Here is a 72,089-nt window from a genome sequence, read left to right as displayed (position 1 = left end):
TTTTACCAAAATAACATATTTTATCACAAAGCATTTTAAATGCTTTGTAAATTATTTCATTAATTTTTTTTTTATTCAAACAGATTACATTTTCTCATAGTTAAGTTGCCTTTTGAAGTAAACACTAAAACAAACTTATAATATTCTGTGTACATTAGATTTAATATTGTGATATTCTAATGTATTTTTATTTATCATTATTAGTTTTTTTATAAAATGAAATCATTTTCCATCATAAAGTCAAGAAATGAAACAAAATCAATTTACAAATATGTATAATAAAAAGATACAAAGGGGTAGCCATTAGTGCCATTAAATTAAACAAAAATTAAATATCAAAATAAAGATTAACTCTATTTTGAAATAATTTTTAAGTAGTTTTATTTTATTGTTTCAATGGTGTCATTAATATAAAATCATTTTATAAGTTTTAAAAACCATATTGCCTCAAATATAAAATCATAATTTTTAAATCAATCCTAAACAAAGTAAAAAAAATCATGGTTTGTGTTTAGAATCGATGTAATAGCATTTTCCAATTATGAAAATCCTCCTACCTAAAGCTCAATCCATAGCACAAAATCCAGATTTAAGATTTTGAAGAGGTTGTGGTTTGAAGCTACTTACTGACCTTTACTTTGATCATATGCGTTATTGTTTTATGTGAAAATACAAATTAAAATATGTTAAATAAATCTTACTCTTGATTTTTTACTTAAATTACTAATACTCTATAATTTTTAATTTAGATATATATTTTTATTCAATATTTTTTAAAGTTTTATAAAAAATAATCAGATTTGGTATTTAATTCATTATTATAAAATCAAAACTAATATTCATGATTATTAAAATTTCGTTGTCTTGATTACAACATATTTAAGTAACATTTTTGAGTTTGTTTTTGTAATTTTTATAATAAAACCTTTATAATTTAGAAAACAACAAATATTAATTAATAAAGAAAACTAAGGGTTTTGTCCTAACATAAACATTAAGTAAAAATGACTTAATTTTAAAAAAAATAGTAATTACAATAATGTATGAAACTTTAAAGAAATGTAAGAAAACAAAAGCGAATTATATGCATGAATATAAACTGTAATAAAAAGTAAGTTGCGGAATGATAAATTGTTCTAAATAACTTGCATAATTGTAAATAGTACAAAAATAGCTGATAAAAACGATAAAAATAACTTATATTGAAGAACTGAGCAGAAGTGCGAATAAGAGCAATTGTACGGTGGTAGAGAATACTAATATAAATGGAATATTCTTAACATAATTGAGAAATAAATGGAGAATTAGAGGTAATTCATCAGTTTGTCGTATATGTTACATAAGTATATAGTGTGTGTGAAATATGATCTTTACCGATCCTAACTTATAAATGATGCATTTATTCTTGTATTACATTAATGGTTTCAATTTATTATGTGTAACATGAAAGTTTTGAAACATATTTGATTCTTTTTCTTCTCATGTAGCTTTTTGTCAAGTGTTTTTAACCTTTTTTGTATGATATCAAATGCAGTCTCTTTTATTGATTTCTCATTTTGAGAAATCGATCAACCTATATGTTTGCATTCATTTGAATTTTTTATTTTTTTATGAATAACAATTATCTATTCATTTTTACTGATTTTTTTTTCGTCAAAAAGTAATGTAGAGCTAAATTACGTTCAAGAAAAAGCAGATCTAGATAAGTAAAAACGAATAACTTCAAATTTTAAAAAACAAAACGCAAAAACACAAATTGAAAAAGGGTATTAAACGATTATCACACCGCAACGAAACCGAATCATGGGTTAGAACAATTAATGTTGACAACTGTTTTATTCCTTTCCTTTTACTACCACTCACATGTTTTTCTTTTTCCACAATCAACGTATTTTTACGAGTAATAATGCATATCCTAGAATAATATTAAATCAAATATCATACGGTGGTGATTCCTTAGCCAACGTTTTGTAAAATACACCTAAAATATACCAAAAGATAAAAAAATATACATCCATGGATTTCATTCAGAAAATGTTCCATTAAACTTGACCAACTTTTGTGAACCAAACCACAAGAAGTAAGTGTGTGTGTTGTCTCTAATAGTAGGTCAACTTTTTTTCTTCCACATCACTCTCCTCATGCTGTGTCTCTCCTCCCATCTCTTTTCAGTACCAAATAACGCTCATAGCGTAATCACCGATCGATCATATAAGCAAGAGTGAGATAGAAAAAATCACCAAATCCAGAAACTGACACGACAACCACCATGCCAACGTTCAATTCATGCCTTGTCTTCTCCGTAACGTTGTTCGTCACTCTTATCCTCCTCGCCTTCTTTGCACATCAGCGAAACCACGTAGCTCTGCTTTTACCCGCCATCAACGTCTTACCTTCCGAGGACCATCTCAAAATTCTCGACTCCGCAAAGGAACAACATAGTACTCTTTCATTCACGCCTTCGCAAGATGTGAACGTTACCATTGTCAAAGCAACACCCCTTCTCATTAAAGTGTGTTTTTCTTCTTCTTTTTCTTCTCATGATGGAAAATTTATGTTTTTTTTTATTTTCACATGGTGTGAATATTTTTTTTTTCTTTAATTTTGGTGCCCTTTTTGTTATTACTGAGCTGATCGTGTTTAATATATATGTAGAAGAAAAGGAATTTGAGTAACAACAGTTTAACGAGAATTGAAGAAGACTTGGCTGAAGCAAGAGCAGCTATCCGCAGAGCGATACAAAGGAGAAACTTCACCTCAGAAAAAGAAGAGATTTTTGTTCCCAGAGGAAACATTTACAGAAATGCTTATGCTTTTCATCAGTAAGTAACTTTCACGGTTTAATTAAATTAATTAGCGTTTTCTTTTACTTTTTGAAGATTAAATTTTTTTTTTACGTTTAAGTAGAAGCTAAATGGAAGTTATATTATATATATACACGAGATACGGGTTTTCTTTAATAATTTTTTTTTAAATTGATGACAGATCTACTAAAACTTTATACAAGTTGTCCATCGGTTACTTATTGGTTGTCAATGTTTTTCATACGGTTATCAAGAATAAACGTTTTCTTAACAGTAAACAATAGCGCATAAGATAAGCATTATAACTGATAATCAACTTACCGACAACCAAATGTAATCATAGGTTTAAATTGATATATTACATTTATGTTAATTTAGTGATTTAGTTTTATATTGCCAAAAAAGTTATATATAACACAGTATTTGTCTTTTTATGAGGTTGTTTTGTCTTTCATGGTATCTAACTAAGCATATGGTAACTTAGTAAAAGAAAATATAATAATGAATAAGAGACAGATCTTCCCATCCGCTAATTAGAGAATTTGATTAGGAAAATAAGGAAGTAACGAAATATCTTCAACTTTACTTCCTTATTTTTTAGTCTATTTACACTGATGGAATCGTTTCATTGAGTAACAATATCTACGATTGTAAAGATAAACAAATTAAAAAAGTTACCCTTTCTGAGAAAATAATGTACTGTAGAGAGAAAACAAAATAAAGAATTTCAACTCATAAGAATATTGACTTAAAAAGATTCTCTGATTCAATTTCGTAACCCAAAACACACTTCATTCATGTTTTCATCACGCGCTGTTTGTCCTTTCAAACTGAATAACAAGTCAAAATTGTCCCGTTTTATCGTTCCTTATTTTGGTGCAGAAGTCATATAGAGATGTTGAAGAGATTCAAAGTGTGGACCTACAGAGAAGGCGAGACACCCTTGGTCCATATGGGGCCCATGAGTTCGATTTACGGCATCGAGGGACACGTAATAGCTGAAATGGACAACATAACGGGCCCATTCTCGGCCCGCCATCCAGACGAAGCCCACGTGTTCATGCTACCCATAAGTGTGGCCCAAATCGTAAGGTATTTGTACAACCCTCTCACCACGTACTCTCGAGACGAACTGATGCGGGTCACCATTGATTACGCCAACATCATAGCCACCAGGTACCCATACTGGAACAGAAGCACTGGTGCAGATCATTTCTTAGCTTCTTGTCATGACTGGGTAACAATTTACACGACATAAACAATTAGATTGTAAGTTTAATCGGTTTGTTTAGATTAATGATGTTAGATGCAAGGGTTACATGTGTTTTTGTTGGTTGCAGGCTCCGGATATTTCACGAGAGAAATCTGGGCAAGAGCTTTTCAAGAACTTGATAAGAGTGTTATGCAATGCCAACACTTCTGAAGGATTCAAGCCGGAGAAAGATGTGTCGATGCCTGAAATGAACTTACAAGGTTATAAGTTGAGTTCGCCGATTCCTGGTCATGATCCTAGTAATCGTTCTGTACTTGCTTTCTTCGCTGGAGGGGCTCATGGTAGGATTAGAGAGATATTACTTGAACATTGGAAAGACAAAGATGAAGAGGTTCAAGTGCATGAGTATCTTCCTGAAGGCATCGATTATCATGGTTTAATGGGACAGAGCAGGTTTTGCCTGTGCCCTAGTGGATATGAAGTGGCGAGTCCTCGAATTGTGGAGTCTATCAATGCAGGATGTGTTCCTGTAATTGTTTCAGATTACTATCAACTTCCGTTTAGTGATGTTCTTGATTGGAGTAAGTTTTCGTTGCATATTCCATCGAAAAGGATAACTGAAATCAAGACAATACTGAAAAGTGTTCCTCGTACTAAGTACTTGAAATTACAGAATAGAGTGATGAAAGTTCAGAGACATTTTGTGCTGAATCGACCGGCTAAGTCGTTTGATGTGTTTCATATGATTCTTCATTCAATATGGCTCAGGCGACTAAACATCAGACTATACCCCATTGATATTTGACACTTCACCACTTTATAAAGATTAATAAAATGTGCATTGTGTAAACCATAGAGTAGATAGATCTTGGAGTAAATTTAACATAGACAAAACATCAAACTTTTTATCATGTTGTCTTTGTAATCCTTAAACTGTTGCGATTCTTATCATATTGTTTTGGGTTTCTTTTCTAGAAGTATCTCTTGTCCTGATGTTACAGTGTTATATACGTATACGTAAGAACGACTACCATCAATCTTGCGGATAAGTTGAATTGTGAAATTAAACAATTCACTTGAAATGATAATTTATTCAGTAATTTGATGGGAGGAAACTAGGTATATTTCAACATAAAAACTTTAAAAAAGTATAAATTTGTAAGTTTTTGTCATTTGTTTTCTCACTCAACGTATATTTATTTATTACATATATATTATAAAACTTCAATTTTGATATCATTTTTATGTTAAGATTATTATTTTTTTTCTATAATCATTGTTATTGTTATTATTATTGGGTTTATTATTCTTACTGATTAAAAATTTAGGTTAATTATTCTTATTATCATCATTATCTTCTCATGATGAAAATAATAAATAGTCTTTTACAATAGTAATGGGTAATAACAATAATAATTATGAGTTAAAAATGTTTATGATAAACTTTTAATGTTAATAATATATTATTTTATTGTAATCTAAAAAATATTATTTTTTGTTCTCTTTTGTAATCATTATTTAATTTTATATGTGAATCTTTCATTCCTTCCACCTCTTTTCATTAATGTATTTATTTATGTATATTTTTCCCATTCATGTTAGGTGTGTTACTCTCTTAGAGTATAAATAATAATTTAAAAATTCACAAATACAAATTGTTTTTTCATACATGTATTATGGTTGGTTTTTTAAGTGATGAATTTTTAGTATAAATTATAAAACTTGTTTACTTTTTTGCAATAATTATTTGAGAATCAGATCAAGTGCATTTTTTTAAAAATTGGTTATAATAGTATAAAAGTGTATAAAAATATAGCATAAAAATCATAAAAAGGTATATTTAAAAAAATGGTTAGTGGCCTTAAAAATGTACAAAGTGAATCAAAACGTATACCCCTATGAAACTATTAGCAAATATTTTTATTAATTAAAATAATTGTAATTTTTACTATAAACTATACTTCATAAAACTTGGAAAGAAAAAAAAATCAGGATATAATTTTTTTTCATAAAATTAGTGGAAACAAACTGTTTTTGAAGAAAACTTAATATAAGAAAATCGTCATAAAACTAGTGCCCAAAAAAATAGTTTTTCTAATCAAAGTATGACTTAAATATTTCCTCTAAATTAGCCAGATGGGTTGACAAACATTATAATTTATTAATTTACTTTTTTTTCCGTTGTAAAAATAGAAATCTATATTTTTTTTTATTATTGAGATAATAAAATAACATGTGGATTACATGTTTAATCTCTCTATAATAATTGGAGCATTATGATCTGATGTGAAAAGCAAGTTGGCACATTTTCATGAATGTTTCGAAGAATGATTATGGCAATACACATTACTGATGAAATATGGTTGTAATTTATAATTAACACTAATTTTAACACAAAATCTTAGGATACTGTATTTATAGTATTTATAAAGTTTTTTTACTTTTTCATATATACTTAATACTGGATCTAAACCTTGAATTCCTAACACATTTATTTATTTATGAAAACATCGTTACATTTACCAAGATATGAGTGTTTCTACTGACTCATGCATGGAAATATTGTCGGGATTAATGTAGTGAAAGCATTTAGAGCGCGACCGCTTCTTCCTGCACCCAAAATTTTCTTCCTACACCCCCTAAATTATAAAATTCTGACGTTATCCTTCATTAAAAATATATTAAAATCCCTAATTTGTGATGTGCGGTTCTTTCTTCTTCGTCAGTAGCTCCTATCCATTTTTTTTCCTTCGGTTTCTCCATTTTCCTAGGGGCTGTTTCACCATCATTTCCAATCCTGCACAAATTTTTTTATTAATATTTCAAAATTCAACAAAAGAATTTTTACTTTTTATCATACTTTAAAATTTGATAAAAAAATTTAAAGACTTTCTCCAATTTCAAAATTCAATAAAAAAATCTTTTATCAAATTTTAAAATTTGATAAAACACAAAAAATAAAATGTATAATTTTTTAAATTGCAGATGACAATTTTAGAATTTAAAAAAATAATAATATTACAATGCTTATTTGAAGAGGCATAAACTACTATTTAGAGTTTTTAGTATCGAAAATCAAATTGAATGTGAAATTCCGCTACCATTATTCGTGTGAACTCCTATGTCCATGAAGGATATGGCCAGCCGATGTGGCTAAGCGAAGAGCTTAAAGAAAGTATCATAAAATCAATTAATCCCTTCTTTTTCTTACTAAAGTAGCATAAATCCAAAAAAGAAAACTACCATTTGCGTGCTATTGAACTAATGAACCTTGACCTTTGTCTTTCTTTGTGGCGTGTTGGGGAGAAGAAGCATAGGGTAGAAGAAGCTGGTGTGGGTTTTTGGATAGAAATTCCAAACCATCCAAATCAAACAAATTTAATATATCAAAACCCTCAATCTGAGATATTCATTTTAAATGCATTCAGAAATACATTCAGAAATATATTAAAAACCAAATTATGAATTTGAGTGTTTTGAAAATAATTTTTGTCAACTAAAATTTGATATATTTTAAAGGAGTTTCTTAATTTACATTTTTTTTTTCAGTTGGTATATTTTAACAATGTGTACCAAGATTTTGTAGATAAAAATACCCTCATATATTATGGATTCTAAGTTTTAAGATTAAGGATATTTGAATAATTTTTATTTTTAAATAAAACAAGAAACCCCAAACTCTCAAACTCTTACATTCATCATTCCTTTCAACCCTTTCTCTTTGATCTTTCTCACTCCAACATTATCTCTTTTGTCCCTACACTAGCCCAACTGGAAAAATAAAAAACACCCACCTAACGTGTTTCTCTCTACAGTCATTTAGTTTCTTAATACCAATTTTGATTAAATCATAGAATAAAAGGAGTAGAAGTTAAACTATGAGGGTAACAAATTTATTACCATTAAAATCCAATTTGAAATTTAATGCATTTTGTTTTTCTTAATTTCACTTTTACACAATATCGTGTTTGTATTGTCCAAACAAGTTCGAGATGTGAACGGTTTAAAATAAACTTACATGTGAAAAGTATGTTTCGAAATATTGTTTTCAGCGAAAAATATGTTTTTAGAATGATTTTTAAGAGTTGACTTCATAAATTCATTTTTTGGACAACAATAACTTACCCCTTAACGATTTTTTTTTTCTAACATCAACATCATTAATTATTATTTTGTTATTAAAGTAAAAAACAAATGAACGAACAGAGCTTGGTGTCGCGGATGATTGTGTGTGTGTGGGTGAGAGAGAGTATGAAGATGAAAAAGAAACAAATTAGATAAGTGAGGAATGTGGATTAAGGTTAGGTGAGTGTTTATGATTTTTTTTTTAGTTAAGGCTATAATAGGAATGACAGAGAAAAGGTTGAAGTGAGAGAGAAGAAAGATAAAAGGTTGAAATGAATGAGGAATGTCGTAAGAGTTTGGGGTTTCTTATTTTTTTTAGTTTGGGGTTTCTTATTTTTAGGAGATGAAAATTAGCCCATGAAAAAATTATATTTTGAAGAGTTTACTTGAGAAATTTATTTTCTGGACAATAACTTACGATTTTCTTTTCTTTTTCGGATAACTTAAGAGTCAAAATATAAAATATCTCCAAAGATAAACTACTAATTCTAAAATTTAAAAACGAAATTTAATAACGATGAAAAAGATATAACACAACCCTCAAATCAAAAATCAACATCAACATTATTAGTTATTTTGTTATTAAAGTGAAAAACAAATAAACGAACAGAACAAGAGCAACAAATTGTGGTGTCACGGATTACTGTGCAAGAAAGAGTATGGAGATGAGAGAGAAACAAATTAGATAAGTGAGGAATGTGAATTAAGGTTAAGCAAGTGTTTTTAATCTTTTCAGTTTGGGCTACAGATGATAGAGAAAATGTTGGATTGAGAGAGAAGAATGAAAAATGGTGCAGAGGAATGAAAAATGTGAATAAATGTTTGAGAGTTTCTTGTTTTTTTTAGTTTTGAGAATGAAAATTATTCAAACACCCTTAATCTTAAACTTAGAATCTATAATATATAAAGATATTTTTGTGTACTAAAACCCGATACACATTGTTAAAATGTATGAACGCATATTTTAAAAGTTTATATAAATTAACAAACCCACATATATATATATATATATATATATATATATATATATATATATATATATATATATATATATATATATATATATATATATATATATATATATATATATATACACACACACACATTTAACTTTAAAATAGATAGAGTTCTGTGCATTTTCAAACTACACGTATTTAAGCATATTTTCAGCAAAGTTAAATATGATTTTTTGAGTGAGTAGATGATTTTTATCAAATGAAAATGAGCCCATGAAAAAAAAATAAAAAAATAAAAAAGAGAATAGGAAGGAGGCGAAGAAAATGCAAAGACCTTGATTGATTGGATCCATTTTTGATCCCATACCCTAAACTAAACCCTCCCTCACCCCTTCACCCTTCACTCGTGTATAGCTTTTCCAAAACTCAACCAAACAAACTTCTCCACTTCACGCCACGCTCAGAGAAAAAAAGTGTTCTTTCAGTTTTCCACAAACCAAAACACTTCTCACTCCTTTCACAATCTCAACAACTCCTTCAAGCCCAGGTTTAAGAACACATGGCCGAGGATCGCGCGTCTGAACCACCCTCTATTCCTCCACGCGCCTCCATTCCCTCCGGCGACAACTCCGTTTGGGCCGATGTGTCCCCTCTCCTCCACGCCGCGTGCCAAGGTCACTTTTCGAACTCAATTTCTCAACATGCTCCTCCCTCCCTCTTCTTTTTTCCCTAAAACCTCATCGCCTCTTACATAACCACTCTCTCTAATTTAAATTCATTACAGTAAATGCTAGTGTGAAACTTGTTTTGTTCGCTTAGCAAATTAAATTAACAGCACCGATTGCTGTACTATGGTGTGTTTGGCAAAGTGGTTTTTGAACTAACTTTCCTTGTTCCATTGGCAGATCTTCAAGAGGGAGAGCTTATTCATGGAGACAACTTCAATCTTTTTGCTGCCATGTCCGCATTGGAGGTTTTCTTTTTTTGTTTGGTTTAAGCTGCATTTTTTCGAGAAACAGAATCATATTTAATTTTCTTATGCATAATTAGTTTTGATATAGGGTTTCGAGATTCCCTTGGTTATTTATTGCTGCGTGAGAAATGTCTGGAGGTTTGTTGTGCAGAGGAGCTGTTTTCTGTATTGTGTATCATTGGCTTGTACAGATTGCTTATTTATTGAATTTTTTCAGATAATGGACCCGAAGATGGATTCTGGTATTGCTTGTACATACTATTCTCTCGATGAAGCCATTGAGAATGGCGTTGCTCCTGTTCCTGTTAGTGCTGATAAAACTACCGACGTTCAATGCGTGATTGACATCATAGATCATCTACTAGCTTGTGAGGTATCCATACCATGTTGCCAGTTGCCACTGCTTTAGATATGGTTGGTTGTATGGTGGAATCATAATTTTCTTTTGTAGAATTATTTTCCAAATAGCAGAAAATGTCTTTCTCAAAAGTCAAAATACATACAGAAACATCAACATATGCATGTTAATTTTTTCGTGAGGTTGACAATGTACAACCTTGATTAGGCGCTTTGTAGTCTTTATTTATTTATGTACTGTAATTGATTTTCCTATTTAATTCTGCCTACATCCAAATGTTGTTTGTTTCTTAAACTTGCTTTGGCCCCTCTACAATAATTGTACGACATTTTTCCCAAATGCATAAATTTTAGTAATAGTATATTAGAATCTCTTTGAACTGCTGTAACATCTGTTTGTGTTCAATATCTTTGTCTGTTCTACACAATTCTTCAGTATGCATTTTCCTTCTTTTATGTTAGTTGTCATTTGAAATTGCAGGCGACATGGCACAAGGGTCATTCCTTGGCACAAACTGTCTATTCTTGCCTCTATCTCCTACGACCTGAGAGGACATTGCCGCATGCCCTGCTGCACTCTTACTGTAAAGTCATCAGTGCAACCTGCAAAGCAATCCTTTCAGTCGTCTCTGAAGCTCGAACACATGAAGTAAAGTATTCCAACAACACTTATTTTCAACTCCGTTATCTATTTAAAATTCTTAATTTCTCTGTTGGTCAAATAAATAAAGTTTTTTTCTTCTTCTTTTGGAAGATTGTGATTATATGTCTCGTCTAGTTGGCACTCATTAAATTACTTTAGGATGAAAAGCAGGGGATAGAATGTTAGGATTTACAATTCTCTATGTTCAATATTTATTTATTTGAGTGGATCACCCTTTATAGATTAAACTTTGTGATGATTATGTCACTTGAACACATCGTCATAATTGTTTGTTTCTGTAGCACACGCTTTACATATATCCTATATGTACTTTTTTAAGCTTTACATTTCTATGAGCATACGACCATAAATTATTTGTCCTTCTATTTTTAAGGTTTATTCTTGCAGAGCATATTTTTCTATTAAAATTTGTCATATTTATTCATTTCAGGAAGAGGATCTATTTACCATGGCATATGGCCTACCCTTGAGTGGAGATGGAGATGAAAAGTGTTTATCATTGCTAAATGCTGTCGAAGAAACGATATCTCGCCAATTGCGTTCTTGTAAGGCTTCATCATCAAAGAGAAGAGTATCAGAAGGTAATTGCTTGTTTTCAGATGTACTGTTACTGGTGTGTTCAGAGGTTATGTTTCTAACCTTCTTACTGTAACCCCCTAGCATATCTTATGCTATGCTCCTTCATATATTATAATATTATATTTGATTTACAGTATAATAATATATTTGACATATAGTATAACAATATATTTTCAAAGAAAAAAAGAGAAGGTAAGTGTTTTTGAAACTTAAAAGGTTATATTTTGTTTTGTTGGTGAGGTCTCATAAATTTTTTGTAAGTTTCTGGTAGTTTTGCCGAAGGGATTGAGGGTGCCAATTAGTACTGATGTTGTAGAGGAAAAACCTGAATCTCAAAATTAATAGCCCTTGAAGATTGTCACTATTCTTATTTTTAAAACGTTGTATGTACCTCTTTGCTTTATGCCAGCCATCCTTGAATTCTATGTAGTGTGATGGAGATATGAGTGCCGATTGAAATGTTTGATCATTTTTTTGATATTTCTCTTTGAAAATTGTTTTGCTATGTGTTCAATGGTGAAATCAGTGAACAAAGATATATCTAAGTTTGGAGTTCGATGACACAGGAAATTATGGTTCCCATTTATTGCTCATAATGTCCAAAATGCTAGTACAGTCTCTAAGTTTCATAATGCCAAAACCAGTCATTCTGACTTTTCCCCCAATCAAAGAAAGGAGTACAACATATACTTATACCTTTTAATTTAGTTGATCTATTTGGTTGCAGATATTGAGCAACTTCAAAATAATCCTGATCTGGAAGAAGGCTACTGCAAAGCGCTGTTGTGTCGATTACGTTTTCGTAAGGTTTTATCCTATGTTTATTCTCTTCTAAGTTATGCAAATAATGCAGAATTACAGCTGTACACAATTTATTAGATTGACATACGTTGTTGTGTCGATTAGTAAATAAGCACTTTTTGTTATATATTTAATCAATTTACACATGTTGAAGATAAGATGATAGGTACTGTAAAATTATCATGCACCCCTTTTTTTGAACTTCCCCTGATTAGCATAGTTTTAGTATATAAAAGAAGTTAATGATGTCCCTACTCCTTATGCCCATATCCTCTATGCTTGGAACCTTTTGTATTCCATACATATCACTGTTCTGGTCACAGTGGTTACTTGGAGGTTCAAATGTATGACCTTTAAACCACGCAAGCCTCCTTGCAACTACCCTAATCCTAGTGGCTTTCCTTGATGATACTTTTATTTGTTGTTTATCTAGTGCATTTCTGCTTCCATCTTGTGATAACTTAGCTGACATTTCAATTTCAACTCTTTCTTATCAATCAAACACATTCTCTTTGACTGAAATTTTATGACATGATTTTCTTTCAGCATTTTTACCATCTTTTGATGTCTATGAAACGACCCCAAGGACGAGGTTTGGAGCTGGCAAGGAAACACATAGCATCATGCATTTCAGAGATTGACTACATAAAAAAATCTTCAGATTTTCTTAGAGTTAATGCTCATGGAATGTCTAAGCAAAACTTAGAGAATACAACTGCATCAGGTTGTCAACCAATTGGCTTTGATGCTAGTTTAAACAGTAGATTATCTGCCCCAACACCACCAAGGTCAATCAAAATTCTTTGTTGGGAAAAGGCAAGTGTTTACACGGCTGCTTTTAATATATGAAACTTAATTCAATTGTTTATATTTCCAGTTTATCTTTTCCAGGCCCTTGAATATTTCATGAAACTCCTTCAAGACCTAGATGCTATATGTTCCTACACATTGGTCCCATCATTGGAAGCTGCTTTACTTTTTGTGGTTAAATTCCAGAAATCTAAGCCTGATTTGGTTGCTAGAGCCCATCTTCAGGTGGATATGCAAATGTTCCTTGATTCTCCTTGATTTGATGAGGATTTTATTGTCTTGTTATGGATACTTCAATGAATCTTCTATGCATGTAGTTAAATTAAATATTTTTCAATCAGAATTTTTCCTTTTCACATGCTTCCTCTTAGGAGTCAACCAGGAAGAGCAATATATATTGTCTTATATGAACATTAGAACTTTTTCCTAGCACCTTATTGAAAATGTAAATTTGTTTTCTACCTTTTGTGTTGAGGAATCAGACTCTTGGAAGGCTGCCTGCTATAGACCATGTTGGTCTGATCTTTCTCTGAACCTTGAATATAGTGGAAGCTTTGTAGCTTAGGGTTTCCCTTTGTTTATATGTGATGGAGTTGGCTGATAAACGTGTAGTAATTTTAGCCTGATGATATGACACTGTTAATGAGTATTATAATATTTTATCTCAGTTTTTACCGTGTTGAACTGAATATTAGGGAGTTATATCACTATAAAGCTCACATCTATTGTCAAAATATTTAAGGAGCTGTTATCCAGGGCGAAGCACAAAACCTGATTTGTTGTAACACTTATACTTTTGGAAGAACCTGTTATGGGATGGTTGAGACGTACAAAGTAGTGCTTATGACATCTTCGTGCTTCTTATTGGAATGCTGATGCATGTCTTTGTGCTATTGGTTCATTGTGTCACTCCATCCTTACCTGTAAAGGCATGCGAGATAGCATGGTTGTAGAATTTTAGTTACTATTGTTTGTTCTTTGTTCTCCAACCTCACCATTAAAACTTGTTATCAGCTTCTGCTGGTCCAGGACGGGAAACTCTATGGTCGAGATCCTATTTTTTCTATGATCACTAGAGCTGCTGGATTACCTGAAGTTGCAGAGATGCATGACATTCAGAAAAATGAATTTATGGTGCAACTAGGACAGGTAATTCAATTAAGGCCGTTGATATGGCATACTATTAATGATCTAACATAACATAACACCTTTTACTCTTTTGTATTTGTTGAACTCGTATAGACATGAATACTTTTGATGATGATCATCATCTTTTTACTTGGAGTTAAAAAGGTTCAATTGCTGCCTTCTGTTTAATTTTGTTAGTTTTTATAATCAACCTAGATTATTTTACTCTAGGACAGTATTATTCCTGTATAAATTCTTTTCCTCCAAAGAAATGGTCGCACGACACATCATTTGTTGAATTAGACATTGTATAATCTCTACAAATTTTATGCATGCAGTTGGTGATAAATTTACTCAAAATTCTTTGTACAAATGCTGCATGGCAAAGGCGCAAGCTAGGGAAAATGTTACAAGACTGGCGCGTCACCTATGTACAGGTTTGTCCTTTGCTTGTTTTTCAGAGTATAGAACTAACTAACCTTACCCTTTCTCTTTACTATGCTGAAAAATCTGCTTGAATATGTATATTATGCCTCTAAATTTTAGGAGTTGAATTTTCTTCTTTCTAGTGTACCATGTACTTATTACAAGAAACTGAAATGAATAGGGTACAAAAAGGAAAATACAAGAAGTCGCACTCCAAATTTTGCTGCATTCAGTTTCCATTAACATGCTCTATTTTCATTAAGAATTTGAGTTAAATCTTACGAAGATTTTCCTTGGTGCTTCATAATTCTTCTCTGGTACAAGCGACTGACATACAATTTTGAGATTTTTCTTTTAACTGCCATTATGTTACTCTGAAACATTTTTTTTGGGGGATCGGAATTTTTTAATTTTTTAAGATAATAGTAGTCGTTTTTCTTATTTGACAGCAAAAATACCCCCATCCTCCTATAAAAGAATGTATAAAATGCAAAAGGAATACAATTCAAATTTGGTGTGGGGGAGGAAATTAAATGGTCAAGATATCCCAGTAGTTGGTATGGGATTCAACTTCTATGGTTTATGTAATTACTTATTATATTTTATGACACCCCATCCTCTGAAAAACACCAGAGAAGTACAAAATGCAAAAATAATACAATAGAAATTTGGTACAGGGGAAGATACTAAATAAATGTTGAAGATATCCCAGCATTCGGTGTAGGATTCAACTTATATTGTTGATGTAAATACATATATTTTATGACACCCCCATCCTCTAAAAAACTTTAATTAAAGTAGATAATGAAAACGAATATAATATAAATTTGGTGCAGGGGAAGAGATTAAAGGCTCTAAGATATCCCGGCATTTGGTGTATGATTCAGATTCTATGGTTAATGCAAATATTTATATTTTATGATGCCCTCATAAAAATCTCCAAAGAAGTTGAAAATGCAAAAGAATAACATTGAAAGTTGGTATAGGGTAAGTGATTAAATGCTCTAAGATATCCCCGCATGTGGTGTAGGATTCAGCTTCTATGGTTAATGCAAATATTTATATTTTATGACTGCTGGAAGTTCATTTTAAGCTAATCTTGATTTAATCTTGCATTACTTTGAAGCTGGAGATGGCTTTTAAAGGAGAGTTTGAAGAAGCCTCAAAAACTTCAAACAATAAGGTCTGTTGCTTGTTGGTTTACCATTTACTTGCATGGATGTGAATATTATTGTGGCGTTGCAGCGCACATACTTCTTAATGGGACTTTATTGATTGAGTTTCTATTAGCTGTTTTCAATAGCTACAATTCATCTGTTAATTTTTAATATTGCTCTGTTCTAACAGAAAGTATGTTTCAAAATATACCAACACATTCTCGCATGGGTAGAAGAGCAAACTTATTGGATAGCTTTTCGGTTTCTGAATTTGGGATTTGAACTGGAACTCTACTCTGTTCATGATTATTGCATGGTATACTGGTATACTTATGTTGTGTTGATAAAGCTTGCGGAGAAGAAACATCTCCGGATGTCAATGAGCAGTGACTCTGGTATGTGACGGTAATTCATCCAGATTTTTTATTATTAAAAGTGATTTATATGTGGGAAAGAGGTAATACAGTGCTTTAAGTTTGCCAACAGTTTAGTGACTCTTACAGTAGTATGATTAAGAGTTTTTCTATTAGTGCATTTGGTTATCAGAAAAAAAAAATAACTGACTTCAATATGTACTTATGTCCTGTTGACCAGCTAAGAAAAAGACAAAGAAAAAAAGGGATTCTTTTAAGGATGGAGAAATGGATTATCAGATCTCTGCTGCTGTTTTGTTTCTTCAAAGCCAAATATATCTATCTGAAGGGCTAAGCATGGTAATTCTGTATATATTTTGTCAATGGCGATGTCTTGCATTATTTCATCTAGGAATGGAGATGCGAGACAGAGACATTAGTGGCTTGAAAATTTCCTCCCAGATCTTTAGGACCCAGAATTTAGTAATCTGCATGTGAAAACTGAGAACCCTGTTTTTCCAAATGGACTAGATCGTATTTTGTTACTTGTATACGATAATTTACTTAAGTAGAGTATTTTTCTTTTCTTATTTGATCCAGTTTAGTGGACTTACATTCTGCAGCAATCAAATTATTTTTCTAGATGTTCGCTGCTTTGAGGAATGAGCACAGAATAGTTCCGCTGCAAAGCCCGTTCAACACAGAACATGAGGTAAGGTTTTCTGTTTCCCATATTCAATTTTCAAGTGTATTAAAATATGACTTGTCTTTGGTGAAACTAAGGGTGTGTTTCGGCGAAAACTAGCGGGTAGCTGATAAGTTACTAGCTCATAAGCTCCTAGCAGATAAGATAACTTACTGGAATAAAAGTGTTTTAGAGCTAACTGAAGTTGATCAATGTAAAATAACATGAAAGGACCCAACTACACAAGTTTTATCATAAATCAAATGCCTTTTTTATAGACAAAGGCTTAAATGCTTCGTTCCCATGTTAAGAGGTGAATTTCGGTTTAGTACCCAGTTTTAAAAGTATAGACATTAGGTTCCAAAGTTGTCAAAATTGTATGAATTGAGTCCCTTCCGTTAAATGGGCAGTAACTCAGTTAACTTCTAGCTCACGTGGCAAATGAATCTGCATTTTTTCTTCTCTCTCCTCTGCCTTTTCTTGAAATGCCCCAACTCTTTTTTTTTATATCTTTATTAAATGCTTTTCCTGAAAACCTACCTCCATTATCAACTTAGAAAACACCTCCATGCTTCTGCCCGCACATAAGCTAATCACCCAACACACACTTCATGGCAATAACAACAACAAAACTAATAAAACTGTGTTGAAATACTTCACGACCACCCTTTAAGACTACTTTTCTGCAAAATACTTCAGGATCACATAGAATAAGGTTGAAACCATCAAATGAATGTTGGCTCCATGTTAGTAAAATATACATTGGCATATTCACAAACACATAAAGTGCAGGTTATTTGCCCCCACTTTGCCCCATTTGACTAGGTATCCAACACAACCAAACCATACAAGGAAAAGCAAATTACAAAATTACAAAGTATTTATTTGACCAGAAACTGAGTATTTTGGTGGATGGAGGTCCTTAGAAGTTTCAACAACTAATAGAGGCTTTGAGATCAATCTTGGTGATGTGTCTGCAATATTGTAAGGCCTACAGGATCCATTCACTGCAGTTGGCAAGCTTGATTCAGGTTCCGACCGAATCTGAGGCTTCAATTAAAATCAGACATTGTCTTTTTTTTTGGTTAAAAACAAAACCCCCCAAAGAGAAGAATTCAAATAAAATCCTGAAAGTGAAATCTTCAAATAAAACAAAGAATACCAGCTTGTTCCTCTCAGCCTCCGCAAAACCCTCACTGATATCCTCCTTCGACGACACCGTTCCTACCTCCACTAGCATGGCACGTGCTGCCGTAATAGGCTTCGACAGTTTCGCTGGCTGCCGTCGCGGAGGCACAGTAGCAGCAGCAACGCCGCGGCGAGAATGGAATCGACAACGATTGCGACAATGGCGCCCATGGAGAGCTTCTTGGACTTCTTACGCGTCGTGGCCGGGGTCGAATTGGAGGAGGGAGACGGTGTCGGAGCCGAGAAAAATGGGTTGCAAGCCTTCAACGACGGGCCACAAAGATCTACGTTTCCTGCGGGCCATTGTGTTCCAAGAAGAGGCCGGTGAGGTGGGTTAAGTTGTTGACGGAGAAAGGGATTTGACCGGTGAAGTTGACGGAGAAGAGATCCAAGCGAGTGAGGCGAGTGAGACTCGAAGGGAACTCGCCGGAGCAATGGTTATTTGGGAGGTAGATGTTACAGAGCAAAGAGAGAGAGAGAAAAAAAAGATATTTAATAAAATACAGAAAAGAGAGAAAAAGTTGGGGGCATTTTACGAGAAGGTAGAGGAGAGAGAAGAAAAAATGCAGATTCCTTTGTCACGTGAGCTGGAAGTTAACTCCGTTACTACGGAAGGGACTCAATTCATACAATTTTGACACAACTTTGGGACCTAATGTCTACACTTTTAAAACCAGATACTAAACAGAAATTCACCTCTTAACATGGGGACAAAGTAAGCATTTAAGCCATAGACAAACATATATTATGAAAATCTTTATGTTTTTTTTTAAAAGACAATTAAATTATTATTAAACGTTTTTATGTCTCTATTTATTTTTTAATTAAAGAAGTATATGCTCTTTTAATTTGAACAAATCATTTTATTTAAACTAGTTGATCTAATGAGTATTAATTAATTTTAATTTATTTTCATATTTATTGTTCAATTTATATTATTGTAAAATTGATTTTTTTTTTTTACAATCTCCATTGTATGTAAGCAAGTATATAGGTAAAAAGAGACTAAAGACAATAAGAAAATATATTAAAATATGGGGGAAGTAATGGAAGAAAATTTAAAAAGTTAGAAATTCCTAAAGCTACTTTAAGCTATCTTATCAAATATCACTGTTTTGGTCAATCTAGTTTATAAGTTAGCTAGCTTATTTGGTCTTATCAAACATACTTTAAAGCTAAGTGTTAAGCTTTTTTGCGTTTAAAAATTGTCAACCTTGTAATGCTTGATTTATTTTTTTCAAAGATATCAATATTTAATATAAATAAATAAGATAACAATAATGGCTACTTTTCAATTAGTTTATTGTTTTCGTAAGTTATTCACTAATGTCAATTTTGACATGTAATCTAGCCTCACTAAATTTCAAATCTTTTCTTTACCAGTGTTGTTTGATTGAGTTTTAAGACTGGTCCTTAATATTAGTCCTATTTTTTGTTTAATCTTTGCCGTGGTTCAGGGTTTGTGAATCAAACCGATCTAAGGGTTTGTTAGTAGTGTGCTTTATGAATCAAACTTTCCATTTGCAACTTAATTCACGTACAAACATTTTCCAGATATTTGTTCAGCAATTCGAGCTTTTACAGAAAGCGTGCGTTCCTGATCACGTCTCATATGCGACGTTCAAAGAGTCCACTATGCATGCTAACTTCGCTGTGAGTATTGGTCTGAAAAAGTATTAGGAGTCTTTGCTCTTAGATACAGTTTTTTCACATATTTGTTTATCCTCCAGACCCTAGCCATATGTGATTACTTCAAGGAAGCTCAGAGGATAGCAAAAGAGGTGAAAAGTAGTTTTGCGAATGACCCTGACACAATGGCTGAGCTGCGCAGAATAGAGCAAGTAGCAGAACGCAACAGCATTGCCTTGAATGTCTGCAGGGCAGGAGCCCTTGACCCAAAGTTGAAGATTTCTTTTGCATTTTGTCACCATCCTTTCTATGCTACTGCTATTGTGAAAAGATCATGATAGTTGATTCATTCAACCAATTTTGAAACATATTTAGATTGTTAGGAGCATGAGTTGTGTCGTTAGCAGTTGTAACACTAATATATTCAAACAATTTTGTGGTTCACATATTAGATTGAAATTGTAATTTTTTTTCATAAAGAAATAAAAAAATATTTATGCTCTTTTTCCTCATGTGGCTGCACAGAGAAAACATTCTTAAATGTGTCTTGACAGGACAGCTTAAGTAATTGAAGGAGACATTTTTTCTTTTTAAGTATATGTCATTGTCCGTTTGGACTTGAAATGAATATAGTGGTTTGCTTAAGAGAAATTAATCTATTTTTTGACTGAGTAATCAGTGTTGATATTGTGTTTATTTGTTTAAATTTTTTTAATTTTGTAGCTTTTAAAAATTATAATTAAGAAAGTACGGGGACAGTAGAATATTTCGAAATTGTATTCGTATAGTATTATTTTTAATTTTAGAATAGTAAGAAAATTATTTTTTAATGACTTTTGTACATTTTAAATCAACATTTTTAATAGAAATTCTGTGGGATTCTTGAAAATATGTTTTTATGTAATTTTAGCCATCACAATTCACATCTAAATAATGTAATTTAAGACTTATTTTAATTTGTTAAAAGTTATATGTTGTTGAAGAAAAAAAATACTAAAATTCTTATGTTGGCTGATTGATACGGCAATTTAGAAGATAGTACACGTAGCTGAAATGAAACCTCTTGCCATTTACCTAAAAAAAATGATGAAGTAGAAAACTATACGTAACCTGAAATTTTATAAAAGACTAAACTTTCATCTTTTGGCGTATCCCAAATAACATGGGTGAATCCTAAGGTTGCAGAAACTTTATTCTAAGTTTTATTCTACCAAATCAAATACAATGATCTTTCAATTTAACAAGATTATGGAGTAAACAACAAACAAAGACAAATGCTACACAAAATATAACATATGAAGAAGGCTTATTTATTTATTTACATAAGATATGAAATATGAAGGTTTGATTAGGAAAGTTGGTTAATTTCATTGTCGGTTGGAGACACATGAACAACCCATTTTAGCTGTACATCTCACCCACTCCCCTCAACCCACATGTAACACTAACACAGACTCTTCCTTCAGATTTTATGAACACAAAAATTATCTTCATTTTATAGGCATTCACTGAATTTTAATCCTTCCATTTGTAAGTAAAATTATTATAAGTTGACTCTATTTTTTATACACTTTCAATAATGAAATTATTTAAATATACTCAGAATTTTTATATGAATAATTTTAGAAAAAACAAAACAAAACTTACTTATAAAATAGTTTATACATAGATTAAAAGTACAAATTTAGAAACAAATGTTGGAAAGAACCTTGAAAAATAATTTATATATTATTTCTAATTTATAGAAATTTTATTTTATTTTATACATAAATTAGTTTTAATTTATAAAAATGTTGGTTTCAATTTTTTGTTTATTTTATTTAAAAAAATTATGAAGAGGTGATCCAGTACAGTATTTGTCAGACCCATTAAAATTCACTCAAAACCCATCTTAGTGGATTACATGTGTCAAGGAAGGGGATCCGAAAATCAGAAAGTGGAAGGCAGGTGTGAGCAGCTGAGTGGCCGTTCGGCTTTGACGGTGGGAGAAAAACTCAAAGTTTTTAAAATTTCACGCCACTTTCTGCATGCACCCTTCTTCTCCAGATTTCTGAAACTTCCATTCTCCTCCTTCTCTCTACAAATCTCATTCTTCTCTCTACAAATTCTTACCTTTTCTTTCATCCAATCATCACTCAGGCAGTGCTTGAGTCTTCTTGGTGTCAAGGGGTTCACTTTGCACCGATCAAGTTGTGGTTTTAAGCTGGTGAGTTCCTTCTCTTCTTAGAACGTTCATTTTCTGACACATGCAAGCCAAGTTTTGGTTTCATGAGTTTATCATCTCATTCTGAGCTCATTTCTGGCCTTTTGTTTGGTTTAGTTTCATAAAGCGTGACTTGTAGGATTCTAAGATTTCTGGTGGTGAACTATTCTATACAAACTGTGAGCGTTCGACTAAGTTTAACAGGTAAGGGAAGCTTATATAATTTGATTTTATGTTTGTTTTGAATGGATGTATGTTCGTTGAATTGCTGAATGAATATGAAATATGATTGTTGCTATGTTTTGACTGTATGAAGTATGAAAATTTACTATGATATGGATGTATGAAATTATGAAGATAGATGTTGAGAAATGAATTGATATAAAGAATTCTAAGTATGTAATTCCATATGAAAATTGATGTTCGTCACTGAAGGTCTTTGACCGTTCGGTTTTCTTGTGGACTCGGTTGGAACTGGATTCATTCATTTGGATGGAATTCCAGTTGAGGAACGAGCGTCTTCGTTTAGTAATAATTGTATATAGGCGTTCAACCAGGGATATTCGTTCCTTGGTATTCTGTTATAAATTTAAGCATATCTATATGTATTTGTATATTTCGTTCGTTCTTGAACATTAGTTAAATGATATCTTATATTTATCAAGCTTTTATTCTATAAATTAAGTAGTGCTCGATCTTACACCAAGCGCTCGTACTATGTAGTGCTCGGTCTTACACCAAACACTCGTACTAAGTAGTGCTCGGTCTTACACCAAGTACTTGTACTAAGTGGTGCTCGGTCTTAAACCAAGCGCTCGACCTTGATTCAGTAATATGATTTTTAAAATGAGAGCATTCGGCCAAACTCAATAGCGTTCGGTCTCTACAGTGCTCAGTCTTTGACTAGCACTCGTTCTCCTTGATGTTAAACTCATAAATAAACTAAGTATTTATAGCGTTCGGTCTCTTCATATAATTTCATCACTTATTATTATGCAATGTCCTACAGTATCAGTTTCTATGGTGTTCGGTCTAGAGTCTTAGTACTCGGCCTAGGCTTATTGGCGTTCGGTCTAAACTCTCGTGAGTCAGTTCATTAAATTGGCTCACCTTGTAAATAACGTTCGATTCTATTAGTCTTTGTGAAATATTATTGTAATCGGTCTCTTCCCAACCCCGATAGTAACTCTCTCGGTTTTGATCTGTTTTGGAACTGGAGACCTCTCGGTCTCACTCCAAGTGTTCGGTCTCGTTCGGGGTTGAAGATTTACGTTCGGTATTTGGTATCCTACGGGATCTGTATTCAAATTGGTTAAGTTGAAGTTTTAATGATGAAAGATGATGGAATATGATATAGATGAAATGAGTATGGTTATGAACGAGTATTCCGGGGAGGAATATCTCATGAATGTATATTGGAATTGGTAAAGTATGAATGTGGGCATGCTAAGCTGGCGGTTCATCTTGATATTCCGTGATTACTCGTTCTCACGTAGAGAAAGGTAAGTCATGTGTGGGAATGACAGGAAGTCCTAGTCCTTATGGTTAATTTGGACAGATAGGACTAACCTCGGGTGGCAGCTGTTGAGGGTATCCCAATTATTACATCACCCGGGTGCACGAACGTCGTAGCTACACATAATTCATATAGTCCGGACAGTCAGAGTCTAGTATTAGGCTTTGCATGTAAAAGTGAATGAACTATCTCGTTTATTTGAATTATGTGAAATCTATGTTGATACTTGAATTGAATTACATAAGCTTACCCTACTTCTTGTCTTGTCCGTTTTGTACGTTCGGTGGTTGTCCTTCTGTTGCAATGATCATCCGTGTGGATGTGAGCAGAAGGAGAAGCGTTGCTGGAAGAGGCGCTGGAAGAAGAAAATTTGGTAGAGGTAGATGTTAAGGTCGAACAGTAGAACCGTTCGACCATCTGCCGTTTTATTATCTTAGAGGACCGTTCGGTATAAGTATTTTGTAAACCGTTCGGTCTAGGATTGTATATTTGTACAGTTTTAATCCCTTGCTATTTTGTAAGGTCGTTCGACCATAACCGTACGTTATATCTTTTGTAAGAACTGATATGTAATATTATGAATGTGATGTTCCTATTATATGACTTTACACTATATTTTTTAGATGTTAGAGTATTTAATTTTGAATGTTTTAAACACGATTTTTTTTCATAAAACCTAAATAAATTTGTATTAGCATATTCTGATGTAAATCATTATTAGCTAAGTTGGGTACCGATTGTTCATGTAGTGAATTTTACGTACGGTGTCAATCAGTTAAAAATTATCTTATATTTACAATAATAACTATAATAAAAAAATAACATTTTTTTAATTGATGGAGAAAACACCCCTCATATATCCATTAATATTATCGATAGAACACCATTGAAGTGAGATAAGTTACCAGAGCTAAAAAAAATACATGGAAAAATAAAATCATAAACCCCTCAAATTTTCAATAAGAGATATTATATTAATACCCTCATAAATAACTTTTAACATATTAATTTGGGAAAAAGTTCACAAAATTTGCATATGCATGACCAAAAACTTATTTTTCAATAAAGAGAGAGTTTTGTTTAGCAAATTTCACATGCATTCTATTTTATGCATGGGAAAAAGTTCATAAAATTTTCATATGCAAGACCAAAACTTCTTAAAAAAGCAGTGTTGGATTTTTAAAAATCTCTAATTTTCATTAAAAATAAATAAAATTAAACCATGTGCGACTATGTGTTACTAGTATAAATGTTAAATGTTTAAGTGTTGTCACTGGAATAAATTTTAACATAATTAGAAATGAGAAATTAAAATTATGACTTTTTAAAAGATAGAGACAAAAACATCAAAGTTTAGAAAAAAGATTATTTACAATTTTTTATTATAAATTAAAAAATCTTCAACTCAATTTTTTTAAATATATAAACTAATATAGAAATGAAATATATATATTTTTTCTAATTTTAATATATTTTATATATTTGATATCATGAAAACTCAAAACTTAATTTTTAACATTCAAGAAAATCTTCTAAAGATCCATATTTGATATATCCACTATTACATAATTTATCCATTATTCCTATTATCAATTATCTGAAATGTCTAAAATAAAACACCTGTTATTGTTATCAAATAAATAAAAGAGTAATTTCAAAACAAAAATATTTAAATTATAACATTTAATATAGAAGAAATAAATAAAGACATGTGGGATGTTATATTGTTTAAAATAGAAAAGGGAATCTTAAATATATAGATGTGTGTTATTGTCCATTGACAGAACATATGATAAAGTAAGTTAAAAGGAATATTTTAAGAAATATATAGAAAGAGAGAGTGGTGGGGTATATTAATATTCTTTCTTCCATAATTCGCAACAAATCAAACTCATATATCATAACAAATATCTAAACATTTCTATTTTACTTTATCCCATTTTAAATTAATCCTTTTATTTCCACTTAAATTTTATTGTTCTTATATTCCTTTGAAATTAATAATGTTCATAAATCAGGATATATAATTTCATTCTTTTTTTGGTACATAAGTTATTTTTTAATAATATTAATATCTGATTTTTAAAATTATCTGATATGATAAAGGAAATCTGTATATTCTTTTATTTAAAATTATTAAACATTTTTTGTTTGTTAAATAATTTTAAAAAAAATTGTTTTTTTCTTTTATGTTTTCAGGAACTCCTTTTTATTCAAATAATTTTCATTCTTTCTTTATTATTTGACTAGTTTGATATCATTTACGTTCATTTAAATTTTTAATCTTTTATCATAATCTCAAATGCTATTATATCAAAATGCAAATCTTAATTTTACCAAATTAAATTTTAAAATTTTTTATTTTATTAGATAACTTAAACTTATATTTGATATTCTTTGTTTGATTCTTAATTTTGTTTCATTTGAGATTTTGTTTTACAAACTTTTGTCATCTCTTCTAATAGTTTAACGATATTTATTAAATTTATTCAAATATATAAGATACTTTTTCTTTTAACATTTATAAAAAAGTATAAATGTTATGATTTTTATTTTATTAAAATATATTTAATTAACATAAAACACAAATATAAGTAAAGTTTTTATTTAATTAAAATGAAAATGAGATGCAAATTTTATACTCAACAAAAATAAAAATAAATATAAGTAAACCCACCTCACTTCATCTAAAGTCATTCCTACTTGACATATAAAGTTTATTTTGTGAATGATATATCAGTTGTTGAAGTTTTTTTTATTAAAATATAATTCTTTCTTATGACATGTATAAGAACCATAACTGTAATCTATCTGTTTATTTATTTCCTTCTTTCATTTCTCCTTCTCACTTCCTTTTTCAATTTTTTGTTTTTTTCTTCTCTTTACTTTCCTTACTTAATTTTTTCTCTAAATTCCTTATATCATTTCTTATTTTTTAATAACAAAAACCTACAAGACAGGATATAATAAAGTGTAGAGTAATTCATGTACATTAGAACCCAATAAAAGTAAATCTCTTTTCTCTCCAAATTTCTTTCTACTTTTTGTTTAGTTTTATGTATAAATTAAGATTTTACTTTTTTTTTGTCTCAACTAATATAATTTTTAATTCTCTTTTTTTTATTTGGTAACAAACATTTGTATACCTAAATTCTTAAAAGGTTGACTTTTCATACTCCAAATATGTAAGAGAAATTTGTTGAGGGTGTAAAAAAAAATAGTGGAATATAAGGATGCAATAAGTATGTTTATGGGTAAAAGGTGAAAAAAGAAACATGTCAAGGTAGATTAGATTGAAGGAAGAAATTCAATAAAAAAACATTGTTAAAACATTAAAACAAACTTGACTAAGACGAGATCGAAATAAATTAAGATATTGAAAAAAGGATAATCGAAACAGAGACTAAGATTAGTTTGAGAGGAGGTTATATGCAATAAGTGCTATAGAATGTGAAGCGTAGATGATATATGAACATACATGAACAATTTCATTGAAATTATTTCAATGTATTTTTCTCTTATTTTATTATATCAAATAAGGGTCAAAATAAGCGGAAAAAATATAAACAAGGGAGTCAAATGTAAAATAAGAATAATAACTTGCAGATACAATTTCAAACATACTAAGAACACTCAAGAATAAATGATAAAATCAATATTGATGGTATTTTTTTTCAATAATTTACATTCCTGTAAACCATTCATAACCATTCTCTTCTTAATATACCATTATCTATTTAGTTTCTATTTTTATTCCTCAATTGGTCCATCATAAAAAAAAAATACCAAAAATATAATTTTTGAAAATAAATATATGATTTGATTATTATAATCAATAATGCGAGAATTAGCCAATTAAAGATTTTTATAACTTTGATTCATAATACAAGTGAATTATTTGTAAAATTAGTTTTGATAGTGAATACATACAACACTTAAAAACTTTAAATCAAATAAACAAACTGGTTGAGTAGATTTGATTAATTAAAAAACACTCTATATGCATCCACGTCTTAAAAATAAATTTATTTTAAATTATATTACATTTTGGAATGTGTTTGTTCTTATATTGATTAAGAGTAATTTAGAATGTTTGAAATTAAAATGATGCATTATTATGTGTTGTTAATTTTAAACTTGAATTTAAGTATAATATTAATTTTATCATGCAAACTGGGTTTTAAATGTGTTATTTGATGCATTTGGCTTGGTGGAATTAAAGAATTGCTTAGTTTGAAATTGAAATTGATTTAGAAAAAAAGCCTACAAAGTTATTAATCGTATGATTCGTTTAAACGAATTTCATCTAAGGAGTCAAATTTATTTTTAGACTTGATTTGGTCAACGAATGAAATTTTGTCCAAAGACCAAAAAATAATAAAATAATATAATATTTTAATCAGTTCAGTAACCCGCTCAACAATTTATCTTTATTTCAAAATGTTATGTTTGATTTAATTATACGAATTTTAAATAATTAAAAGGGTATGACTAAATGTCAAAATTAGAAAGGTTGAGTAACATACGTTAGTCTATTTATTATCCTATTAGTTTATGATTTGTAGTATTGAGTGCAAGAACCTACAATAGAAAGAAGGAATACCTTATATCAGTTTGAATCAAATTTAGTTTTCAGTATTTCAGGATATAATCTCTTGGATTTGTGTTGTAATTAAATTATAATTCATAGAAATATTTATCTTATTCTCTTTTCTATATATTTATTGTATGGCTTTTTATTCTTGTTATACTTTATGAGTATATGATTTTATATAGGTATAAAGAAACACATCTATACAGATATCGAATACTTTATTTTTATGTTGACGTATATGTATCTTTTTGAATTACTTATTTTTGTATATACGGATACTTATTTGAATATTTATGCTATCTTTTATTTGAACGTGTAACTTTTAATTTGTCATTTATGTAATAAAATCAGATTGTTAATATTGATTGTTAAAAAATGATGATTTCTGAGTTTAAAAGTCTATACTGCCAAAGGCACTTTATTTTAAAAGCAAAAGCTGTAGCTACAGTTTTGTATTTTTCGTTTATTAAAGAACGTGATTTCAAAGTCTCATTTTGATAGCGAAAACAAAAAAGTTTCTATTTTAAAAAGGTGTGCCTATAAATTTCTTTTCTATTTTACGTAAGGCTTCAGCTTTCATATTTTTTTTTCGCCAAAATCCTTTGCTTAAGAATTATGTAAAACTCTATTAAAATAATGATTATGTAATCAATGATTTTTTTTTATCTTGTTGTACTTCACACATTTAAAATTGTATAACTATATTTTGTAAAACTAGTATTTGCTTTAGAAATAAAATATATCGACTGCGTATATGTATTTTATCCGTCTTACTTTTTATAGTAATTAATCAATAATGCTTATGATATTATTATTTTTTATTAGTTCTTTTATTTATTTTTGCTATTTATTTTGGTTTTCATTAAGCTCTTGTAACTTTTTCTCATTTTTTTTAACGATGTTCATCTCAAGAAAATGTAGTTCAATCAAACAATACCAAGTTGCACATAAAAAAAGAAGTTAACTTTATATAGATACTATTTTTCAACCAAATTGAAATTTTTATTTTGAAAGGTATGCTCTCGTAGTAAATCTTTAAATCCGATTGAAGAATAATATCATCCATAGCTATAGATAGTAAAAAAATCCCCATCAAATACTTTATGCTTAATATGTCTCGAATTTTTTACATATTTTTCTACCCACTTTACATATAATAGATTAAGTTGTAGGAAGATAATATCAGTAACATAATATATATATATATATATATATATATATATATATATATATATATATATATATATATATATATATATATATATATATATATATATAATATGAGAAAGGAATAATGTGTGATAACTAATATATCCCTTAAAAAAGAGAATGTTAGAATTATGAATTAAATTTGATTTAGTGGAAACATAATACTTTTTTTATTTTGCTAATTGATATTATATATTATAATCGACACTTTGGTTGTAGAAAAGAAGAAGAAGCATAAATCAAAATCGATTCAGGATTGTCTTAACACAGGTTTTGGGGATTTCATATAGGTCTTGGAGATGTTAGTGTCAATTTTAAGGTTTTCTAGGTATAAGATGCTACTTTTTACTTTTTATATTATTAAAATTTCGTTGGAACCTATAAAATCTCGACTTTCGATAAATAGAAAGAGATGCTTACCTGTTTGCTTTCGTTTAATAAATATTTTAAATACATCAAAAGTGTTCTGATATTTTTCTGTTCATTATATTAATTCATCGGTCATTTGATTATATAATAAGGGAAAATGTTTGATAAACATTTTTTGTAAAGATAAATGTTATTCTTTTTACGCTTAAATTGAATGTGTATATAAATAATGAAAGAAATAAAAAATAATAATTATATTATGCACAAATCGGACAGTTAGACACATTAAGTAAATCATTTTTGTGTTGGACAAGTGATTAGAGGTGGTTGTAACGATTAATTGACAAAAAATTTATTTTAGTATTGAACAAATTCAGAAAAATTAATTAATGTTAAGCAATATTAAGATAAAATATGATTATTGCAAGGACTGTTGTTAATAAAAATTATCCATAAAATATATAAATATAGGTTTAAGACGAAGAGATAGATAATTATATTTATTACGATAATAGTATCTTAATCGTGAAAAATTAAATTGACTATGAAAGTATTTTCTGTAATTGTCTTCTGTAAAGTATTAAAATAAACTAGACTTACCAAATATAGGATTATTTCATCTTTTCCCTTTTTTTTTCTCATTCTAAGTAAAATTAATTTAAACTTCAATGACCTGTTATTAATATTTTTTATGTAAGATAAATGCCATTACATTATACCTTGTATAGTTTAAACAGAAAAGAAATTCATACATTAAAATGAATGTAGATGAAATATTTTAAAAAATAAATAAATATTTTACTTCCTATTTATAAAGCCTCTAAACAATATATTATTTTTCCTTTATTTAGTTTAGACCATTTATACCCAAGTTCAACATAAAGAAGTCACCGAATTGAAGGAAGCGTGATTATGCAATTGAACAAAATGGTTTATGTAAGTTATTGCTTGCATCAAAATTAATTTTGGGTTTAACCCAATAATCATTATTGAATTGACATACATTAAACAAAATCCAAATCTTTCACGATTTGTTTGACGAGGAGAAAAAAAATGAAACACCTGCATATTATGTTGTGTTTGGTCTCTTACATTTGGCAATTGTGTGGTTGTGTGTGTTAAGTCAACCCATCCCTCTGCATGCTCCAAATGACCAGAGGCAAAGGTCCTAATTTCAACATTCTACAGCAGGAAAATATAAATCATGAACCGACAAATATGTTTGAAAAGTTCAACTCTTTAAACTTAACGTAATTAAGTGCTTAATAAGGTCATTAATTACCTCTGAAAATGTTGAAACACCAAGTACAAATCAAGGTTTAAGAGTGATGCAGAGCATGATTGGTAATTCCAAGGCAATGAAGTTGCTATTGAACTCCATGCTTGCACCGTCGCATCTCATCAACCTTAATATTGTTAATAATCCCTGTCATAAAAAATGAGTTTAAATGTCCCCATTATTGGAGGTTGGTCGTGACATGTCTCCTGGTATAGTTGGTTAGCAGATTATATCAATCAACTCCATAATTTGTACTTTCATAGCATTTTCAGTTCCTTTCCAATTAAGAGAAGCATTTGCTTTACATAAATATCACAAGTACCTTTGCCTAATCATATTCAACCTTAATATACACAGATCTCATCAATCTTGTTTCAAACATTTGCTTCGACAATTCATTTTCTTAATTCATGTTCATTGTTGCATGCATGCATTATTCTCAACAACCTTTTACCATGTTGACACCATAATTATGTAATCATGGTTGTTGCTATAGTTTCATTTTTTTTTTATCCATTGTTATCTGATTATATATAATTGCCACCAGCATTCTCCAATCATTGTCTTTGCTAGCTAGCATTCTTTGATCACTATTTTCTTTGGTACCCTTCCATATATAATGCCTTTGCTGGCATCCTCTTGTCACTGTCATTGTCGGTATTCTTTAATTGCCATCATCACCACTCAACCTTTGCCTTTCTTATCGCCAATTAAGGCTCCATGACTCGGATTTACATTACAGGGAACAACCATAAACCTTTCATTTTATTCAATTCATATATTCCTCAAAAACTTTCTCAAATATTTTAAAATCTTAACTGTGTAATCAGTATTTTTTTTTAAATATTACACAATATAAATTCACTCTTTCCATAACTTTTGTAAATATTTATCATGGAGATCCAGATTAAAAAAAACGAGAGTATGCATATAATATTTTTGTTAAGAAGGAGAAATCTTTACTTGTGTCTCCAAACTTAACTTGTAAATATGTAACATATCTATATTTAAGCTTGCTTGTCTGGACTTTTTTTTTCTCTCTTTTCTAAATAAGTGATTATTTTAATAAATTAAATAAATTTGTACTTTTTAAGTGTCTGTCTAACTTGCTTATTTTAAAAAAAAATGTATATTTGTTTATTATAATAAAACCAATCCTATTTACTTATTTCAAAATTAGTTATTTTAAGCTTAAACAAAGTTTAGGTGAAAAAAAATGAAAGGTTTTTGTAATAAAGACAAAAAAAAATCTTTAAGTACAAGATTGAGTGTTTTTAATATTATTTTCTTTTCGTTTACACCAGCGTTCTTTAATCTATTAGAAGTATTTATTAAAAGTGATCAAATGGTAAAGTTAATTTGAGTTTGATTAGTTAAACAATCAATATTATAATAAATATATAGGAAAAAGTTTCAATAATTATATATTTTTAATATGTATTTATAGTTTTTTACTGATTTTTTTTATTAATGTTGGTCTAATCACAGTTTAATTCCATTTAAACTTAATTATTGATATGTTTATATTAATTATATGATTAATTGATTTTGATCGCGACAAATTGATCTTCTATATATTTGAACTATCGGTAATGTTATTTCATCCTCGTTTGAATACCTATAATACAATTAATAAAAAATAATTGACATTTTTTATTAATTACTCAAAATCATATTCTATAAAAATGATAATTAAATTAGTGTATACAGAAATAATTATATTGTTCTCAGCAAGATATATATCATTTAAATCTACGAGGACAACGTGCTTTAGAAAATAAATTCTGTTAAAGGTAAAGTATAGTTGTTGATAAGTAAATGTTTTGTATTTATAATAGAAAAAGTATCATATATTATAAAAAAGAAATATTTTCCCAGCCAACAGGGCATTATGTAGTAGTGACACATTTCAATAAAGTATGAGACCATCCAAAAAAAAATCGTAAACCATCAAAGGAAATTCTGACATATCTCTGTATATTGTAAATTAGATTAGTAGTATCGACATCATCTAGTTGCAGTCAATTTTGATTTAGATCTTAATTAAAATTTCATTATAAATAAAAACAACGTAATCAGTTAGATTTCCCTTTTTACAGATACTAATTATCAGCTAAGTAAACAGACATTATATATTTATTTTATAATTGTGAACTAATAGTTAATGATTATAATAATCTTTTAAGAAATAAAAAAATTTAATTGACGCACGCTTTAAATAAATCAGGTTTGACAAAACTAGCAATAAAAAATTATAGCTAGTTGAAAGATAAAAACTTAGTAACATATATTGTATGAATTAGTAAATAAATTTATAAATATTGAAGCTTAGTGAAAATCAAGAGCTTCAACCATAGATAGATTTTTGTTTGAAAAACCAATCATTTATTAAATTGTTGTCTTACTTTGATCATAACTACAGAACCATCCCTACCACTTGAAACCCCATTCGAAGGCAACCCTCCATCCTCTCAAATTTCAAGCTCCTTTTTATGTTAAACAAAAAAAAGCTAAAAATAGCTGAAAAATTACGTAGAAGTTAAATGCATTTTCTTGAAGAGAAATTAAACAAAATATAAGAAAAAATAATAATGAAAAAAATAACAAGTAAAAGAATTTCTCTATTATAACAATTATTTACTTTTTTTTCTATGAATCAAACAACTCAACTAAATCCAGCAATGAAAAAAAAGAACTTACCTAAATATCATCATCGGTTATCATTTTTCTTTCCATTTTTAGTAGCAAACAGCTCATCGAGGATTTTTATTATTTCCAAAAAGAATTGTTTGAATGGGATTGTGATAATGCTTTTGATTTAAATAAATATATATATATATATATATACATATTATGGAAAAGGAATTATTTAAAAAGTTACTAGAAACAATCCAAAATTCTATTTTATAATTTATTTATTAAATAAAATAGTGAAGTTGTTAATATAATAACGGTCTAAGAATTTTGAAGAGTAAAAAAAACGCGTAAAACAGTGGGGGCGGTGGTTGAAGGCGGTGAGGTGGCAGAAGAGACCAAGAATAGAGAGGGTAGAGACAAAAGCAGGGGATCAAATCCCAATTTAACCACGGAGCAGTACAACTTCTTACACTATCGTATTTTCTGACAGCAAGATTAAGCCAAACAAAATGCTAATCCTTAATTTTTTGTTGGACTTCTTTTTCTTCCTTCCAACCCCAACAATAATTATAATAATAATAAAACAATATCATATAATATTATTAATAATATAATTAAAAAATTAACATCAGACGCCGACGACCAACCAAACCCAAGCCTATATTGCCTGTCGACTTTTCTTTCTCTCTCTCTCTGGTCTCAGGCACACAACGTTACTCTCTCTCTTTCTCTCTCTCTCTGATTCGGCTTCTTCAGCTTCAGAGAAATCCAGTTCTAACCGTAGATCGTGCTTTTGTTTTTGTGCCGAAGAAGCCACTTCTCTACTTGCGGTTCTTCTTCTTCCTCCATTTTATTCGATTCGCTTGTTGCAAAATTCTGTGAGCCCACCTTTTCCCGACAATGCATTACTTTTCTTTTTTTTCTTTTTTTAGTTTTTAAATAACTGTAAGGCCGCGTTTGGCTGTTATGTCTCTGTTCTTCTTCATTTTCTTTGTTTAATTTTGAAGCTTGTTCCGTTATTGTCTGATTCTCGAAGTTATTCAAAGCTTTGTGGTTATTTTGTTGTCGGTGAGGGTTTTGTCCTTAGTTGGATCTGAGTTCAGTGATATAACAATTGCGTTGTCGAGTTAAATTTAAGAGATATTCATTACTTACACTTGATTAGTTTTTGATGAACCGTGTTTGTTTGGTGTCAGATTAGTTGGTTTTTGGATGAAAAAAGTGGGGTTTAGGAATGAATAACTGAGATCTTAATTTTGAGTTTTGGCTGATTTTGTAGTTAAGTGAGGGAGAGGATGTCGGGTGGCACGCAGAAGAGTCTGAGAAAGGCACTTGGGGCACTTAAGGACACCACAACAGTCTCATTGGCTAAGGTCAACAGTGATTACAAGGTAGACTTATTTGGACACAGATTCTGTTGGATGGGATCTCTGGATCAGGCCTTTTGTCTTTGTTCTCAATGGCTTTATTGTGTTCCAGGAATTGGACATTTCTATAGTTAGAGCCACAAACCATGTTGAACATCCAGCGAAGGAAAAACACATAAGAGGTTTGTTTTCTCCTTCTCCTTATGATTCTTTGCACAGAAATGATTAATGCGGTGAATCTACTGTTCATTTTATGTTTATGCTATTTGTTATATGTTTTTGGATTGAAGGAAGAATAATTGTTGGACAAGTAAAGGTTTTGATTCCTCTTGTTTCTATGCTCTCTCTTGCAGCTATTTTTGCAGCTATCTCAGCTACAAGACCTAGAGCTGATGTTGCCTATTGCATCCATGCTCTTGCCCGGCGGTTATCAAAGACACATAACTGGGCAGTATGTGCACAATGTCTTAGATCTTGTGCTAAATATGACTGGTTTTTTTATATGAACATGAAATCTTGTCAGTATATTCACTTAAAGACCTGGAATGCGTGATGGAGCTTTTATGAATTCATTATCGGTTGCTTTCATGAAACATTGCATTCACGAGTCATATACGTGAATTATCATATGTCCCTCACGTCTGGAGACTTGCTATGATTTTCACAGTGTGACCTTGAATAAATGTGAGACAAAGAACAATATAAAAATAGCAAATGTTAATGAAAGATCACCAAGAATGTGTTTAATGACTATGACTATCACCATTGTTGCAAAAACTAGATCATTTCATCTAGTTCTAATGCTACAGTATTTGTTTGCACTATATTTGCATGACAACTTCTGCCGTTCTCAGCTAATTCTTCAGTTGCCTTTGCTACTTCTGTGGTTCTCATGTAAATAACCACAGAGCATGTGTTTTTATTTTGCTTATATCTTGTTGGTTGACAAGTGTTTTAACTTTAGGTTGCTTTGAAAACTTTAATTGTTATTCACCGTGCTCTAAGGGAAGTGGATCCTACATTTCATGAAGAACTCATTAATTATGGGAGAAGTAGAAGTCATATGCTCAATATGGCTCATTTTAAAGATGATTCCAGTCCAAATGGTGCCACTGTCTTTCTCTCGTTATTGATTTTAATTTCATTTTCATTATTATGTTTATTGACTTTGTAGATGTCAATCATTGTTTCATTGAACAGCATGGGATTATTCTGCATGGGTGCGCACTTATGCATTATTTTTGGAGGAGAGGCTGGAATGTTTTCGTGTGTTGAAGTATGACATCGAGGCAGACCGCCCTGTAAGTAATTTTTTATTTTATTTTCATAGTCTTTCCGTTTTACAATTCATATTTTTCTCTTCAAAATGAGTAGTTGACTTAACTGCATGTTATTTTATTGATGGTTATTATTCAGTAATAACATGATGGTAGAAAGCCCTCACTTCATTGCTATCATTGCATACATAAATCTGAATTAGGAAACTTCTTTTGTGAATTTTGTCAGAGGACCAAAGATCTGGATACTGCAGAACTATTAGAGCAGTTGCCAGCTTTACAACAACTTCTTAATCGAGTTATTGGCTGCCAGGTAAGCTTTTGATTCAATTAGTTCAAGATAGATGAAATTTTTACCCAAACACTTCACAGGTGGTGGGCTTCATTGAAGGAACAATTTTTACAACGCTGGCAGCATAATAATTGTTCAACTTGTTTTAACTTTTATGTGGTGCAGCCACACGGGGCAGCTGTAAATAACTTTGTCATTCAGTTAGCACTCTCAATGGTAGGTCAATTATATAACCATACTATATTCTTTAGTAGTTTTTTCTTTTCCTCCTCGCTGAATGTACTTTATATTGCATATAGGTTGCTTCAGAAAGCATTAAAATTTATCAAGCTATTAGTGATGGCACAGTGAATATGGTTGACAAGGTATATTTGGTAATTATATTCATGGATTTTAAGCTTGATGTTCAACTTTCTATGTATTTATAAGACTATTGTAACAGTTTTTTGAGATGCAACGCCATGATGCTCTGAAAGCTCTTGATATATACAGGAGGGTTGGGCAGCAGGTATCTGCAATGGTCTACTTTTCTTTTTCTATTTTTAACTTCATCTATACAGTTACGCTAAAGATCTTTCATACAAATCCAGGCTGAGAGACTGTCAGAGTTTTATGAAATATGCCGTAATCTTGATGTTGGCCGTGGAGAGAAGTTTATTAAAGTCGAACAGGTTTTGCTTTATGTCTGACATTTTGGCTTCATTTTTCAATGGTTCTTTTGTAAAACACATACTAAGTTTATTGGTTGGTGATATGAAGCCCCCTTCATCATTTCTGCAAGCTATGGAAGAGTACGTCAAAGATGCACCCCAGGGACCTATAGTTCGTAAGGATCAGGTATTGGTAGACTTTGCATAACTGTTTTATTCTATGTATGTCGCTGTGGCTTTATTTAAGGATGCAATCATAAAAGGCAAGTGTGTTATTTAATACATATCTAGTTGACACATAAGGCACGCACCAGGGAAGACCCTGTTGGCTGTATACTACATAAGTAAGAACAATGATTTTTCTGTTTCTGAAATTTTCATTTTCTTTTAAGAAAAGTGGTTCAACCATTGTTGCAACCTGGCAAGTAGGTATATACTGAAAATTCAAAATTAATACATTATGACTGTTCTTTGAGGTATGTTATTCTGCCCAACAAAACATTTTACACGCACTACTTTTTGTCTTTCAGCAATGAATTTTCATATATTTGTAGAAACAATAATATTATATTAGTATTTTAGCTTTAGGTGTTTGTCACCCACATACTTTTTCTCCTTTCATTTGTTTCAAGAAGCTGTGTGTCGTTGCAATCCTTTCAAAATGTTTCATCTATTCAATAAAATGCATTGTTATATATAGGCCATATAAATTTGTTTTACCAACCAGTGGTTCCATACTCTGATTGAAAGCAGTTTATTGAAAACAAAGAAGTTTTAGCTATTGAAGATAAAAAGACAACAGAAGTGCAGGAGGAACGTCCACCCTCACCTTCACCCTCACCTCCTCCGCCTCCTCCTGCTGAACCTGTGAAAGTGGAAGCACCACCAGTCCAACCACCACCTGATCTATTGGTAATTAATTTTTCTTTTTGTGCTTGTACTAGCCCTGTTTTTGATATAATTCGAATTGCTGACTGGTTGTACTAGTAATGCTATATCCACAAGAACGTTGCTTTAGCTGCACTAACAGTTTTCACTTATTTTGCTTGCTAATTAGAATTTGGAGGATCCGGTTCCAGCTGCTTTAGAGTTGGAAGAGAAAAATGCATTGGCTTTAGCCATTGTTCCCATTGGTAATTTGTTGTTCCTTGTCTTCCATTTTGGTTAATTAATACATTGAATAAAAGCACTTGTGAACCTTGAAAAAGAATTGACAGTAATAGTTGGCTTATAGCAGTTGATTGAACTCTTTTATTTCAAGAAATATGATATTTCAAATTATTAGGATTAAGCGCCTCTTAATCTTAGTTGCTAGTCATGTGAGTTGCACTCCCGCATTGTTTTCCTTTTCCTGCACTTGGTAGTTAAGACTAGACCGTTCTATTTGATATCTACTATTTAGAATATATATAGGTATATTCTTGGGGTAAATGTATATGATGTCTTGTTAATGGTGGTTTTCAGCCGTTGAACAGCCTTCTGCTGTTTCAAATCCAGCAAACGGAACTACAGGATGGGAATTGGCACTTGTTACTGCTCCTAGTTCAAATGAGAGTGCTGCGGCAGCTAGCAAACTGGTAGGCTCTCTTCTACTATGAATTGACTGTTCATTCAATTCACATGATAAGTGAATACGAATCTGTCTCAGTATTTAATGTTTCTCAAGCATAAACACACACACTCTTTGCATGAACACAAGTTTCTGTTCTTCGGACTGAGTGATGGCCTACTTGGTATCAGGCTGGAGGTTTGGACAAGCTTACTTTAGACAGTCTTTACGATGATGCACTCAGGAGAAACAACCAAAATGTCAGCTATAATCCATGGGAGTCAGCACCGGTGGGAAACACAATGCAACCAACAATGCATGATCCATTTTTTGCATCTAATGCAGTTGCTGCTCCACATTCTGTTCAGATGGCTGCTATGTCCAACCAGCAGCAAGCTTTCATGTATCAGCAGCAGCAGCAAATGATGATGATGGCCCCTCAGCAACAATCAGTAAATCCTTTCGGAAATGCTTATGGAGCCACTGTTCACCCTTATGGCTCAGGTATGCCTGTTCAATCATACAATCCATATACAGGTCTCATCTAGGCATTTCCTGAGGAAAAGAAAACAAATCCTTAATAAGCTCGAGGAAGAAAAGAAATGGGTACTCTGATTACTCAGCTTTCGGTTGGGAAAGAAGAAGAATAGACTTGTATCATACGTTGTGTGTGGCATAGTTAGCTAGAGTGAAAATTCTTTTTGAATAATTAGCAGCAGAGGGAGGGTTTTGATTATATGATTTTTTATGTACAAGGTAAATTGATAATGAGCTTTGATTAAAACCACTTAGTTTCTTTTGTTCCTGATTGATCACTTCAACGCTTTAGCAGAAAATTTGATATATTGGAATTTGTTGTTCTCAGTTGCTATTTCCTGTATACGGTGGGAAGTATATTCATTATGTGATTGTGATACAATTTGTTCAATGAAATTACGACAAGTCTAATAAATATATCATTTTGGTTTGAAGAACGATGTTTTTCCTCAGCCATGTGCAATGTTATATTCTGTAAGACGTTTATATAAATATTTAATTTGTATTCATTTTTTCGTTCGAAAAGTCAAAATTTCAGGTTTGGGTGCTTAATGTTCTTAGCCTTGTGGAAATCTTAGGTAAAGAAATAATGTCTAAAACATAAAAAAAAAAAACACTAATCAATGTTGTCATGGTTTCCCACAATCACACTGTAGTCTTTTTCAGGTGTTGTTGACAGCTACACTGTTTTTTCTTGATAAAGTCTTCTCTATAATCATTGCTGTTATGCCATTTATATATCTCTTAAAAGTGAGACAGTGAAGGCTTCCTCACCTAACATTGATTTGATAAAAGACTAAGCTCGAGACATCTTAATTTAAATTAAAGTTGGATGAATATTTACTTTTTTATTTAAGTTTTTTCAATGACAAATTACTATATAAAAGTTTGTTATGATTACCGTAAGTTAAGCTCTTTATTTTCTATTATGTAGATGTTAAATTTAACCAATTGATTTTTTATTTTCACTATTAATACTTATTCAGATTATTTTCGTTGATTTGAATAAATGGAGCTTCTAATCACTGAAAAGTGATGTGTAATGTTTGTATAAAGTATTAATTTAAGATAGGTAATACAATTAAAAGCACTTTAAATTAAGATAATCTTTATTGTGCATTTTTCGAGTATATATTATTTTAACTTTTCAATTCATCGTTTTATTTTTAATGTGATATATTGTTTTTAAAATTATAATTTACTTATTCGATAATGGGTTATTTCTAACACAGTACTTTTGTCTGGAAACAAAATCGCTGCTTGTAATCTATTAAAAGGAAATTATACATAATTAAACAAAATTCATGAATTGAAATGTAAAAAGAATATAAATATTATGTTAAAAAATATAAGCATATATTAAAAAATATATTTTTATAAGGTGTAATGTTAGAAGTGAATTAGTGAATTAAAATAATATATCAAAAGCAATAGAAACAACCTAAATAATATACTTAAAACTAAAAAGAAAATATAAAAATAAATGCATGCAATTACCTTGTACATTAACACGTGTATATGTGTGTTATAGAGTAAATATATTACAATTATTAATTAATTAAGTACTATAAAATTTAGTTGTATTAATTATATTGATTATATTATTGGTAAATACTGAAAATGAATATTAAGAAAATATGAAAAAATACAAATTTATAAAACCTAAAATTTGACAAAACTTTATTTATACACACATCCAATAGAATCGTCCTACTAATTAAAGCATAAAAAGTTAGATATTAAGCATAAAAGATGGTACACCTAATTTTATATATATATATATATATATATATATATATATATATATATATATATATATATATATATATATATATATATATATAATCCTAATGTAAAATAAAGAAAACATTTTATTAATTTAAATAGAGTTAAATATGTTTTTTGTCCCTTAAATATCACACGATTTTGGGTTTAGTCCCTACTCGAAATTTTGATTGCTTTTAGTCTCATAGTTTTGAAACTATTACTATTAGTCCTTTAAATTGAACAACGTTTATTTTTGTTTGATGTGACAAACAGTGATGTTACGTCTTATGCCAACTTGTCTCTTCATTCTCTGCCACGTTGCTTGTGTTTGAGAACTTAGTTCATCTTCTCCGGTAGAACAACCACGGTTTCGCTTCTCGTGCACCATCACCCCAATTGTGTAACAGCCCAAGCCGCAGATCAAGCAAACATCTCCATTCTTCACCTGTAAAGAATCCAAACAGCGGAGCCCTTTCTTCTTTCTCGCGAGTCATCCACCAGAATCACCTGAAACTCATATAAATCCAGAAAACGCAAGCAACCCCAATCGCAAATCGCACCGTGTCGGAAGACGCACACCGAGTTTGCTCCGACCAATCGAGAACGGACTAATAGTAAGTTTCAAAACTATGAGAACTAAAAGAAATCAAAGCTTCTGAGTAGAGACTAAACCCAAAATTGTGTGATAATAGAAAAAAAAACATATTTAATCCATTTAAATATTCTTAAAAAATAGGAGGAACATATAAATTTTTGTAATCCAATGAAATCCATTACAGTTTGGTAGGTTAATGAACTGTTTCATATAAATGTTTTGTTTTATAATTTATTTTATATATTTATAATTGTATAATAAAAATAATTGATTTGATTTATTTTTTATAGAAGTAAAATCAAAATGTTGATTTGATTTTTCAATATTATTATAGATATAGTAGTTAAAAATTATAACGAATATAATTTGAAAAATTAATAAATTTAAACATTTAAAACTGTTCAATCATTATTTAATAATATTTTAATATTTAAAATATCAAATTATGAATCCTATGTAATTAAAAGTAGTAGATAATTAAAATAAAAAACTTTAAAAAATGGTCAAAAATCTAATAGTGTTAATGCTAGTAGATTACGTATTAACTCATCTTTAACTTAGTTCGAATTCGTTTAGTTTAGGAGTTAAATAAGTTAGTGTAATTCAACCCAAATTTAAGAAAATTTAATTTTTTTTTTACTGATTCAAACATAAAGTAAACTAAATTAACTTTCAGTTTAAAACTTATTTTCACATCTCTAATTAAAATATATAAATATATATATATATATATATATATATAGTTATTAAGTAGTCCCAGTATTTTAAGTTTAAGACAAACTTTTAGAAATACCAAAAAGATAAACGAATTCTATCTCAGGTAACTTGACTCGTTTTTTCTTCCATATATATCATTCTAATAACAAAAGTTATTAATGTAATCAATGTTCAAAATTTTTTGGGGAGTAAAATTTATGGGTTCTATTCATGACTACAAAATATCTTCAAAGAATAATTTTATCATATTTGAACATATTAAAAAAAAAATAGAGTTAATAGCATTTGTAATATCAAATAAGTGATTATGTGAGGCATTAAAACCTCATCCATTAATTAATAAAAAACAAAAACCATATTTATACTTAAGAGTATGCTTGCACAAAATTATTTAAGACTTTTTTTTTAGATATATCTTATGAGGATTTATAAGAAATGTTTGAAAAAACTTGTAAAGCTAATTTATGTTATTTTCAAGTTTTTATTTCGATTAGTTGTTCATGAGAATGGCTAATAATTTATGTAAAATTAACTATTATATTTTCTACTTGAATAGGAAAACATTTTATACATGAACACCTATATATTATTATTTATGTATAGAAAAAGTAAAACAATTTAATGATTTTCTTTTTGTTACATTGCAGGTTTTATTAATTCTAATTAATAAATGAGACTCCTTTTTTTCAAATTTCCAAAAATCTTCGCTATCTTTGCTAAATAATATCAAAACATCTTATAAATAGAACGCTTAAACTTTCTTTTAAAAAAAATCCAAACCTGATTAAATTTAAAATAATGCATGAAAATAAAAAAGGAAACCGTAAAAAATATTAAAACGTTGATGTTTCCAAAAAAAAATAGAGCTAGCTACATTTAATCAACAATGTAAATAAGATTTACTATTTCGAATTAGTTATTTAAAAATTATTAAATTACAAGAAAGATTAATTAAATAAAAATTTATAATTTTGAACAAATTTTTTCAAGTTTTCTTAGTTGAACTTTGTTGTAGTTTTTTTATGATATACATCAAATTAATTTTCATATATAGTCTGAATTAAAATTATATTGAAGTAATTACACAAGTCTCTTAACCTAATCTAACAATAATTATTAGTTCATTATGTAATTATACAAGTTTCTTAAAACATATTAAATAAACTTGTTCATATAAAATTTGTGAATATGATAATACATAGTAGATAAGTGTATTCATACATATTTGATGAATTTATTAGTTTATATTAGATAAATTTTTCGTACTATGATTATATGAGTATGAGATACAATTATTAGAGAAATATATTCATATATATTGAACAAGTTTTTCTATATAATAATTAAATAATTATTTGTATATACAAATTAAACAAATTTGTCTGTATAATAATTAAACAACTATTTGTATATACAAATTAAACAAGTTTCTCTCATGGTTTCACTCTTCCATTCTCACCAACAAACACAAAATTGCAAACAATTAATCTATATTTTTTATGATCTATCTTTCTCATTTTTAGATAGTCTACCTTTTTACATTTTTATACATCACTTCACCTTCGTATTTTTACCTAGTTTACTCTTTACATCCTTGTATGGTCTATCCTTTTGCAATTTTACATCATTTACTATTTTACATTCTTTATAACTTTATAGCAATATATTATAATACACAATAATATTTAATAATAATAATAACAACAATGATAATAATAATTTAATCAAATAATATTAGTAATATAATAATATAAGTGTTTTAAAACTTTAAAGATATAAGAATAAGCCAGATTTCAATTTCAATAATTTTTAAAATTAAGATTCATGATAACTTACCTCAAATATATTTAAAAAATAATAATAACATCTTTTTATAAATAATAACGACTATAATTGTGATATAATGAAATGTGATAATTGTCGTTAATATAAAGTATTTTTTCTAATAAATATGTTTTAGAATATTTTATAATTATTATAAGACGATATGTATTTAATTGTTAAGTTTCATATATTTCTACCATTAGTATTTAATATCCAATCAAAATATAAAAGATTAAAGAACTTTAAAAAAAATTAACGAAAATATGTAAATAATAAAAGAGTAATTCCCTTACACTTTCCAATTTTTCTAGAACCCTCCAAATAATCCTATCAACCTTAGAAAATCAGTTAAAAAGTTTACTTAATCGTGGGTTAAAAGATTAACACTTTTTTTTGTTTTTTTGTTTTTAGTTTTATAATATGTTTTATTTTATCTTTTAAAAAAATAATATTTAATAAAGTAAAATATTAATATATATATATATATATATATATATATATATATAATTATACAAAAAATATTAAATTAATTAAATTTTTATTATATAAAAAACAATTTTTTATTATTAAATTTAAATAAATATTTTTTTAATTTAGTTTTTAATTTAAAATATTTAATTTTTAATTTTTTTATTATGTTTTATTATTATTATTATTAAATAAAAACAAAAAAATAAATTAAAAAACTTTAATTAGCGTTTAAAAACTGGTTAAATAAATTTTTTATTCTTGAAACACTAAATAAATTTTTAATGGACTTTTGAATGTCGATGGAAGTATTTATGACATTTTAGAAGTACAGATGAAAATGAGAAGGTAGGAACTGCTTATAATATATTTATGTTAAATTTAAATAATAAAATATTAAAAATAATGTTTCATGTAAAATGTAAATTTATAATACACTTGTATCAAAATTAATATTTTTTATTAAATATGAATATGGTTAAGTTAATAGGTTTTATTTTAAATTACATTTATAATCATTAATTAAAATATTTAAAGTATAATATTTATTTTAAGTCTTTCATTTCCATCTAATGGTGATAAAAACAAAATTCAGTAATTTTAAAAGTGATCTCTGGTTAAAATACTAATTCCTAATAAACTAATTTTATAAGACAACAGTTTTGTTTTTTCACATAACTCAAGTCAACATTTAAAACAGTTCGAAATTAATGAAAGACATTGGGTCAAACATAAACAAAGAAGAGGCGGTGAAAAAGCAATTGCAGTTGTGGGAGATTTAGGTTGTACCTATTTGCATTTAAGGATTTCTAATCTTAATTTATAATTCTCCTTTAACAAATTAGTTTTGTTATTTTTTATCAGAGAAATACTATTAATTTTTTTTATTTTTAATCCTTATTTTAAATTAAAATTGGTATGAGTGAATCGAAATAAAACTATATTTAAACTTTTTTAATCATATTGATGTATTTTACCAATATAAGATGGTGTAAATGGATTATCATAAATCATAAATTTAGAATATTCTTTCTGAGAAATTACTATAATTAATTTAATTATATTTGATAGAGTTCTTTTAAATATTTTTTTAAAATATTTTCTGGTATTATTATTTGAACAAGAAGATTTTAAAATATATTATTTTTACCTATAAAAAATTTAAAATAACGTAGAATATTTAATATTCTTTCTGAGAAATTAATATAATTAATTTAATTATATTTGATAGAGTTCGGTTTTTAAAATATTTTCAGCTGTTATTTTTTTAACAAGAATATTTAAAAATATATTATTTTTACAGGTAAACAATTTAACAGAATTAGATGACAATATTAACTGCTTATGATAAATGAACATATAATTTACACATTAAAATACTTATCTTGAATATTAGATAACCCAAATATTTATCTATTTATGTTTTTATAAAGATAAATATTTAAATTTCATGTATAATATGTTTTATCTATCAAATTATCTTGATCTAATAATAATATGAAATTAGTTTAGGCTGAAAATATTTTGTAGTTAAATGAGATGAGTATATATTTTGATTTAGACATGAAACACAAAAAGCTTAGCCAGTTTAAAGGTTCATTTGTCAGTGGATGGCTCTGTTCTCTTTTCGAGAAATCCTTTGAGATCGATTTGAAGTCTTGAACTCATCTCAAAACTAATTATCCAGAGAGTCATCTTGCTTGCAGCAGAGAAGCACAACAACTTCATTCCAGAAACAAAAATAATAAAAGTTAAAAAAAATGTCTTGGTTCTTCAAGTCCAACCACCCTCACCCGGAATCTTCTCAACTCAACGACCGCACCGTTACCCAATCCTCTTCTCCGCCGCTTCCCGCCGCCGATCGCCACGGCGTCAAGGAAGACATATCGCATATTTTCCGCGGCGTGGCCAACTTCCTCGCTCCGCCGCCGTCCTCGTCTTCCGCTTCTTCCGCTTCTTCTTCTTCCGCTTCTTCTTCTTCTTCCTCCGCTGATTCCTCCTCCTCTTCCTCACAAGCTCTGACCGGAATCCGGAACGATCTCGTGGAAATCGGCGGAAGCTTCAAGAACTCTCTCTCGCTAATTTCCACGAACAAAGCCGTCACCGGAATCTCCAAGTTCGCTTCTCAGTTGTTGCAGTTGGAGTCTGATGACCAACAAAGTAACGGCGACGCGGTGCCTGGAACGACGGATGATGTTGTGCGTTTCGTGAAGGAGATTTCTGTGCGTCCTCAGTGCTGGACTGAATTCCCCTTGCCGCTCCATAACGGTATTTCGAGTTTGCTTCGATTATAATACATGTTATTTGTTAATTGTTTTGACCGTGTTTATCTATTTTTTCAATTGAATATTATCCGTGTAATATGAGAGAGTTTGTAATTTAACCGTGTGGTCGTGCAGTTTTTTGCGGTGGAGCCTCTCTGGCTAATTGGCTAGATCTCATGAGTCCGGTGGTCATTTTATAAGCTTATAATTGCTATCTTAACTAACGAGTTATTTCATTCATGCATGCATCGTACCCAAAGGAAAATTAAAATTGGTATAGCTTATGGTTTTGTGTGATTTCATAAATAAATACGAATCCTAAGTATGTTCAGTTTAGTAGAGAAATAGAGATTGTAAGGGATGTGTGGTTTGTCATGCTTTTCTGGATAGTACTATTGTCTTTACCAAGCTTGGTAGGAATGCTTGATACATCAAATTCTATTGACAATAATCAATGCCGGTGTCCATGCTTATGGAGTATGAAGTAATAGCTAGCGATGTTTGGATTTCAAATCTATGGTTGAAAAAATTTCAGCCAATAACCTTTCGGTAGGATCAGGATATCAACAAAAACAACTCTTGAAAGTCCCTCAGATAAGTCTAGAGTATAGTACATTTCCAGAACTTCTGTGCTTTGCAGGGTAATAATGGTGGATGAGATGAGCTTACAGTCAATTAAAAAAACTATACGAGGATAAATGGGATGTCAATTAAAATAGTTTATATTTGTCCTTTTGAGTGTTTTACAACATTTGCTACTTCAGAAAATTGAATATTAATTACTAGTTTTTCAGTAATACCGACATTTACTTTAATCTCATAACATCTACCTTCCTAGGATAGTTTGTCAAAGAAAGTTACTTTACATAATAATTAGTACAATAATTTCTAATTGATCTGTGTTATCTTAAAAGAAGTAATATGGTCGCATGGAATATTGAAGCCGTGAATTGCAATGATAATTTTATGGCCATTTTCTTCATTATATTTTGCAGTGGATCTACTTGTTATTTACCTGATAAGCTCATAAGTCACATGGTTAATATGGAAGGTTCTCATGATTTTTAGAAAGAATGGAAGCTTTATCTCACTCATTTTGTGAAAATTCTTACTTTTGCTTGTTTACATATTTGATGTGGTGTGATGAAGTTATCATGAAGATGTTGCTGCTGTGTTTTATGTACTGTTTATTTATCAAATATTGGAGGCATGTCATCTGAGTTCCGTGTTGCTTTAATTTTTTTCCTATATTTTAATTAACCTCTTAAGTATGTTGAGGGTGATGAGTTCAACGACTCCTTCGGCATTTCTGATCTTGCAGAAACTTTGTAACGATGCTAGTTCACACTCCCAGTCATTACAAAATCCAAACACTTGTGTCCTGCTCCGAATATCTCTTTTTTAAGTCTAGCAAATGTTCTTTTAGTAAAAGTGGTTTTTGAATTTTTTATTTTTGAGATAGCATGAGTCCGAGAAACCAAAACCACTCATTTTCCTTTATTTATTCTACCGAATTTATATTGAGATTGGTGGAACTTAATACTGAAATTTGACTTGTTGCAGCAGATTTTAGCATGTCCAATGCTCAGAGAGAACATGCATTGGCTATGGAACGGCTGGTTCCTGAATTGGTTGCACTAAGACTGAATCTTTGCAGTTACATGAACGTGGAGAAATTTTGGATGATCTATTTTTTGCTAATACTTCCAAGACTAAATCAGCATGATTATGAGTGCTTATCGACCCCCAAGGCAAGCCGTTTTTACCCAACATTGCCTTATTGAAGTTCCCTTATAACTTGTATTTATGTGAATTATTTATGCATGCTAGTTAGATCAGTCACTATACTCTAGGAAACCATGTTATTTTTGAATTACAGAGCACTAATACAAGCTATACATTATTCTATTTCTATATGCTTAATTGAATTGATGCTCTAGTTTCTCGTCACCCCAGCCCCACCCCCCTTTGATTATACAGCTTGTATATGATACATTAGTGAATAGCAGACCACTATCTGCTGCCAGTCTCACCTTGGTCTGGTAATATTTTTGATAAATTATATGTCTTGCCGTGAAGTTTTAGCATCTGTCTTTGTTTATTTTATGACTTTCTCTCCAGATGTGTTGGTTCTATAAAACAAATTTCAGATTGTCGTTTATTGCACGCAACAACTATGTGATTGAAGATAATGTCATAGATAATTGTCTCTTTTATTCTTTGTACAAGTTTGGGTAACAACAATCTCTAAGTGATCGCTATATCATGTTTTCCCGTTTTTCTTTTTGTAGATTGTTGACGCAAGAGATGTGCTTCTCCGGAAACTTGGAGAGGGGAAAAATTTGCAAGCTGAAGAAAGTGAAAAACCTGGGACTGTGGATTCACATCAAGAAGTTAGGGAGAACTGTGAAAGAGAAAGTATCTCATTTGAGCAAGACCAGGTTTTGACTGAGGTCACAAATGCAGTGGAGGGTTTAGAAGTTGATGACACGGTTAGTACTGAAAAATGGTTAGAAGATACCGATATTGATGCTAGTTCATTTGCTTCCTGTACAAAACTTCAACAGGAAGAGGATGTGTCATTCAGTGACCTAGAGGATGATGGGAGTTATAGCTCCGATAAATTATCAAGTCACAGGGAGACGCAGGACATCAGGGGTTCATCCCCTGAAGGTGCTACTAGTGACTGGGTTCGGCTGCATGAAAGTTCTCTGAGAGATGTCAGGAAGAAGGTTATTCGTTTAAAAGGTAAGGATTCAGAAGATGAGTCAAATGATTGGCTCTCAGTTGATGATTTTAATTAGTTAGGCTTTCCTTGATTCACCAACTTGTAAAGGTTCATTATTTTTCATTTCTCAATGGCTCTGTATTTAGGGGTACCATTATATAAATTAAACTATTTACTTTCTTATTCACACGTGCATATTTCTTCTCTGTACAAGGCTAAGACTATTGTGCATTTGGTAAAACATCGTTCATTTGTTGAAAGTGTACAATGCAAACAAATCAAAGATTTCAAGAATAATTTTAACTTGGAAGTTTCTGTTAGTTGATCAGTAACACAGAACGTTGACGTCAAACCGTTCATTGAAAAGGTCTTTGGATTTAATTGCGATGAGTGTTGTTTTTTTTCAAATACTCTGTCGTTATAAAGAGTTTAGATGTCAGAGAGAATTAATTCTTTAACGTATGATTGAATAATACAGTAAAAATGTATGGTGAAAGAAAGTACACTAAAATGAATTTTACCAAGAAAATGACGACTTGCTTGAGTTTAGTGATAAGGGAGTTATTGCAGTTTAAGCCATGTTGTCTGTACTTGAAGTGTTTTATTTTCTACTTATGGAGTCTCTGACCATACCAAGACACAGATAGAGAGAAAAGTAGAGAGAAAGCAATAATAGCATATTGGAAGTTGTAAAATACACATCTACGCAGATCTGAAGCATAAAGAATGGGGTTTGGTTTGAGTGTGGTAGATTGCTTAAATAGAAAGGCCACTACAGAGAAACATTATGGGAAATGTGGCCCCAACAAAATCCAAAGAAGGATGCCCCCTACAGATGAGAGTTACTTTTCTTGATTGAGTTTATTTATAACTTTAAAAGAGTCAATGCTTCCCAAAACCAAGGCTTCTTCATTCTTCCTAAAGAACAAACCAGATGCATTTTTTAAATACGAGTTTGGTGCCCTACATCTTTTTCCCAAATTTGACCTATTACCCCTTAACTCTGATTTTCGTTTATTTGTAAGCTTGGCATCTATAATTCATTGACTAATTCATGTCGTCTACTCGATACATTAATGTAATTATTAAAGTACAAATCTCATTAGACAATCTATCATGTCATAATGATATCTTTATACTTCTATTTAAGTATTAGTGACTTGTATCATCAACTTAGTCTATAAAAATTCTATCAACTCTTCACCATGATTTGTCAATTTAACTTAAGTATGATTAAAACCTATATATCTCTCCAACAATCCTTAACTTAATTAGTACACCACATCTTAACATGTCAATGGTACTTCTTTAATAACTACTAACACATACATAACATACACATCAAAGTACCATTTAGGTACGTAATTATTCACACCATCATCAACAAAATATCAATTCATTAATTGAACTCAATAATTACAATATTATTCTCTATAATATAAATCATGTCTTACATTATCCAATACATAGTACACATATCAATGTTAAAACGTACACATTTGAAGCAATCTCTTGCAATAATGGTGTCTTGATGCCTTGAAGAAGTAGTCTCCGGAAGAAGAATGTTTCTGTCTTTCTGTCACGTCTTTTAAAGTCACTTAATTTCATTAATTCGTTCATCGCAAATGTACTGGTGCGCTATGCGAATTTTCTTAACTGCTGCACTTTAACTAATGTTATTTGCTCAGCGCACAGGTACTGGTGCGCTATGCGAATTTCCTTCTACTCGCAGTGCGAATTTTGGCTTTCGCTTTGCAAAAATTGGCTGACTAAGTCTAAATAATACACCATTTTCTGTACAATATTTTACATAACAATCTACTACCTATTATAACTTTTGAATGAGGAACAACATGAATAATTACAAGATTGAGCTCATTTATAAGTATAAAAACAACTCTTTTCCACACTTATCACTTACATTATCCAATACATAGTACACATATCAATGTTAAATCTCCGTATAAAAGCAAACATATATTGCTTAAGTGACACGTTTTTTCTTAAGCACAATCAAAGGACATTTACATTGACATGATTTTTGTTTAAGTGAAAAATCACCATCACCTTTTAATGATATTATGGTCATTTCAACTAAATTCTATCGAAAAAGAATTGTTTGAGAATTTTTGTTTGAGAAAAATAATGTGAAGGTATGTTTTTCATCACACATTTTCATTCTAATGTATGTATAAGTGCATTCTTACTAAATATTACTATTTGAAACCACCAATGCAACTTAACAAAGAAATATTGTAATACCATCTCACTCTTTAAGTAACAACCCAACAATTAAATCTCCACTTCAGTTCATAAGCAGTGCATTATATTACATCTTCAGACAAATATAATTCCATTTTAATGCAATCATAATTTATTCAACATTTAACGTGTAGGATTACTTTACTTCTATTAATTCAAACTCAAATTCAGACAACATTTATTCAAAATAAATATAAATATATTTATCTTAATTAACCTCCTCAGAGATGTCTTAGAATAGAAAATTATCTACTAAACTACTCTTGAAAATAATGATAACCTAGAAAAATTCAAAACATTAAAAAAGAGAGAGTTGATATTGATAAAACAACCTATAAACTCACTCAATCTTATATATTAAATTGGAGGGAGAAAAAGAAATATTTAATGATACGGGGAGTGCATTCCATTTTATTGTATTCTCTTTCATGTTATTTTAAACAAATCAAACCATAAAAAAGTAATGTCCGATTTATTTCCTTTAATATAAACATAACTCGAGAGATGCAATAAACGAATTATACAGACACTTAAATCCCGCTAAACAGAAAATGCACTGTTGGTACAATTATACATACACGAGAGACCTCAAGCATCATGCATACATATATGACTCAATTGTTAATCATAAAACAAAGAAAGTATCTCTTGAGTGAAATTTACTACAACAATATTCAGAAAATTTTAAAAATAATAATAAGATAGTCAAAATTCTTAATATCCCTTCAATCCAATATTTCATACAACTTTTTTCTATGCATCATACTATTTACTTTGTGTCCAAACAATAGTTCAAATATTTGCTTTGACTAAAGATGGTAAGAGATTGTGAATAGAACTAAGTAGGGCTTAAAGCTTTGAACAACTTTGTTATTGCGATTTTTAGGTTCCAAAAATTTCACCCAAAGGTTATATCTTTCTTTCATAAAAATGCTACCCATATGCCTGATTTGATAGCATTAATGCAAAGGAAATTCAAAAAAGCAATTACACGAACAATCTTCAAGAGGGCAACTTGCAGAGTCATCCTTCTTTGACTGACCCTTTTTGGTTGCCTTCAGAGCTTATCTCAAGCAATTAGTCAACAAGGGACCACGGCAGAGGAAGGCGAGTATAATGTAAGATACAACGATGAATACTATGATAAGGGCAACCCTGCATCAGGAAGAGAGGGATCATAAATAACCATGAAATCAATTATATATGGATATTAAGGTATGAATTTATCGTACTTACGTTAACCTAACGTTGCTCCACCACAAGTTATTTTTATAACGACGGGAATGTTTTCTGAAACGAATTGAATTGTTATTCATTGCTGAAGTTTTCTCTACCAACAGTTCCAACCTCCCACCTCTCTCCAATACTTTTTCAATGTTGTCCACCATCACAGTTCTCACCTATATATATTATCATGACATGGTCAATATTCAAAAACTACTTTTGAGAAGAAATTATAGAGAATGTGTATATTTAAACTTGCCTGAGTCATTTCACCTTTGAGACGGTTCAATCTATCAGCATTTGGGTCATTGGAGTAATAATCCATCTGCTGGCTCAGGATCCTTGAGAACTCATCGTTCATGGCGTAGGCAGGAGATGAAAGAATCGCACGCCCATATGTCTTCACAAATTTTTTATGAATATCTTCAAGAAATGCAAAAGGGATCATTCCTGTAGTCAAGGCGAAAACAGAAAAACATTGCTTCACGATTGGATAATCAGATTAAAACACAAGTTTCAAGAAAGATGAATGAGAGGAAGCTGATTACTTCCAAATGCATCATCAGCCATGCAAAGAACAGTGAGGCCATCTGTCCTCTTGACATGAAAAACATAGCGATCATGGGAAAAGGAGACATTGCTGTCTTTGTTGTTGTCGTCCCCGACATTGATCTTGCTGAGTATCTGTTTGGCTACCACACTGGCATTACTCTGGGTGGCGCTGAACTCAGCCAGAACCACCTCTCCCCTTGCCACCATTCCATACAAAATCCCCATTGATCCTCAGAGTTATTCCTTAATCTTTTTCTCAAAGGTGGAAAAGCTTTCCCAAGATCAACAAGGCTAATCTCCCTTTTTTGTGTATTGGTTTTGGTTTTGGTTTAGGAGGTGCAATTACACCAACACCAAGACAAGGATGAAGAGAAAACAAAGTGGCCATTTGATTTGATCTAGAGTCCAAAAATGGGGTAAACGACATCTGGAAATTTAAAAGGAAACTCTGCCTCTACCCTTTTTCATGCCTACCATGGCTTTTTCGGTGCCACCAAAATTGCCACAAAACATGGACAACAAAATCATAGTTGTTAAAACAAAACAAATACTTATCCAATCAATATTAAACTCAATATATATTAATCGTAATTTATTCTCTTGTCTTGTAAATTAAACAAAATGTTAATTTCTCTCATTCATTAAATTAATACTACTATTTTTTCCTCCTCCCGATCCTGCCACCTTCTTTTTCGTCTTCGTTGCAAAAAATAGTGTATAGCAGAAAGCAAGTGAAGAAGCATGTGTATAGCTGGTACAGGTTGAATCCAATTGCTGGAGCTATATAATGAAAGGGGACATGAATAGGGTTTCTTTATGATCATCATGATGCATTGGGAGGGCTAAGGCAAGAGGGGACACGTACACGTTGGTTTCAAGGGTAAAAGACGAGTGTATGATTAGCAGTTATGGGCAGTAGGGTAGGGTACCCTTTCATTTAAGGACATCACATCACCTGCCTCCAGAAAGGCACCTACATGCCCCCCCACAAAAGATATATAACCTAATATTCATTGAATGAGTGATAATAAGATTATATAGTTTTGTGGTAATCATCCATAGCAAGATCATGTCACTCCATACCTGTCAACGTTGTATTAAAACGCTTTTAAATTGTGTTGTAAAATAATCTTACATAAACAAATTCAAGACATCTTAGTTTTATTTTTTTAACCATACAAAACATAAAGTATATTTCTTATTTATATCAAATAACATCAATTAAACTCGTCCTTTTAAAACATAGTTATTTTAGGTTCTTATTGTCTATCGTCCAATAAGGATTAATATATTTTCATACAAGATTATCATTTGTTATAATATTTATCTTAAGCATCTCTAATTTGACTTCTCTAAACATCTTTAACCTGGTTTCACACCTTGAACATCTTTGACTTGGTTCTACAATTTAAACATTTTTAGTTTGACTTCACATCTTAAGTATCTCTAGACCAGCAGCTTCAAGCTTTGAACATTTTTTATTTCACTTTGTGCCTTATGCATGTATAACTTCACTTCAACCTTCAAGAACCTTTATTTTGCTTAACATTATTAGTATCTCTAACTTAGTTCAACACCTTAAACATCTATAGGGCAGCTCCATATTGCTAATTGAGATGGCATAGAAATGAGATGAATAACAAACATCTCTAGTGCTAGTAATATAATCTAATCAAATTTTAAATTTCTATGACTTATTTACATATGAGAGACACTTTTAATAAGTGAGAGATATTGTAAATAAGTTTTATCAACAAATAAACTTTAATATCTTTCTATTTATCTCCAATAATATCAATTATAATAACTCTCTCAATAGATTATTACTAATTATAAAGGCTCGTGAAATCCATGTAATGATATTTCTATTAAGAGAATCATTTGCATTGATATTTCTTCTTTTATATTCTATATTAATTTATTAAATTGTTTTATTAATTAACTTGAACAAGCAGTTACAAGTTTCTTAAAAAGTCAAAGAGAATAATGACGCTTTTAATTAGCTCACCAATCCATCTATAAATTATAAATATTAAATTATATTAAAAAAACGAAAACCGTAAATGCTCTTTTCTTTTTAGATATATTCAGAATTTAACATCATTTTATATTGTATTTAGAGTTTAATATAATTTTGAATTGAATTTTAATAGAACTTTATTGAGATTTTAATTAAAAAAAATTGTAATAGTTTTTGAGATTGAAAAAAAATTGTAATTAAATGAATCAATCCGTTTAATCCATCAATATGTGAGGAATCTAACCGAGTTTGAATTCTTTAGATTCACTACTAAATGAACCAGATTAAATTAATTCACTAAATAATTAATCCATAATGAACCAAACTCAATGATCCATTTTAATAACTTTAACTAAAATTCGAAGTTGAATCTCACTAAAGATGCTCCAACTCTTTGATGTTCTTATCTTACCTCAGTTAAAAATCTTCAGTCAAGTAAACAAAAATTAAAAAAAAAAGTTTCACTTTAAAATTTGTATCACTTATAAAAGAACGTGATCAACTTTCAAATATTGACGTATAACTAAAAGTAAAGGAGTTTAGACACCAATTTAAGATTAATCATGTTATTAGTGTAAACAAATTCCTGTCTTCAAACTTTTTCTTTTAAGTAGAATTTATTATTAATATTTGAAATTTTTTATGAACTAGAAATAATGTTAATTTAAAATATATATATATATATATATATATATATATATATATATATATATATAAAGTATAAATCTTAATTTATAAATAACTTTTATAAAATTAAATTTAATTAAAATTTTACTTTTTATCATTGTATTATAATTATTATTTAAAGTTTATCATAACAACATTTTTTGTTTGTTAAATATATTATTTTACTCAATATCAGGTTGTTACTAATTTTTTGAGGTTGAATTAAATTTTATACCATGTTAAGATACTGTGTTAACAAATTATTAATAGAATAAAGAAATTCAGTCCCTTAAATTTTTTCTATTAAAGAAAGTAATGTTATAACTTAATTTTTAAAATTCATTATACTTAAGAAAAAAATGAATATACATTTATGTCATTTAAAATTTTTTGATATTATTAGATAGATCAGTACCTCGGCATAACAAATTATGTATGCATGCAGTCATAATTTATTATGCTGAACCAATCGCACACGTAATGAGTAATTCATCACAAAATTTTCTCCTTATCTCAGCACGCATTTCTTCCTCTTTTCCTTTTACTTTTTTTTTCACCCTTTTCACTCAAACCTACAGATTATAAATATAGATATCATGATATTTATATAAATAAATAAAATATTTATACGTTATCCGTGAAAATTTGTCAAAAATACTCATTTTTTACCATTATGAATGGTATCAATAGTTGTACCATCCATTGCCATTGTTTTTGTTTATTTCAACAAGGAAGGAAATATATAAGTGGTACAAAGTATGTGGAATTTATATACAACATTCAAAAGATAAAAAACAATAAAAACCAGAAGATAATCACTACTGAGAGTCAAATATAGGTCATAAAAACCAGATGAAGAAAAAAAAACAAGTCACTTCATCCTTCCCCAGCAATTATAAAGAGTAACTGCTTCAATACCACATTCATATGAAATTCTATTTCCATCGAGAATTACAAAAAACTGAATTTGAATTTAAACTTCCTTCAATCAATATTGCCTTTCTCCTTGATAAAAAAAAACACATTCAATGTGATAGAGATGATGACATCTGAATCAATGACCCACTTTCCTCTTTCCAACCAAACGAAAAGCATAAATTAATCTCTGCAAATACAATGTTGTAATGCAAATACGAAAGAAGTGTATTGAGAGTTGGGTATAGAATTGGGCCAGGGGAACCTCTGTGTTCATTCAGAAGACAAGATCATCATATCACATACTATGGTTGTCTCAAAGAAGATGAGATACCTTTCCTTAGTGGGGCCATATAATTCAGATATATATATATATATATATATATATATATATATATATATATATATATATATATATATATATATATATGCCAAATATAAACACCCATTCTATTCATAAACTTCACTCTAACATTTTTCCTCATGACACTTGCAGATCAATAATTTTCGTCGAAAAATATAATATTATATTAATCATCTCTTACACCCACTTGCACCCCATCCCCATCTGTCTATATACGTTGTTAATTTTTACGAAGATAAATTTCACCAAAAAATCAAAAATCAATTTTGGCTGTACTTAACCCAATTGCATGCATGGTCATTGGTTACCATCGAATCGATTTCACACTCTGTACACGGCAGTACGTAGGCTCACTCTCAAACCATTAGTTTCGGGGAAAACACCACAGCCACTAGTTTTTGCTGCAAATTTAGCATTTTTATATTTTTATATTACTCTTCTGACTACGGTTGGTCTTTGACATCACAGACGACAAATGCCAATTAATATGTATTAAATTCAATGTCTTTCTTCTGTCAGTCAGTGCTCAGAAAACAAATTTAGATTCTGTAGACTGTCAGAAAACTTTCAACATCTTACTTCATTTTCAGATCAAATTAATTACACCCCCTGCATTTGCCTAATATAGCAGGTATTTTAGATAGTGCAGAAATGAGTTAGATAGAGCAAGCAAGATGTGTACCAAAAAGTCTGCATAGATTGATAGAGTTTAGCTGGTTTAACTTCACTTTGAATCACTGTTTACACTTATTTTTTTCTTTTTCCTGTCATGTCAAGATATATCGATGAGCCACTAATCAGCTTAAGTATAGTAAGTTTGTCGTTAATTATTGAGACAGATTTTCACAGACAGATTTATAGATGGTTGGTGTAAGATAGTGGAGGTGTATAACAGAGAGAAAATAGGGTGACAAGAGAGAGAGATGACAGCAAAGGAAAGAAAGATGGTTCACGGATGCAGAAGGTTACAAAAACTAAAAGCTTTTAGAAGGAGCGAATCCCATCACGGACAGGCAAAGAGCAGCATCGCACATCCCTATCAGGGACATGCTGCTATCTCTCTCTCTTCATCTCAATCATCATTTTCTTTCTCAATTCATTCCAATCTTTTAACCACTCTTCTCACATGGCTGCCAAGCTGTCCATCTGCAATCCTCCATTGTCATTCAACACTCAAAAACAAAGGTTTGGTAAAACTCAAGATAAATTTACTATATACATCTCTCTAAATTTCATTTTACAAATATATTTTATAGAGTGAAATTGAACTTATTAATATAATATTGAAGTCCTGTATTAGAATTTATATTAATGAAATTTTTACAAATTGAATTTAGTTTAAAATTCACTCGTTAATTTTATATAAAGGAATAACAAAAAGTAGAAAAACACAAGTGACAAGTGTTAGTGTACAAGCTAAATTTAATATATAGAGCAATGTTTCAACTTTTTATGTATATAACAAGCGTTTATATATAATATTTCTCTTGTCTATATTGAAACAAAAAAAGTGAAACTGAAAAACTATTTGTTTTCCTATTATTTTTTAATTTACATGACATTAATGTTTTAGTATTAATGGAATTGTACATTTCTACTTGCTTTTTCATTGATCAAGTACGTTTATATCATGTTTTTGAAAGAAAAAAATGAATAAAGAATATAGTGATTCAATCGGGTGCTTTGTTTTTCAAGAAACAAAACCAAAATAAAAAAAGATAAATGGATTAGTTTTTTCTTTTATCAATGATATTTGTTATTATGTTATAAGTGGGGATTTTTTCAAGTAATTCATTTTCCCTCGGGTAAAATTTTAAGTTTTAATTTATTTGTGTGTGTTTTTTTATCAGCATTATGTATGTGTGATTTACTATCTCGAACTGAATAAAGGATAAACTATTTGAGTTCAACAAAATAAAAGCAAGATTATTAATTTCAATCATTGATAAAAAAAAGGGGGGCTATTGTTGGTATCTTAATGCATTTAAAATTTATAATACATACATATATAGCTTTAATTACTAACTTTTTTAATCAATAATTAAAATTAGATTTTTTCTGGATCACTACTTTGAGAGAAATAGAGTTCTTGAATAATTGTCTCTCCTTATATAAATTCACATCCTTGTCGGCAGACATTTTCGAAGAGAAAAACTTACTAAGTGAGAACCCAAAATTTGTGGGCAGAGCTCATACTCAAAACGTGATTAATTAGTAAATATATTTTTTTCCCTCTTTGCTATTTACTTAAACCACAAAGCCGATTAGTCAATTTCAATTTTGTTATACTTGGTTTAGGACAAAACAAAATATCTAAGAACATAAATAGTATAATTTTTTGCTATTAAAATATTTTGAAAAACAAAATTCCTCAATTACAAAACATCTGAAACATAAAATAATTTTACTTTCTTCTTTTTAATATTCTCCTCTTCTTCTTTAGCAATCATTTTTTAAACTGTGATGTTTATTGGTTACTTCATTCATTCTTAAGGTTTTTGTATTAAAAGGGGTTGCATGTGGAAGCTTAGTTATAAAAGGACTGTGTAAGACAAGTTGGATTTTAGCTATAAAAGGATTGGGATGAAAGTTACAGCACAAACTATATGCTTCTATACCTTCATTTTCTCTTCTCTTCTGCTTAATTTGTTCATCAGTTAAAAATGAATACCTCTGTAACCTTTTGAATTCGTCATATACATACCTTTCTCTGCCTGTCAGCTATACTTCTCTCTCTATTCAACAACTTGAAATTTATTTTGTTAAATAAAGGTAGAAAACAACTATGGATCAGCATGCATGTGACAACTGCTGACCCTTTTATAGCATTTAACTTGGTCACACACACACACACACACACACACACACACACACACACACACACACACACACACACACACACACACACACACACACACACACACACACACACACACACACACACACACACACACACACACACACACACACACACACACACACACACACACACACACACACACACACACACACACACACACACACACACACACACACACACACACACACACACACACACACACACACACACACACACACACACATATATATATATATATATGCATCAGAAACTTCCACGACTCTCTGTCTCTTCAGAATGTGTATCCAATTAACTTTATTCCTGAGCTGTGGATTTGTGAGTGTGTGCTCATTGGTGGCTCATCCATCCTTCATAGGATGCTTTTTCAAGATTAAAATAATAGGTATATATATTAAGATAAGGTTTTGTGGTACTTTGATAGAAAAAGTGATATGATGAAATACAAAAATATGCAGGCTAACACATACAAATATAACGAATGCAATTGCATATGCAGCTTGCTAAGTTGGCAATTGAAGTTTCACTTTCAGTTCAAGACCACACTGTACTCTCTTTCCAAAACTCCTGAAAGTTTAAGAGCTCTTCTCTGTACTTGTCACATTGTCTTGCCCTAAAAACACAGTCTTAAAATGTTTATGTTTATCAAAAGAGGTTATGAATGAAGAAACTTGTCAGACATTTCTTAGTGGAGTAATATAGATGATGAAATCTTTACAGTTTAAAAAATTATTAAACAAATAATTAAGTTGTGAAGAATCATCTCAACAATACTTGATAACGTTCAACCATGACAGAATTACCACAGTTATGGTGCTCTTCATTTACAACATGGATGAATACAAAATTAGTAAAAAAAATAAAGAATAATAATAAAAGAAAAAAAAAAGTACGTGAATGTGACACATCCCATGCAGTGTTCTTCACCTCCTCAAGGCTTTTTCCTGTCACCGTCACTTTGAATCGCAGCTTTGTATGATTAATGCGCATGTGAATTGTGCTATATAAAACAAATAAAAGTTTTATAAATAAACTTACCTTTCTACCAAAGTATTGTGTGTTGGTGCTAATGGGAAAGAAACAGTGTTCAGGAAAATAATAACGAACTCCAACTAACTATTATCATTACCAGTGAAAGTCTTATTTACCGTTGGCGGTTGTACAATATAAGATAGCATTTGAATTTGGAAGTAAAATTCGCAAATGAATCGAATGTCTTTGTCCAATTATTTAATTTGAAAAGGTCCACACAAAAATAATGACATTGAAAATAATATTTTAAGTAACAAATATACTTACAAAGTTTGAGAATTTACTTAGATAACAAATACTTAAACAATGCAAAATGCGAAAACATTTCTTGCACCCACCGATTCCAAAACACCTACAATGTTCTAGTGTTTTCTTTACCAGATGTTTAATAAGATTAGAGCGAAATCATTAGAAATGGTTTCTTTTATTATTAAGTATTGGAAATTATTTCTAAAATAGCAAATAATTAATTAAATAACAACATATATAATTAAGAAGCTCTAAACCTAAGATTTTTTTCTTTGGCTAAGTGAAAAACATGGTCAGCATTACCCATTTTCTTACTATATTGTAATTGTTTCTGAAACTCCATTTTTTCACTCTTCATAATCCCTAGTTCAACTCCTCCATTTATGCAGAGAGACAACATTTCTTTTCTTTAAAGGGCAAAACAGATTTTTCCATATGGACTATTTTAGACAAATTATGTTATTTATTAAAATGACAAAAACATGGAATATGTAAAAAATAGATTATTCTATTTCGAATCATAATTATAACATGTATACAAGGAGTGAAATTCTAATAGGTTATGTGATTATTCTATGTAAGTTATAGTTAATTGAGGTAAACATGAGTTTTTTAATATGTAATTTCTTTTTGGATTATAAATTTGTTTGACGAATAAAAAATATAGCAGTCAAGAATAACAAACTAATAATTTTAATCATTTTAAATATTAAAATGTCTATTTTAATCTAAATTGCCTAATATCCTACAAAATACAAAACCTAATATATCGCACACAACAGTATTAGACTCACATCTCCAGAAAAGAAAAACACCAAAAAAATCAATCATTTGTGACTCAAAAATAAGAAAACAAATAGGAATCAATTGTTATGGTAAAAATTTTAATTTATTTTTTATTACCTTTATACATTAATTGGTAAATGAACTAGAATAAAAATTTAATTTTAAAAAAATAATAATAATGTTTTTATTTAAAAAATAAATATAATAATACAATAAAGAGATCGATCTACTAATACAAAATAAAAAAATAAAGTTAAAGTCTAAAATAATAGCAAAATATCATATCTAAAATAAGAAATATAGCATCATAAAAAACATTTTTATCTATATAAATTTTAATAAACTTTAAATTTAAAATTTTACAAAAATGAATTTATAGATTCTTTTAATGTTCAATTTTTTATTTTTATATAATGTAGAACTTAAGTTCATATTAAAATTTTTAACAATATATATATATATATATATATATATATATATATATATATATATATATATATATATATATATATATTATTGCATCTATAAAATTCATATTTACAATAAAATTATATTTTTAGCAAATTATAGGATTTAAATATGTTATTCATATGATATATTAACTATTAGAAATAAAGAAAAGATAATATTTATAACATAATATTATAAAAATATAATTTATTGTACCATGTATATATTTATAGATTTAAAAATCTATAAATATATATATCACAGTATAATAATTTTATAATTTTTTACTCACAAATATTCGCCAGAACAATCTCTCATTGATTTTTGTGTCTAAGTTAAATTTCTTCTTCAGTCCATTCAGTCTATTTTAAAAATGGTTATATCAAATAATATATATATATATATATTAGGTAGAGGAACGAGAAAGTTTTAGTTTAGTCCTGGTTTAGTTGACTTCGTAGGGAAGGTAGGTTCCACTTCAAATGGACATGCGTTGATATCACATTGATTACATAACATAAAATAATGGATAGCATTTTTTAAAACATATCCTGTTGGAGTGTGTGGGTATATATTTCATTTGTTTTACTTTTAAATTTGTAAAAACAAAAAAACGAATGTAAAAGAGGTCAGTTTGTACATCAATTATAAAATTAATATTTGTAAATACAATGAAATAATTATAATAACATGTCATGTGTTTTTTATATATAAAATAATCATATAATTTTTCATTATTAAAATTTGTGAAAGTTGTGTTGATACAACATCGAACCACTGTTTGAACATGACTAGAGTGTTTTATTATAGTATGATAGGATGTCATGTTGGCTGGGGACTTTCAGAAAAAATGGCACAAGTTGTATTAATTGTGTGGTGGTTTAAACAATGGAATAAAGTTCAAGATATTTTATAAGTTAAAAGACAAAAGTTGTAAGGAAAAAAATATTTAATAACAAAATTTGAGAAACAATAAAACTTTTGGTGGTAAAAAATATAAATAAGTTTAAAATTTATAATTAAAACGTTATTATATTTACTAAAATTTAATTTACAAATATGGTTGTTTTACAAAAAATATATAGGTGAAGAACTGGAGACATTTTGAAAACTTGACTTAAAAGTTAAGAATTACTAAAGAGGAATAGACATGCTTAGCTAAAAGCAATTGTACTTAATTGATAAAATACTTTATATATTTTTTTCAATTAATCTATTGGTGAAATCATGTTTGAAGTAAAATAAAATAAATTTAGGTAAATGTCATGTTTTCAATATAGTGTAATTAATGTTTTGAAGTATAATTACACAAACAATTGAATAAATAATATAAATGTGCATTTGTTAAAATAAATAGTAAATATAAAATACTAAAAATGATAAGACAAATAAAATAACTTATCACCTATTAATATCAATATCTTAAAATGTAATTCTAAAATAAATATTATATTTAAAATCTTTAAAATAAATAGTGTAGTGTAAGAACATCAAATAATAAAATAATATCCATTATTATCATTTTTTTGTGATTAAATAAAAATAAATAGAAAAAGAACTTATATATAAAGGTAAAGATAATAAAATCTTATTTAGTGCCTGTAAGAAGAAAAATATTTAGAAAAATCGTATCTAGAATAGAAAACGATAAAAAACGAGTCTAGAAAATACTTTCAAATATATATATATATATATATATATATATATATATATATATATATATATATATATATATATATATATATATATATATATATATATATATATATATATATATATATATATATATATATATATATATATTTCATAAGTTAAAAAATTAGAATTTGTGAAAAAGAAAAGAGTTAGAGGAAATTCCGTCGTAAAACTTACCAAGATAATGAATCCAATATAACATATATTATCAATGCGTCAAATGTGAATATATTATCATATTATGCATACAATTTTACAATATTTGGTCAGACAATGATCATTTATATAAAGATAATATGAACTATTAATATCTTTTGATAGATAACATTTTAATTTTATCTTACATGAACTTTTTTTTTTACAATAGTATTTTGACACCAAAAATTATTTTAGTCTCATTTAATATAATCCTTTATTACATTTTTTTTCTCTTTTTCTAAAATATAAAAAATTATGTTTATTAGTACCATTTTATCATTATAAAATTATAAAGAGCTGTCATTTGTTTTGTATATATTGAGTTCATTATCTTGAAATTTGTATAAGTGGTACAACGAGACAGTACTTCTGGCCGACAATAAGAAAAAGTAAATTTAGATCATACAGTAATATACCAAGAGTTTTAAATTATAAACTTTTAAAAACCTCACTTAATTAGTATACATATTTTAATCTTAATCGTGTTAAAAATTTAATAGTCAATTTTTATTTCTTAAGATTTAAGAAAAGTTAATTTTAGAAAATGTACGTGTCATCATGAAAATATGAAACGTATACCAAATGACAGACAATTTTTGCATGAGAAATAAAATGAAAGTTGAGTTAAATTTTTGTAATATTGGAAGTTTCTTATTAATTAAAAATAAAGTTAATTTATAATATAAAAATAAATTGTGTAAATCTTCTTATAACTAATTTTATAAATCTGATTTAAATTTAAAATTCATTTCTTAATATATATTAAAAGTCATTACTTTAACATGAGACTAAAAAAAACATGATTTGTTTGTAAAAAGTGATATTCGAGATTCATTCATGATTAGCAACACTAAAAAATAATAGGTGTGATAACCAGTCCAAAACAATAAAATTTCGTCAGTGAACATTATTTTTCCATCGGATTTCTAATGAGCACAAGTTTATTAGTAATAATACAATCAATAATATTTATTACCAGATAGTAACATTCATCATCGATAAATAATTTCAGTATTTCTTTTCCAATGCAGTGTGTAATGAAATATTATATATTTGTCTCAGTTTTATACAATAGAAAAAGGTGTTCTGGAGTCCTGATATAATGATGAGATTTAAAAATTGTTATATGATGAAGAGTTTGATGATTGGGATATTATTGTAGAAGTGAGATTGGATTATCTTAAGCGTGAAGTCAGAAGGAGTATTGAAAGAAGAAAAAGATAGTAATAATGTTGGTTAGAAAACATTTGATGTTAACAGGAAGAAAAGGAAGATGAAGAAGGTACGGTTTTGGCTAAGCTTGATAACATGTACTTTGAGGGGGTTTACAGTGAGTTTCCTTTTGGCTCACGGCCACGCTTGAGTGAACAGTCACAGGAACTGGAAGCAGGGTTAAGTCTGTGCAGGATGAAGTACCCTAGTTCTGCCACATGCCAGCTTAATTTTTGGGAACTCATTCTATGTTAATCATGGTGTGTATGTGTGTTGTAAGGTGTGCCAGCTTGCAAAACTTGGCAGCTGCCTTTTGAGCGTAGCTAGCCCCATCTTCACGTGATCTGCTCTTAGCCTCTTTTGTTTGCTTCTCCTTGTTTCTCTTCTTATATATCACCCTCTCCCTTCTTCTGCATTCTCCACTTCTCTCTCTCTTTCTTTCTTTCTTTCTAACCATGGAGTCCTCAAAGATCTATGCTTATCTCTTCCTTTGCATGCTCTTCGTCTCCTCTGCCACTCCCATTCTAGGCTGTGGCTACTGTGGGAAACCCAAGAAGCAAAAGCCAAGTAGAAAACCAAAGACCACACCTATTGTTAAGCCCCCAGTCACCCTCCCTCCCGTTGTCGTTCCACCGGTCACTGTGCCTCCCGTCATCGTCCCTCCCGTCCTCACCCCTCCCAGTCTGAAGCCACCCGTTTCACTCCCTATTCCACCAATATTGAATCCCCCAGTGATTCTCCCACCCGTGCTTAACCCACCAACCACTCCGGCTAAGGGAGGGAACAGTCCCTGCCCGCCACCCAAGTCTCCGGCGCAGGCTACGTGCCCCATTGACACTCTGAAACTGGGTTCCTGTGTGGATCTGCTTGGGGGGTTGGTTCACATTGGTGTGGGAGACCCGGCTGCCAACCAGTGCTGTCCAGTGCTTCAAGGACTGGTTGAGGTTGAAGCTGCAGCGTGCCTTTGCACCACTCTTAAGCTCAAGCTTCTCAACCTCAACATTTATGTCCCTCTTGCCCTTCAGCTCCTTGTGGCTTGTGGCAAGTCTCCTCCTCCTGGTTACACCTGCTCCCTCTAAACCAGTTAAGTCGATCATCATCTCATTTTCTCATCTTTATGCCCATGAGCTTTTCCTTTCGTTTTCTTTCTGCACACCAGGAAAACCAAATTTACTTCTTTATGCAAATCCTCTTCAGTTTTCTCCCAATCAACCTTTTGTTTTGAATTTTGAATTGGAAATTGAAGTTTTTTAGATTCAATCATTTAACTTCTCTTTGCAACCTTTGACCATGCAAGCATATTTCTTTTCGGAACTAATACCTTCATCACCATGCATGCTTATCTACCTTGTCTTCTATTATTTTTCTTACGATCTCTACCTCGGGAAGCTAGTTGAAACACCATGCATGTTATTAAGTCTGTGACCGAGACCATGAAGTTTTTTTTCAAAGCAATGATCATGACTGGATGTCGTTTTCTAAAGTATTATTAGAGGTTGTTGACTGTCTCATAAAAGCAAGAAAAAAGTTTCCGATAACTTCAAATCAACCAAATTAGAAATTGTTAAATTTATCAAAAGATTAATTTCAATGCTTATGATTCCGTTTAAACAATTCAATAATGACATAAACCAGACATTCTTTTCTCCAAATTTTCCAAGCAAAGCAATAGCTTTTTAGAAAAGATATCATTTTTTTTCTGTCTTTTTTTCTTGAAGCTGCTGCTATATATGATTTATGAGCAGACTGAATAGATCACATGGAATTATGGAATGGTGATTTATTTTGTATTTGGTATGAGTAAAGTAAGCATATATGGTCGCATCTTGAACCCGTGAACTTGAAAAGTTTGTCTCATTGTGTATCATGACCTATGTTTTGCAGGTGAAAGGATTGAGGAATATATGGTCAAAATCGACATGAGAGGATGTCGAAGGAACCACTCTATCTCTCATCTCTCCTGATTGGAATTGCTGTTGTTTGTTTTTCCTATTATTTGTAAAACCATTTGTTTTCTTCAATTGAGAGATTGTTTGCATGTATGTTTTAATCCTAGGCAAGTAGTAGTAAACATGCTTTTTTGTGACATTTTCTATTATTAATTTATATCAACTGTCTTTTGTCGAGTATATCAGTTTCGTCTTTCTTTCTATTCTTTCATAGCATTTGCTTCCATCACAATTGAGGCTGTTCAATCTAAACTCTCTCCAAACAAATAATAATAACCATTTACATTTCTTTGTGGACATAGATCATTTTCAGTTTTTTAGAAACTAAAAAACATTTACCCAGTGGTTTTTCATTTTATATTCGCTTTGAAAAATAAACTTTTTACATTTATTTTATTATTATATATATTAAATAATAAAAATAACATTATTATAATAAAATGTATAATTGTACGGGCATATAATTTTCCTATTCATTTTATTATAATATTTTATGCAACGTACAGACTTATAATTCCAAAATGAAGTGTTTGTTTTAATCTCAATAATGTGACACTAAATTTATTACTCTTAATTTATACTTTCTACTTTCCCCTCTGTAAATAAATGGAGAATAGAATGATACATTAAGATTCCACTAACTCAGTCTGATGTGTAATTTGAATTTTTTCTTTTTTATGATTGCTTTGAAGTTAATTTATGCAAGTTTAGGTTTTGAAAATCATATTCTTGTGATGTTTTTAAATTTTATTTTAATCTAGTGTAATATTCATATTTTAATAATTATATTGATATCAAAAGTTTTAATTAATAATAACACAGCATGCTATAATATTTATATTGATATTATTTACTTTAAAATGTAATATTTATTTCAGTATACTATTTAACTATATATATAATATCAATATTGACACATTTTATCAATAAATTCAGTGTATGTAATCTAGTTCTATATATAATATTATATCTTGGGTTGAGTTTAGACGTAAAAGAATATTTATATTTGTGAAGATAAGAATATTTAGAATCAAAAGAAACGAAGGAAATTAAATCTCTTATTTATTTTTCATTTTTTTTAGGTAAAAGAAATGTAAAATATTAAAAAAATGTTCTTTTATTTATTTATTATTTTGTTTAATTAAATTAAATATTTTTAATTGAACCACTATTAAAAGAATTTATTCTATTGATTGTTATTTTTTTTCCTTTAGCTACCGTTTAATTGAACCACTATTAAAAGAATTTATATATATGATTTTTTTTTGTGTTTTTGTTTTCAACTTCGACATCTTCTACTTCCTTGTCTCACCCATCTCTTTTAATTTGTTACCCACCAGTGAGATAAGATTTATGATATAATTCAACTTAATTTAAGTTTTATTGTTTTATTATATTTTAAAAGTTCACTATATTTTGAAGTTTATCATTTTCCCCCGTTACATGTAAGCAAATTGGTAACACCTTTTTGCTTCTTTTTTTTTCGTTACACTTTTTTGGCTATCAAAATAAGGCTAAACTTTCTTTAGATCAAAGAGAAAAATAAAATTATATATATATATATATATATATATATATATATATATATATATATATATATATATATTATAAAATTACTTTTACGATAAAAATGACATATGATAAAATGTTAAAATATTTAATATTTAAATAGCTATCTTTCCCATCGGATTAAATTGTTTGTCCCAATACTAATAGGTTGTATTTCCTTATATAATAATCGCCAATTATTTTATATTCATCCATGTATGTAATTTTGTGAAATAATTAAATGTAGAAAAATAATTTTTAAAAATATAAATTGAAATTGAAATAAATTTCAAATTTAAATGAAAAAAAACTTAATATTGATAAAGATTAACAAATTAAAGGCAAACTATCATTTATTTAAGTAATTGTAGCTTGAATAAGTTAACAGAATTGCATTATTTTAAAACAATAAACATGCAACTGTAACAGTTAATTGAATAAATGTAATCTCACATCTAAAAAACAATTCATGTAAAAATTACAAATTAACATCTTAAGAGCAAGAATTACAATAATGTATAGAAAAAAAAAATACTACATCAGAGACATCCAGAGAAAAACAAAGGAAGAAAGATAACATGTAATCATAAATTAAATTACAAGAATTTAAATTAAAAAAATAAAACAAAAAAAAGTCATAAATATTTAAAGGACTAATTAATTGAAGGTTTATTCAAGCCTATCAATTCTGCTCTTCTGTGAATTCTTTCAAGAGGCTGACGAAAATTTAGATTTAAAAAGTATTAAGTATTAATATTTTAATATCACTTCAAATATTAATTAACTATGTTAACATCGTGGGTCTTCATCATCAAAATATTGATAATGATACTGGTTGATCTTACGTCAAACACTCTTAACATATATTAATGACATTCAATTTTTTTAATAATATTTCATTAAATCAATTTACTATCCAGGGTGTGGTATATATGTGCATCAACAATCAAGTTAAATGATAATATACTCCAAAATGCAAAATACCTATAATAAGAATTTGGACAAGACATTCAATCTTATCTTTTTAGTCACATAATTGTAATTGTAACGTGGAACACTGATTAATTATGATTTATTTGTTTATTTCACATCAAACACAAATATCCCTGAGAAGAGTTTGAGATGAGATTGAATAGAAATATGTTGTTCCTAATTTATTAAATTTCAAGATTATTTACTGTCAAAGATAATCAAATCTATAAATAAATATAAATATATATATTCTCTTGTATTCAAACAATATATTTTTCATATTTATCACTTGAAGTTCTCTTTGTTTCTTTGCTTGATAATTTCCACTATCATATAATCTTCCACACTCTCAAAGTGTAGGAGATTTATTAATATGATAAGTAACATTCTTGAAAAAACTTTAGAAGTAATGTAATCAATAAAAGACAAAATACAAAGGTAGAGCTTGAATCAAAACTAAAACACATAATAGAGTTAGAAACTCTCGAAGTCATGATTAGAACATCTAGCAGAATAATTGTAGTACCATAAAGGTATTCTCCTTCATTACACTACTTGTTGTTGAATATGTTAAGTGAGAGCTAGCAATGAAAGATGAGATAAAGTCCCTTTAAAAGAATGAAACATGGTCTTTAACTAAGCTACTAGAAGGAAAGGCAATAATAGAAGATATAAGACTAAATTCGTAGTGAAAGGGTTCCAACAGAAATATGGTATTAATTTTTCTTTCCTTTTCTCAAGATGACTACCATCAAAGTTATCTTGAATATAGTAGCGGAAGAAAATATTCATCTGGAACAGTTATATGTCAAAATTACATTCCTACCTGGGGATCTTGAGGAGGAAATCTTTATGACACAATCAAAAGGTTTTAAAATAGAAGGCAAGGAGAATCTTATACGCAAGTTTCATAAAAACTTGTATGGATTAAAACAAGTACCAAGACTTAAATAATTATCTTTTATTTACAAAAGTATCATCACATATTTTAAATTTGTTTATTTATGAATAAACTTAAAAGATTGTATTCTATTAGTGTTGACATCGATTTATTAGAACATGTAATCGTTCTACCTTTTTTATGACAAATAAAATGTATTATTATAATAAATTCTCATTATTTTTATTTTCATATTAATGTGAATAACAAAATTAATCTAGTGCAATTAAGAGAGTATAAGACTGATTGATATTGAAGTATTTATTGAGACGTGTAAATATATATAGCATGAAAGTGTGTGTGAATTTCGTGAAGGATAATAATATTTTTAACAACAATTTTTTACAACATTTTAATACTATTTATGTGTCATTATGTGATTAATTCATGTTATATTTATAATTATTATTATTAATTGTGAAGTAATTTTAGATCAATAAAAAAATAATGTGTAAACGATATTAAAATATTGTAAAAAAAATATGTTGATTAGCCTTTGGCGAATGAG

General features: G+C 29.4%; 6 protein-coding genes across 9 annotated transcripts; 5 read left to right on the top strand and 1 right to left on the bottom strand.

Moving 5' to 3' along the window:
• The first annotated feature begins 2,030 nt into the window (after nucleotides 1–2,030).
• On the top strand, nucleotides 2,031–4,994 carry LOC124837586 (putative glycosyltransferase At5g20260). 3 transcript variants are annotated; one of them, XM_047312998.2, is made up of 4 exons: nucleotides 2,031–2,512; nucleotides 2,656–2,822; nucleotides 3,690–4,041; nucleotides 4,145–4,994. In XM_047312998.2, the coding sequence occupies exons 1-4, from the start codon at nucleotides 2,270–2,272 to the stop codon at nucleotides 4,820–4,822; spliced, it is 1,440 nt and encodes a 479-aa protein (XP_047168954.1). In that variant the 5' UTR covers nucleotides 2,031–2,269; the 3' UTR covers nucleotides 4,823–4,994. The 3 variants fall into 3 exon arrangements, with proteins under 3 accessions (XP_047168954.1, XP_087971660.1, XP_047168953.1); XM_088115534.1 differs by having other exon boundaries at nucleotides 2,032–2,512; nucleotides 2,659–2,822; nucleotides 3,687–4,041; XM_047312997.2 differs by having other exon boundaries at nucleotides 2,034–2,512; nucleotides 3,687–4,041.
• Nucleotides 4,995–9,448: 4,454 nt separating this feature from the next.
• Nucleotides 9,449–20,360, top strand: MAK10 (MAK10 homolog). Its single transcript, XM_047312984.2, has 16 exons — nucleotides 9,449–9,772; nucleotides 10,004–10,071; nucleotides 10,289–10,444; nucleotides 10,910–11,077; nucleotides 11,523–11,673; nucleotides 12,399–12,478; nucleotides 13,019–13,288; nucleotides 13,364–13,507; nucleotides 14,297–14,431; nucleotides 14,749–14,847; nucleotides 15,963–16,019; nucleotides 16,184–16,388; nucleotides 16,588–16,706; nucleotides 16,990–17,058; nucleotides 19,774–19,872; nucleotides 19,950–20,360. The coding sequence occupies exons 1-16, from the start codon at nucleotides 9,658–9,660 to the stop codon at nucleotides 20,184–20,186; spliced, it is 2,172 nt and encodes a 723-aa protein (XP_047168940.2). The 5' UTR covers nucleotides 9,449–9,657; the 3' UTR covers nucleotides 20,187–20,360.
• Nucleotides 20,361–34,309: 13,949 nt separating this feature from the next.
• Nucleotides 34,310–39,654, top strand: LOC124837572 (ENTH/ANTH/VHS superfamily protein). The gene is made up of 16 exons (XM_047312981.2): nucleotides 34,310–34,533; nucleotides 34,935–35,046; nucleotides 35,135–35,204; nucleotides 35,376–35,473; nucleotides 35,987–36,128; nucleotides 36,223–36,323; nucleotides 36,529–36,612; nucleotides 36,757–36,807; nucleotides 36,891–36,956; nucleotides 37,034–37,099; nucleotides 37,182–37,262; nucleotides 37,351–37,428; nucleotides 37,995–38,153; nucleotides 38,299–38,374; nucleotides 38,706–38,818; nucleotides 38,982–39,654. Exons 2-16 carry the CDS (start codon nucleotides 34,951–34,953, stop codon nucleotides 39,336–39,338), a joined length of 1,638 nt encoding a protein of 545 aa, XP_047168937.1. The 5' UTR covers nucleotides 34,310–34,533; nucleotides 34,935–34,950; the 3' UTR covers nucleotides 39,339–39,654.
• Nucleotides 39,655–46,276: 6,622 nt separating this feature from the next.
• Nucleotides 46,277–49,877, top strand: LOC124837582 (BSD domain-containing protein). 2 transcript variants are annotated; one of them, XM_047312992.2, is made up of 3 exons: nucleotides 46,277–46,966; nucleotides 48,529–48,713; nucleotides 49,254–49,877. In XM_047312992.2, the coding sequence occupies exons 1-3, from the start codon at nucleotides 46,459–46,461 to the stop codon at nucleotides 49,764–49,766; spliced, it is 1,206 nt and encodes a 401-aa protein (XP_047168948.1). In that variant the 5' UTR covers nucleotides 46,277–46,458; the 3' UTR covers nucleotides 49,767–49,877. The 2 variants fall into 2 exon arrangements, with proteins under 2 accessions (XP_047168948.1, XP_047168947.1); XM_047312991.2 differs by having other exon boundaries at nucleotides 48,526–48,713.
• A 2,926-nt stretch (nucleotides 49,878–52,803) lies between these two features.
• LOC124837587 (vesicle-associated membrane protein 711-like) lies at nucleotides 52,804–54,113 on the bottom strand. Its single transcript, XM_047312999.2, has 4 exons — nucleotides 53,725–54,113; nucleotides 53,436–53,626; nucleotides 53,189–53,352; nucleotides 52,804–53,107 (listed from the first exon to the last, which is right to left on the bottom strand). Exons 1-4 carry the CDS (start codon nucleotides 53,951–53,953, stop codon nucleotides 53,017–53,019), a joined length of 675 nt encoding a protein of 224 aa, XP_047168955.1. The 5' UTR covers nucleotides 53,954–54,113; the 3' UTR covers nucleotides 52,804–53,016.
• Nucleotides 54,114–66,566: 12,453 nt separating this feature from the next.
• LOC124837590 (Bifunctional inhibitor/lipid-transfer protein/seed storage 2S albumin superfamily protein) lies at nucleotides 66,567–68,301 on the top strand. Its single transcript, XM_047313002.2, has 2 exons — nucleotides 66,567–67,255; nucleotides 68,057–68,301. The coding sequence occupies exon 1, from the start codon at nucleotides 66,628–66,630 to the stop codon at nucleotides 67,249–67,251; it is 624 nt and encodes a 207-aa protein (XP_047168958.1). The 5' UTR covers nucleotides 66,567–66,627; the 3' UTR covers nucleotides 67,252–67,255; nucleotides 68,057–68,301.
• Nucleotides 68,302–72,089: the final 3,788 nt, after the last annotated feature.

Source organism: Vigna umbellata, chromosome 1, assembly GCF_029865625.1.
Source record: "Vigna umbellata cultivar VRB3 chromosome 1, Vumbellata_1.0, whole genome shotgun sequence".
Lineage (NCBI taxonomy): Eukaryota > Viridiplantae > Streptophyta > Magnoliopsida > Fabales > Fabaceae > Vigna > Vigna umbellata.
The sequence above is the reverse complement of the archived record's forward strand: the minus strand, read 5'-3'. Positions and strand labels throughout refer to the sequence as shown.

Bases quoted from the DNA above. Each gene is read 5' to 3' on its own strand.
- LOC124837586 (XM_047312997.2), top strand. From the start codon at position 2,270: ATGCCAACGTTCAATTCATGCCTTGTCTTCTCCGTAACGTTGTTCGTC. The intron at 2,823-3,686 runs GTAAGTAACTTT...ATTTTGGTGCAG, and splicing joins AATGCTTATGCTTTTCATCA to AAGTCATATAGAGATGTTGA. The intron at 4,042-4,144 runs GTAACAATTTAC...TGTTGGTTGCAG, and splicing joins TAGCTTCTTGTCATGACTGG to GCTCCGGATATTTCACGAGA.
- MAK10 (XM_047312984.2), top strand. From the start codon at position 9,658: ATGGCCGAGGATCGCGCGTCTGAACCACCCTCTATTCCTCCACGCGCC. The intron at 13,289-13,363 runs GCAAGTGTTTAC...TATCTTTTCCAG, and splicing joins AAATTCTTTGTTGGGAAAAG to GCCCTTGAATATTTCATGAA. The intron at 17,059-19,773 runs GTAAGGTTTTCT...AACATTTTCCAG, and splicing joins CGTTCAACACAGAACATGAG to ATATTTGTTCAGCAATTCGA.
- LOC124837572 (XM_047312981.2), top strand. From the start codon at position 34,951: ATGTCGGGTGGCACGCAGAAGAGTCTGAGAAAGGCACTTGGGGCACTT. The intron at 35,205-35,375 runs GTTTGTTTTCTC...TCTCTCTTGCAG, and splicing joins GAAGGAAAAACACATAAGAG to CTATTTTTGCAGCTATCTCA. The intron at 38,819-38,981 runs GTAGGCTCTCTT...ACTTGGTATCAG, and splicing joins CTGCGGCAGCTAGCAAACTG to GCTGGAGGTTTGGACAAGCT.
- LOC124837582 (XM_047312991.2), top strand. From the start codon at position 46,459: ATGTCTTGGTTCTTCAAGTCCAACCACCCTCACCCGGAATCTTCTCAA. The intron at 46,967-48,525 runs GTATTTCGAGTT...GACTTGTTGCAG, and splicing joins CCCCTTGCCGCTCCATAACG to CAGATTTTAGCATGTCCAAT. The intron at 48,714-49,253 runs GCAAGCCGTTTT...TTCTTTTTGTAG, and splicing joins AGTGCTTATCGACCCCCAAG to ATTGTTGACGCAAGAGATGT.
- LOC124837587 (XM_047312999.2), bottom strand. From the start codon at position 53,953: ATGGGGATTTTGTATGGAATGGTGGCAAGGGGAGAGGTGGTTCTGGCT. The intron at 53,627-53,724 runs GTAATCAGCTTC...CCTTGACTACAG, and splicing joins GGCTGATGATGCATTTGGAA to GAATGATCCCTTTTGCATTT. The intron at 53,353-53,435 runs GCAAGTTTAAAT...TAATATATATAG, and splicing joins TCAAAGGTGAAATGACTCAG to GTGAGAACTGTGATGGTGGA.
- LOC124837590 (XM_047313002.2), top strand. From the start codon at position 66,628: ATGGAGTCCTCAAAGATCTATGCTTATCTCTTCCTTTGCATGCTCTTC.